Genomic DNA, 72,089 nt, shown 5'->3' with positions numbered 1-72,089 from the left:
TCAGTTTGCAAGACCTTCGAAGGGCTGTGAATGATGGGATAATTTGGAAGACGTTAATTCAGTGGCGGACTGGCCAGCGTGTCAGCTTGCCTGATGGCAAGTGGGCCCCTGATGAAGTGAGCCCCCTTAAACATTAGGCAATATGTTAAAAATGACCTCTTAGTAGCTTGAAAATACAATTGAAGTTTCAATATCATTACTGTAACGCAACTGAAATTTACATTGTGTTTAGGGTTGCCAGCCTCCAGGTGGGGCCTGGAGATCTCCTGCTTTTACAACTGATCTCCAGCTGGCAGAGATCAGCTCTCCTGGAGAAAATGCAATCTGTATTTACATTTAATATCTACTGCACACTGCCAGCAAAATGTACAATATATGTACACTGTAACTACAAACACATGCACATACACACACATATACACTGTATATACTGTGTGTGTATATAGGCAGGGCATATTTCCAGGATGGAAAACCACCGCCTTCCCAAGATTGCCCCGTATGGCGAACTTTCCACCAGCCATCGAAATAGAGGGGCACCAAAGAAGAGATACAAGGACTCCTTGAAAAAATACCTTGGTACCTGTTGTATCAACCATCACCAGTGGTCTGACCTAGCCTCAGATCGCAAAGCATGGAGGCACACCATCCACCAGGCTGTCTCTTCCTTTGAGAACGCACGCATAGCCGGTCTTGAGGACAAAAGGAGATTGAGGAAGAATCGCACTGCTACAGCACCAACCCCAAATCAGACTTTTCCCTGCAGCCACTGTGGCCGGACCTGCCTGTCCCGTATTGGTCTTGTCAGCCACCAGCGAGCCTGCAGCATACGTGGACTACTGCACCTTTCTTAAATCTTCGTTCGCGAAGTCAAGCCGAGAGAGTATATATGTGTGTATATATATACACACACATATGTGTGTGTGTGTGTATACATACCTTTATTTCACAAAAGTTTTAATTGTACCTTTCCCCCACTTAAGTATTTTTTGAAAATGTTATTTATTTCTTTTAAAAATTAAACGAGAGCCTTATATTCGTGGTTGGGCCCCCTTTGTCTTCAGGCAACCAATATTTTTAGACCCATTCTGCCACTGCATTCATTCACGGGGTCACCATAAGTTGGAAGCGACTTGACGGCCCTTACACACATACTCAGTCCCTCAAATAGGAATGTTAATATTGCCATGTTAACGAAAGGAAAAAAAAAAGTTATCTTTACCATTCACAGCAATGGCTCAAAGAGCGTATCAGCCCTAGGGTAAAGAGGTCATATATGTAATGCACTCAAGAATTTTGTAAGTATTATTTTCTTTTACTCATTTTGGAAGGTTCAAGATTTGACACCCGGGACTGAATGACAAAAACAGTGTTGTTGCTGAGAAAGGATCTTTGATAATATTGTTAAGCACTTACCAGACCCAGAAGGCCTGTAAATCTAATTTACATCTGAGAGTATTTTATAGCAGAACCTACTCGAAAGGGTTGGGAAAGCAGCTTAATAATAATTTGGAAGGCGACTTTGCTGTATTTTTTAGGTTGAAAGAAAGTCCCACAGTGGACAAACCCCATAATTCGCATGCAATTATGTCAATTTTGATGTACACATAAATAACACCCCTCCCCCTGATACAAATTCAAATAAAGGTATGAAATTCTTTCAGCCCAAGCGTTGTGATTAGTTACTTGCTGGTATTTGCTGGGCATTTTGAATGGATACATCATGTCTCTGTCCTTTGCTTGACAATGCTCTGGTCTGAAACATTGATTTGGACACATCAACCACCTACCAAGATTGTTCTCATTAGTTACCTCCTGTTACAGCAATCGTTTTGATTGATTAAAAGTTAGGGACTTCTGCTGGCCTGATGGATTGCTGGATGCGAACTTCTGGTGCCCTGCAATGACCCCACTGAGTATACTCTCCAGTGAAGTTCTCCTTGTGTTTGCAAACTGCCTTGGAGTTTCTGAGTATGTTCAGTCTTGGTTATTCACACGCATTTATGAAGCTGATATCCATAACGTACGGTAATATTTGCAAACCTGGAAGCATTTATCAGGAACGGCCTGTTTATCCAAGATACATAAGAGCTTGCCATGCAAATAAGGTAAGTAGAAATAAAGCAGATAGATCCAAGAGGGCAGCCGTGTTGGTCTGAAGCCATGGAACAAAGTAGGAGTCAAGTGCACCTTTAAGTCCGACAAAGTTTTATTCAGAATGTAAGCTTTCATGTGCATGCACGCTTTTTCAGATGAGGAATGAGGTAGGAGTCAAGGGCACCTTTGAGACCAACGAAGTTTTAGGAGTCAAGTTGCACATTTAAGACTTATCTCCTACCTCATTCCTCATCAGAAGAAGTGTGCATGCACACGAAAGCTTACATTCTGAAAAAAACTTTGTCGGTCTTAAAGGTGGAACTTAGCTCCTACTTTGTTCTAGAAATAAAGCAGTTGCATTTTTTTTGTTTTAGCTACAGGTAGAAGAAAACGGAGCTTTGGTTTGCTCTACCTGTCTCCAGGTATAACATTCAGGTGTGCCAAGGCTTTTGGTCCTTGCTTCAGCCCCTGACTCGCGATTTAGAAGAAGAAGAAGAAGATATTGGATTTATATCCCGCCCTCCACTCCGAAGAGTCTCAGAGCGGCTCACAATCTCCTTTACCTTCCTCCCCCACAACAAACACCCTGTGAGGTGGGTGGGGCTGGAGAGGGCTCTCACAGCAGCTGCCCTTTCAAGGACAACCTCTGCCAGAGCTATGGCTGACCCAAGGCCATGCTAGCAGGTGCAAGTGGAGGAGTGGGGAATCAAACCCGTTTCTCCCAGATAAGAGTCCGCACACTTAACCACTACACCAAACTGGCAAGGTAGCCCGAGATGTAGCTGTTTTTTTTTTTCCTTTCCAAAATTAAAATGTACTTTTATTGTACTTTGCTGTTTATTTTCTGTACTATTGTAAGCCACTTTGGGTTCCAGAAGGGAGAAAAGTGGCAAATAAATCTTCTAAGCAAGTATTAAATGCAGGTTAATCACACTATTATCTGGGTGAAGGTCCTCTCGCGTGCAGTTCAAAGTGGGTCAGATATCAAGACCGGAGCTGGAGAAGGAAACTGGCAGTTCGTGTTACTCTCAGCATGAACGACTCGCTCTGTTCCGTACGTGGGCTGCAAAGGGAAAGTGACTCCTCGGAAGAATCTTGTCATTATATTGTGTTGCCCACACAGAAAAGAGAATACAATGAAGCAGAATAGCAGCTGGAACAAAGCAGCCGATCAACAACAAAGGAATGGGATGAAGAGGAAGCCACGGAGAACACGAGAGCGGAAACTGAAGCGACGAGGAGGGAAACACGATGGGAGATTACTTCTTTGATGTTAAAATAGTCATTTTCATCAAATTATCAAGCTGTGTTTGGAAGGGAGTGATCCTTTCCCCCCTTTAAAGAAACAAGCAAATGAATGTTCATGAAATTGGATTTTGATTTTAATTGGGATGAGGACAGTAGTAGATGGGGGGGCCCTATCATCATCAAAGTAACAGCTGCCCTGCCCACACATGCTCGCGCACACACAAAAAATGAACGCCATATGTTTCCTTATGGGGGAGTGACGCAACAGTCCCCGATGGGAGGCTAGGGATCCGCCCACCCCAAGGAATGCCAGATGTTTCCTAAGGGGGAAAGGTGGGTCAGCCACAGGTGTAGCAGGCTTCATATTGTTTGGGGGAGAACCAGAGAGGATTGCGAGGCACTCCAAAGGAGTCTGTTGAGACGGGGTGAGTGGGCGACAACGTGGCAGATGAGGTTCAATGTGGCCAAGTGTAAAATAATGCACATCGGGGCCAAGAATCCCAGCTAGAAATACAAGTTGATGGGGGTGTGAACCGGTAGAGAATGACCAAGAGAGAGAGATCTTGGGGTCGTGGTAGATAACTCACTGAAAAAAAATGTCAAGACAGTGTGCGATTGCAATAAAAAAGGCCAACGCCACGCTGGAAATTATTAGGAAGGGGATTGAAAACCAAGCAGCCGGTATCATAATGCCCCCGTGTATAAATCGATGGTGCGGACTCATTTGGAATACTGTGTACAGTTCTGGTCACCGCACCTCAAAAAGGGTATTATAGCATTGGAAAAAAGTGTAGAAAAGGGAAACTAGAACGATTAAAGGTTTTGAACACTTTCCCTATGAAGAAAGGTTAAAAAGCTTGGGGCTCTTTAGCTCAGAGAAACGTCAACTGCGGGGTGACATGATAGAAGTTTACAAGATTATGCATGGGATGGAGAAAGCAGAGAAAGAGGTACTTTTCTCCCTTTCTCACAATACAAGAACTCATGGGCATTCAATGAAATTGCTGATCAGTCAGGTTAAAACAAATAAAAGGAAGTACTTCTTTACCCAAACGGTGATTAACATGTGGAATTCACCGCCACAGGAGGTGGTGGAGGCTACAAGCATAGCCAGCTTCAAGAGGGGGGTGGGTTAGATGAAAATATGGAGCAGAGGCTATTAGGCACAATGTGTGTGTGTGTGTGTGTGTATTGGCCACTGTGTGACGCAGAGTGTTGGCCTGATCCAACACGGCTTCTCTTACGTTCTTATCATGATCTGCAACATGTGTTTCACAACTTGGTGCATGCTTAAAGTCACTGTTAATTACGTGATCCCTTTTTAAGATTGGCAATGTGTGGTGATTAACATGTGGAAGTCACTGCCACAGGAGGTGGTGGAGGCTACAAGCATAGCCAGCTTCAAGAGGGGATTGGATAAAAATATGGAGCAGAGGTCCATCAGCGGCTATTAGCCACAGCATTTTATTGGAACAGTCTGGGGCAGTGATGCTCTGTATTCTTGGTGCTTGGGGGGGTGGGACAAAGTGGAAGGGCTTCTAGCACCACTTGTGAACCTTCTGATGGAACATGGGTTTTGTTTTGTTTCTGTGCTTTTGAACAACAGCAACTCTCCTATTGGTGACAGGTTGCAGAGCTGAATTCACAGAGGGGGGTCTACCTCGGGGTTGTGGTATTGCTAGTGACAAGTGTATTACAGAGTAACAAGGTTGTCTAATGTTATACATTGTGATCGCATATTATATTTTATTCGGTTATATACCGTGGCCCACTAAGACACGCGTAATCAAAACACCGAATTGCGCGGATGCTTTAGAAACTACCGCAAAGGCCCCAATTTGCGTGCCTTTGTATTAAAACTGAAACGCATTTTCTAGATCGTCTTCCATGTGTTCACTGTTTGTGTTATAATGGATAACAACGATATTATGTTCTAGAAAATATGTACAGCCGTAAACAAAGGAAATAAAATCTCGCAGTCGCCTTAAAAAACTATTTATTTCAAAGTGGAAGGGCTTCTAGCACCACTTGTGAACCTTCTGATGGAACATGGGTTTTGTTTCTTGTTTTTTTGCCACTGTGTGATACAGAATGTTGGCCTGATCCAACACAGCTTCTCTCATGTTCTTATTATGATCTGGAACTTGTGTTTCACAACTTGGTGCACGCTTAAAGTCAGTTACTTACTTGATCCCTTTTTAAGATTGGCAATGTGTGGTGATTAACATGTGGAATTCACTGCCGCAGGAGGTAGTGGCAGCTACAAGCATAGCCTACTTTAAGAGGGGTGTGACGGAACCGGCCCAATTCTGCTTTCAGACCCGGTCCCGTCAGCTCCCTATTGAGTCGCCAACTCCTGGAGGGAGCTATTTCTCCAGTGACGGAACTGGCCCAATTCTGCTTTCAGACCCGGTCCCGTCAGCTCCCTATTGAGTCGCCAACTCCTGGAGGGAGCTATTTCTCCTCCTGCCCCTTGGGCTCGCTGCCACCACCTGCTCAGTCTAGGGGTTCAGATTGAGAGGAACAGGACTCCCAATCCCCCACTCCAGCTATGAGGCCAGGCCTCAAGGTCCTCTGCCACCCTGCACTTGGGTTTCACAGAGACCTCAGCACTTCTTTGGGGCACCCCTGGAGGATTGGCACCTTATCCAACTGCATGCCTTCTCCCCTTCCCCGGGGCCCCCTTCTCAACACAGCATGGTCTAGAGCGGTTGGGGATCTATGTGGTACAGAGATTGACTGCCAGCATTTAAAACAGCAAAACAATATTTATTTAAAAGAGAAAAAGAAAGGGAAAGAAAAACAAAACAAAAACAGTTGCATTTAAAAAGTTAGCACAGCACAGCACCCGTACAGCAAACAGCCTGACAAACAAAATGTGTTATAAACGCATTTTACTGTCCCTGATCTAAACACGCCCTGCCTTTTTGGATGACTTACTTGGTCTTACTGCCTGGAGGCCTCATTTTCCTGAGCAGGCCTCCCCCACAGGCAGGAGCTCACAGGCAAGCAACCTCTCTTCCAGAGCGCCAGCTGCAAACTGAAAAACTCCTCCTCCTAACTCACATGCAGAGAACAAAAGAACTTCCTGCCTCTCTAGGAGACTTTCCCCCTAGAGTTGTTGGGTTGGCTCTGGAAGGGAGGGGGGGAGGAGGGGAAGGCTAGGCCCAAGCCTGCTTGGCAGTTTCGCAATCCCTCCCAATGAAGCACCAACATGGATTAAAATGGCATTTCTCCACAAGGGGATTGGATAAAAATATGGAGCAGAGGTCCAACAGTGGCTATTAGCCACAGTTTATATATATATGTGTGTGTGTGTGTATGTATGCACACATATATTGGGCACTGTGTGACACAGAGTGTTGGACTGGATGGGCCATAGGCCTGATCCAACATGGCTTCTCTTATGCTCTTATGTTCTCAGTGTGTTTTACGGGGGGAAACTGTTGCAAAGACATTCATGACTAGTTCTGCAACCCATTCTAATAACACTGCCCCGTTAATTATTAATTGCAAACACCTACAGTTTCTTATTAACATTAAAACCTATCTTTCTAGCCGCTTCAGCAACCTGTTCTCAGATGGTGATGGAAACTGTCTCTCATCCTCTGCAAGCACAGGGAGGTTACCAGTCTCCAGGCTGGAGAATCTAGCTCTGGCTGTCAAAACAAGAGTTCTCACAGAACCATGTCTGGGAAAGTGGTCCCTCCCAAGATATCGATTCCCACCTTCTAATTTGATCGATCTTATATATTGCTAATTGTGAGACAAAAGTATTTAACCCCACAAATTGTCCTAAAAGGTCAACTGCTCAAGGCCAGTGATTTTATGGTGAGAAGTGTAGAAATGTATACCTCTCAGACGTAGGAGAGTACACACCTGCGGTTCAACAAGAATGTTGACAAAATATGGATATTATTAAAGCTGACACAGCTTAGACCGGACAAGATAAACAGAGAGAAGCGAGGAAATTAGGTTCTCACACAATATATTTTCAGAGTCAAGTTGCCATATATTTTCTGAGTCCCCCATCCAAACAGATATAAGCAGAAGTCAAAGCTAACAATACACCCAAAAGAATCTTGGCAAATTACAAAAAAATTTCTGTACATTGCCCTAAACAGGAAAGCCTTTTAATTCTTATTAAGGATCTCCAAATATATCCAGCTCAGAGAAATCTACTGGCAGAATTTCTAGAGTCAGCGTGTCATAGCGGTTAAAGTGTTAGACTGGAATCTGGGAGACCCAAATTTGAAACCCCCACTCTGCTAAGAAACCCTGCTAGGTGGTAATTTTGTTTTTTATTTATTAACTTACTTTGGCTTTATATCCCGCCATCTTCGCAAATGGCCTGCTCGTAGCTTTGGCTTCTGTTTATATCTGTTTGGGTGGGGGACTCAGAAAATATATGGCAGCTTGACTCATCACAGAGCACAAACATCCGCCGTCTGAAACCAAAGAATGATCCTAACAATTTCTGAGAAACGGGAGAGATTATGAGCGGTGCATATAACACCGGGAACAAACTTTGCAGCTTCAAAAATATAACGGATCATAACCAAATAGTTTTTTAAGGCGACTGTGAGATTTTATTTCCTTTGTTTACGGCTGTACCTATATTCTAGAGCATAATAGCGTTGTTATACATTATAACACATACAGTGAATACACGGAAGATGATCTAGAAGATGCGTTTCTGTTTTAATACAAAGGCACACAAATTGGGGCCTTTGTGGTAGTTTCCAAAGCATCCGTGCAATTTGGTGTTTTGATTACGCGTGTCTTAGCGGGCCACGGTATATAACTGAATAAAATATAATACGCAATCACAATGTGTAACATTAGACAACCTTGTTACACTGTAATACGCTCGTCGCTAGCGATATCGCAACCCTGAGATAGGCCCCCCTCTGTGAATTCAGTTCGCAATCCTCTCTGGTTCTCACCACCCTGAATAATTTATTGTCATCTGCAAACTTGGCCACTTTGATTTTTACTCCCGACTCTGGATCATTAATGAACAAGTTAAAGAGCATGAGTTGTATCGACACGCAACCTGATGCAACCTGATGTTAAATGGACGTGTTACACGTATAAGGTTAGCCGTGTTCAGTTTTAAAGCCATCATTTTATCCGTTGGGTATGTCTCCTCTCCAAACTATGTCCGCTTAGAACCGTTGCATCTCCACAATTCTCTAAATAACGTCTGTGTTGCAAAACACGCTTTCCCCCAAACAATATGAAGCCTGCTACACCTGTGGCTGACCCACCTTTCCCCCTTAGGAAACATCTGGCATTCCTTGGGGTGGGCAGATCCCTAGCCTCCCATCAGGGACTGTTGCGTCACTCCCTCATAAGGAAACATACGGCGTTCGGTTTTTGTGTGTGCGCGAGCATGTGTGGGTGGGGCAGCTGTCATTTTGATGATGATAGGGGCCCCCTATCTACTACTGAGGACTAGCAAGATAATTATATTTTACATCAATATTTTGAAACACTTCAGAATGCAAAATACCCAATGGAAAGAAGGGCATGTGGGAAATAGACATGAGAGTGTTCCTAGGGAGATCTACTCAGATCTGCTACACTGGGCCTTACTCTCAACCAAGTATTCTTAGGATCACATTGTTACAGTTTTATGTAGGACTGGTTAAAATTTTCTCTTTATTGCTCTGTATATATGTATGTATGTATCCCCTGGAGAAAAAGGGCTGTTTTAGAGGGCATTACATCACCACATGATGTCACCAGTGCAATGACAAAGGAAAAGCATAGAAGGGAAAGAAACTTAACCTAAAAACTGGAGAATGAAACCTGAAAGGTTAATATGCAATCAAAGGGCCAAACATTAAAAACAAAGTGTAAAATAAATCATAAACCAACATACATGTATTTATTGTAGTAAGCTAAAACCATTTAAGGGCCCATCATAAGCCTCTATCCTATGTACAATAATAAAACCACAATGGGAACCCACTCAAATTGACCTGACACGTTTCGACCTAGACTGGTCTTCTTCAGAGGTCAGAAAGGCAAGTATACATATTGATTCATAATATAGAATAGAATAAAACAACAGAACAATGCTGGATCACAAGGAAATTTAATGAAGCGGCAAAGGCTTAAAGATATTCTTGAGGCCTCTTATTCTACAGCCTTATGTCTCAATCAAGGGCATACATATTGCATCCAGTGTCTTATTGTATGCCACATGGGCCAGAATTGATCAAGATAGGTGTAATGTCAGAGCCTATGTGCCAAGAGCTATGTGTCAGTACAATGACATCACATGGAAGTGAGATCACCACCTCAGGGACATTGTGTGAAAAAGCTCTGGTTTGAGGGCACAACTCTATGGTAAAATTGCTCTTGAACTATACAGCTTTGCCCTCAAACCAGAGTGTCCCCGCACAACATCCCCGGTGTGATGAGATAACTTCTCTATGATACCATGCTGTCACAATCTTGCTGTTTGGGGGTGGGTTTTCCCCGCTGGTCAGCATGCCAGTGGCAGGGAAAAGACACCCAAACGGCGAAGACAGATGGCTGGCTCAGGGAAGTGTCAAACCACCCTGGATGAGAGCTGGCTGGAAAAGCAGTGGCTGGGAGCCTCAGGACAGTGCAGGGCCCACCCCCAGGACAGGAACAGGCTGTGTGCACCCTGGAGGAGCTTCCAAAGTGCTCATGCAACTCTCAGCCACTCTCCGGAGCTTCCCAGCCATCCAGACAGCCAGGAAGCACCTTGAAGCCACCTCAGAATTTAAGTACCACTTTGACAGTGGTGCCTTTCCAAGGTGGCTTCAATCTGGCCCGAGATGGGTTACATGCACAATGGGGACAGCAGGCAGATGTGCACATATGTATGTACTTTTTTGATCCACCTGCCTCCCATCCCTGGGGCAGCTTAAACCGCCCGCCTGTTGCCAGCAATAATGGGGACTCAGAGAACCATTAATGTCATTGAGAGTAATTGACTAGCATGTGTATACTGCTTGTGAGCATTGGTGTCAGATATTACGAAGTGAATTGGTCAGACGAAGGTCAACACCGAAACATGTTTTTTTTTAACCTAGGAAACATGTTATCAACTACACTTCATCAAAAAATATTGCTGTATATTGAGTCTTCACATCAGAGCAGCTTTGGCTTCATCAGCGACTTTGTTACTAATTCAGAGAGGTCTACGCACCTACAAGGACTTTGCACTTACTGGAGTTGGCCATCCTTGGTGGACTCTCTTAGAACTTTGTGCTTCATTTTTTTGATTCATTGTATTCTTGCTAGGTATGAGTTTTTATAAGTAACTGTGTAACTATGCTTGGTGCTTTGATTTTGTAGTACATAAATTGAATAGTAAGTAAATTAGTTTTCTTGCATCAAGCTTTTGAATTTTCTGAAGTGTTTTGTAATGCCTAAAATTATTCATTAATTGCAATTAACTATAATTCTGAACACGGTTCTCTCCAGGTTCTCACACCTGGGGACTGGCAACTCTAATCAGATCTCATGAGATATTGGAAGGTAAGCAAGATTGGCCTTGGTTATCACTTGGATGAGACCACCAAGGAAGTCCAGTGTTATTACACAGAGGGAAGCAATGGCAAACCACACCTATCTGCCTTGAAAAACCCTACTGGTTGTCGTAAGTTGGCCGTGACTTGATGGCACTTTGCATACTTATTTTGGAAGGATGAATACTGGCAACTCTTCTCCAGAAGGTAATTTCGAAAGTCCAGGACCACAACTGAAAAGACCCTGCTCCTTCCACCAAGGAGTCTACCATCTATGAGCAACACAATTTCGGGCAGTTCTGCCCTTGAAAAGCTAAATTGGTAGAAGTGGGGGGGAGGTCTCTAAGAACTTCCGAGAATGAGAACAATGTTCTAAAGTTTCACATAAGTCTCTAAGGAAAGCAACTTTTAAATAAGATCTCCAGATAACTACCCTGAAGAATCAAATAAAGTGAGTCACTAATTAAGTAGTTGCTAATGACAACATGATAAACACCATATATTGTATTAGCTGGTTGTGCTAGATGTTGAAAAGTACCAACATTCCTACTTGCTGACAGTTAGTTGTCAATAGTTCATAGTTATTGTTCATTTTAAACCCCAAAACAGTCTTTTACAGAATGTGGCTAATTATCAATAGAAATTAATTTCCTCTTCTGTCCAGTGCCAGTGTGATTCACGATGACTCATGCTTGGTTTTTGTTTTAAGTGCCCAAGATTGAAGTTTTCAAAGAGTGATTCAGAAGCAATTGAAAATTATTTTGATTTGCATTTTGAAAAGATGGTTATTTCTTAAAAAAATAAATAGAAGTTTTGAAAGCCATTTATCATCCCAGATAAAATTTAAAGAAGACAACTTAGGGCGACAACCAATACTTTCCTACTCACCATTGGCCTGATCCAACATGGCTTCTCTTATGTTCTTACTTCTGATTACTAATCATGGTTCCGCCGAGAAAACCCGAAACTTGTAAGTTTGAGAAAAACGTCGCACAACTGCACAAAATGCAGCGAATATGTCATATTACAAAATGTGGGGAATGTTTCTCTACTTTCTCCATCTCATGCATTATCTTGTAAACCTCTATCATGTCACCCCGCAGTCGACGTTTCTTCAAGCTAAAGAGTCCCAAGCGTTTCAATCTTTCTTCATAGGGAAAGTGTTCTAGCCCTTTAATCATTCTAGTTGCCCTTTTCTGGACTTTCTCCAATGCTATAATATCCTTTTTGAGGTGCGGTGACCAGAACTGCACACAGTACTCCAAATCAGACCGCACCATCAATTGATACAGGGGCATTATGATACTGGCTGATTTGTTTTCAATTCCCTTTCTAATAATTCCCAGCATGGTGTTGGCCTTCTGTGAAGACCTTCATACATGCTCTTTTCCTTTCCGCCTCTCCCATGTTGTGATCTGCCTTTTTCAAAATGAAGCATGAAGGCGTCATAATCCTGCCAGACAGCCAAAACAGTCCTGTAGATGGATGCAACCCATCTGGTGGAAAGAACCCTCCCAATTTTCAAAAGCTCCATCTCCAGTGCAGCTGCACATGAGGTCAGCTCCCTTGCATTTTTCAGAGAGGCATGATACATGACATACAGTTTGTCCAGAAAATTCCTAAATCTATCGATGCCAGAAGCCTCCTTCATAATATCATGGACTGACGGCTCTAGCCGATGGCTGGCCCAATGCCATACAACAATGGCAGGGAATCTGTCTTTGAAGAGTTTTGAAACACCTCCACGGGATCCCAGCGTCACTGCAGCACCATCACATGTCAAGGAGACTAAATTTTCCCTCAGGAACTCTTCAGAGAACCCTAGTGACTCCAGCTGCGACATCAAACTGCTGAATACGCCATTTGCTGTTACATCTTCCAGCTCTACCAAGGCAATGAAGAGATTTGGAGGGGCTGGCATGCCCTTTTCCTCCACGTAGGCGCGAATGTACAGTATCAGTACAGATTTCTGACTCACAGTAGTAGATTCATCGATTAGCAGTGAGATTCTGCTCTGTGAATCAATAATCTTTCTGATCCCTATATGCCTCATTTCACTGCCAATGTGGTTTAAAATATTTATGAAGACATTAGTTGAATGCAGAATTCTCCCCATGTCAACACCATTTAACTCCTGTAGATCAGTTTCAGATTCAAAATAGTTAAATGACTGGTTCCTTTTTTGCCAACTTGTATGCAGTTCGGAATACTTTAGCCGTGATTTCGTTCTGTCTGTCTAGTGACTGAAGACATACCGTTTCAAGCCTTTGTGTTTTTTTTTTCCTTCTTCAAGCATTTTGGGTGCAGGTTTATGACCACCACTGTCTCTATGTTCACATTTTCCCCCCCTTAGAGATGTTAACTGCTTTTTCCCTCATGTCACCATTCAGTGTTACTGCACAATTTATCCATTCTCTTGAAAGGCGCATAGCTGCAGTTTTTTTCTGTGCCTAACCCTCCAACCTTTTTACACACTGAGCAACCCAACTTGGCATCACACACACAAAAAAACAACCACTCATTTTTTTTTCCCAAAATCCATTTTTCTGTCCCACAGTCCAGCAACTGGACCATCTTTCAGTGACTACAGATGCTGCAACTGAAGTCCCAGAGTCACTTGCTTCAATCTGTGAACTCAAACCTGTATTCCCGGGAGCTTAAACTCCAACTGGTGCTCCAGAGTCATTTGCTTCAGTCTGTGTACGGTGCTGTATTCCCAGGAGTTGAAGCTCCAGCTGGATCAGTCAAATCTCCTGATGTTGAGGGACGTCTCCTCCTCCGTCTCCCTGCGTTTGGCTTGAGGGCCTTGAAAGTAGTCAGAAATCCTCCTCATCTTGTATCAATTCACCAATATTCTGTAAAGTAGAGAAAGATAATCAGGCACCAGGCATGCATAACAACATGCTATGTATTACAGGGATGAGAGGAAAAGGTGGAGAGAGCGCAAGAGAGAAAGAAAGTGGGAGGGAGAGAGAGAGAGAAAAGGAAAAGGAAGGAATGACTTCATTATTTCAAGGAACATTAAAGTACAGATACTTTCATTAAGAAAACTTACATGCTGGTGGGTAATTGAGTGTTTCTCCCACTAACATCTTTTTACTAACTAAATGAGAAGTTCAAATCTCAGTGAGTTTTAAGCTTCGAGGAGAACAAAACATTTTGCACATTAACTTGGTCTTTTCAGGAACACCTGCTCCTATATATGGAATCTCTTTCACACTCAAGAAATTTCTGTGTCTCAGGTATCTTTTCCACGTCCCACCAAGCTTAAAATGGTACATTGCGGTATGCATTATCTGCTTCGCTAAACACTTATTGTCAAGTCCAGGGTCAGGGACAAAATCTTAAACTCTCTTTTGAGGAGCTGGATCAGACCAACAAGGGTCCATGTAGTCCAGCAACATCTGCCAAGATACATGGCTAAAAAGGACTGAAAGTTGAAAAGAAAATTCATATTACCTCTAAGCACCTCTTCTTCTCCAGATGGTGACTGTCAAGCATGCTATTTCTAAGTGCTGTTTTATCCATACCTTTCTCCTTCTGCCCTTCCCCCTCTCACTCCTTTCTTCTCCCCCCACCATGGGTGCATAATAAAACCTTCTCCTCTTAGGATGTGTAGCGTAACCTTGTATTAAAACAGTGTAAAGTGCCTCTCCCCCAGATTCACACAGCCATGCCTTATCAGCTCGCAGAGAATGTGTGAGAAATGGAGATGTGAGCATTCCTTAGACATAAAGAGATAGTAGGGAATAGCCTTTGGACATTCATCCCCATTTGCATCTTTATGTTATTCTTTTGAAGTTATCTGTAACCCTACCTTTTGAACTAGCCTATAAGACACTTTGCAACTTTGTATCCAGTATTACTTCCAGTGAATCTGTCTTCTGAGCAAGTCATGGAGTTTCAAGAAAACAAGTCTTTGATTTAAAACAAAAGCTTGATTATTTCGAAATATCGATGCTTGACAGTGACTGTCGTGTAACACTTCGGTATCTGGGTCAATTGCCAGCAGGTGATTTCCAACTATGTATGGCAGGAAAAACCATCTAAAATAGCAATCACTCCGTTGTTTAAAATACATTTGATACCAGGGTACACTTTCAAGTTCATGCATATGTGGGGTTTTTTTCTTATTTGCCAATGTCTTCCATTTTCTGATGGGATACAGGAATAAGCCTTTCCAAACTTTAATTATACAATCTAGGGAGCAAGATCGTCTTTCAACAAGTGGTACTACTGTGGAGTCATGTACTTTCATTCTCCCTTCTACCTCCTGCACTTTCTTAGATGTTTCCTCTGTTTCCTTTCTGAGATCTTCCATATCGTTTTTAATCTCATCAATAATTTCTTTTTTTGATGCAGTTATCATCTCTCTCATGCGCAGCTGCGGAAGCAAGAAAAAATACCAGAGAAATGGGATTGGATTGTAAAAGTTATGGCGTGGGGAGAAATGGACAAGTTAACGAGAACTTTAAGAGACTAGGATCTAGAAGTATTTAAGATGGAGCAGAAGAAGTTCAGAAGATACGTAGAAAAAGAGTGGACAATAAAAGGACATTGGACAATTTTTGATAATGATTAAGTATAAGTGGGAGGAGGATATGAATTTTGGTTCTTATTAGTTTGGGGTACCTTTAATAATGATGTTTTGAATACAGTACACCGGCGGGGGTCAAGTAATGGAGGGAGGGGTAGGTAGAAAGTAATATATGGGATAGAGAAAAAAGGAGTTAACGATATAAGATATAAGAAACTGAATATATTGCCATATGTTACTAATAAAAATTGTTTGAAATTAAAACAAACAAACAAACAAGTGGTTCTACTGTAACCCCATTGCACTGTAACATAGCTCAAAGCTTGGCAAGTGGCACTAGCATCAGCGATTCACCTATCTGACTTGCCCATTGACAGCCATTCTGGTATTACAATTCCTGCTGGGGATGGCGGATGCAAAAGAAAAGCGAGAAAGCATCGCACGACAGTTGGGAGCAGCGTTTCCTCTCAAATGAGTCCGTGCGAACTTGCTTGCAGCCTTTTAGCCTCGACTCGCACAAATTTTGTCTTAGCTCCGGAAAAATGGCCCCGGAGCAAACGACTTTATGCAGTAGCCCCCAAGTGTAATGCCAGTGGCTCAGAACCTAGAATTTTTGCTCACAAGACTCCACAGCTTACAGGGAACATTGACTGGGAGGTCCCTCTATAGGAACAGATGTCAGAACTTGTAACTTTGCTTTCTTTGCTTTAGCCAAAACTGACTCCATGTTGTAACTCAGAAAGCTTGACAGCGGTCATTGACCCGGGCCTCTCTGCTATGCCAAATATTTAGGGCAGTAAGGCAGGCGGCAGAGAGTCTCTGCTCAACATCCACAGGTGCCCTTTGAAGCCAGGCCGTTTGGCCTTCGCAATAGGGGGGCATCCTCCTTTGCTGATAATGAAGGCTGGGAAGAAGAGACAACCGCTTGAGACCGTGTGAATTATTGTTTTATTATGCTTTGCTGTGGGCATAAAATGTAACCAACTGCCCAGAATCGCCATTACTGTTATTTCGTTACTCTAGTACTGTAGTTCTTCTAATAAAGATTCCTAACTTGCAACAAGTATTGGACTCTTTTGAAGTTCATCCAAGTTCTGACAGCTTCAAGAACGCATTTGAACGCAACCTCCTTCAAAGTGGGGCTGTGGCAATTGTGAAAGCTGGAGAGTGTCCACAAAGTCACCCGGCTCAAGCTGCTCTTGTCTGGCTCCAACTAGCAGGACAGCATGATACTACCTCAAAGCAAAAATTTCTAAGGAACATTCCTCTACCTACTAAATATTATGAAGGCAGAAGAGGGCAGTTATAAAAGGTCAGTAAGTAAAAAGTAACATGAAAGTAACAGATGCAAATAATTTGCTCTTTATAGTAGGCTGCAACTTAAAACCCGCAGTCCTTTGTTTTTAATATGCTGCACAATGTTTTCAAGTTTAATTTTAACATATAAGCAACCATATAAATTGCAAGGTGAAAGGTTGTCCCTGGGCATGATCTAATGCAGGGGTGGCCTAGCTGTGTTCTTTCACACATAGTGCATGGTTCTTGAAGCCCCCACCACCCCATTAGCCGTCTTGGAGAAAGCATTTCTCTCTGTAACTCATTTCTCCTAGCCAATCCAGCCAGCAGCTTGGAGAATGCATTTAAACTTGAAGTTGTTTTCCTTCCTTCCTTCCCTCAAACATTTAACATTCATCTCTTGCAGCTCTCAAACTTCTGACATTTATTCTATGTGGCTCTTACATTAAGCCAGTTTGGCCATCCCTGATGTAATCAAATGCAAGCTCTCTTAAAACCAACTGGAGCTAAAAATGCTTATCACTGGCTAGATCAATTATCCTTTTGATTTCTAGTGCAAGAAGAGCTCCTAACCCCTTTCAGGAACAGAATCACAGAACCATAGAGGTGGAAGGGACATCTAGTCCAACCCATGCACAATGCAGGAAATTCACAAGTTCCCCCTATGCTCCCAGTGACTGTTATTCCATGCCCAGAATATATTTATTTCATTCGATTTATATCCCGCCCTACCCCACCGAAGCGGGCTCAGGGCGGCTTACAACATAAAACTCTAACAATAAATCAGCTTAAAATACATTAATAGTTAATACAATAAAATACATAAAAACACATTTATCAATATACCATGCTACATCTTCCCTAAGTCAGTTCTTCAAGTATTCCAATGCAAATAATTGCTTTTCTATTTGAAGTCATGTGGGGAGATTCTAATCTGGCACATACACACACACCCGGCCTGCCGCCCTAGTCAAATGCATAGGTCCAGGGCTTTCTTGTAGAAAAAGCTCAGCAGGAACTCAGTAGCATATTAGACCACATCCCCTAATATTAGCATATTAGGTCACACACTCATTAGCATATTAGGCCACACCCTCTGGGATAATCAAGTGCACCTCCAGAATCCCTGGCCAAACTAGAGAAATATTGCTACCTGACTCTAAATTGTCAATCAGCATTTCCCTGGTAATGTAAGAAAGGGACACAAGAACAAGGCAGCGATGCAACCCTTACTGCCCTCTCTCTCGTGATCGAAGTTCCCTCTAGGCTGCAGTCTTGTGAGCAAAAATTGCACTTTGTGAGCTACTGGTATTAAAGAAAGCTACTGGTAGCAGAGAGCATTAAAGTTGTGAGCCACTGCATAAATTACTGTGCTCTGGGGTCATCCTTCCTGAGCTAAGACAAAAATGCGTGAGCTAGCTCACACTAAATCAGCTTAAAGGGAACGCTGCCTAAATTCACAGATCCACATTGAATAATGCTTGATGTCTGCTAAGGAACTTGGACTTCATAAACTGCCTAAATGATTTAATAGGGAACTTTGACTGAAAAAAAGAATATATGAAGGTAGCACAATAGTGCTTGACAAAGAGAGAATACATTGCCAAAGCAAAGCATAATCTGCACTGCTTCAGAGGTCACTGCCACCCATGTTGGACAAATGTAATACATATGCAGCTAAAATACTCAAAGAAACACTTCCACCTGAGGAACAGGTGTTGGTGGTTGCATAGTGATTCAACCTCTTGAGAGCCAGTTTGGTGCAGTGGTTAAATCTTATCTGGGAGAACCGGGTTTGATTTCCCACTCCTCGACTTGCAGCTGCTGGAATGGCCTTGGGTCAGCCATAGCTCTGGTAGAGGTTGTCCTTGAAAGGGCAGCTGCTATGAGAGTCCTCTCAGCCCCACCCACCTCACAGGGTGTCTGTTGTGGAGGAGGAAGGGAAAGGAGATTGTGAGCCTCTCTGAGACTCTTCGGAGTGGAGGGCGGGATATAAATCCAATATCTTCATCTACCTCACAGGGTGTCTGTTGTGGGGGAGGAAGGGAAAGGAGATTGTGAGCCGCTCTGAGACTCTTCGGAGTAGAGGGCGGGATATAAATCCAATATCATCATCTTCTTCTTCTTAACTAGACACACTTGATTCTAAACTCAGCTTGGAATCATTGGCTGGAGCAGGGATGGCCAAACTTGCTTAATTTAAGAGCCACATAGACTAAACACCAGACATTTGAGAGCTGCAAGACATGAACATCAGATGTTTAAGGGAGGGAGGGAGGCAAACAGATGGTGGAAAGGAGAAGTGGAAAGAAAGCAACTTTAAATGCATTCTTCAAGCCGGTGGCTGCCTTGATTGGGAGAAGCGATTCAAAGAGACAAGTGCCTTCTCCAAACCAGTCAGCGGGGTGACAGGAGTTTTGAGAGGCCCACAACATGTGTTAAAGAGCCAAGTACGGCTCCCAAGCCACAGTTCGGAAACTCCTGGGCTAGAGCTAAAGGATAACAGCCTCATCCCCCCCACAGTTTAACACTAGCCAACCATACAGGATCGTTGTTTAAAAAGGCAAAAAAAATCATATAAAGGATAACAGCTTAATCCCCTCCCCATTTAACACTGGCCAACCACGCAGGATTGTTGTTTAAAAGACAGGAAAAAAAAACCAGATATTCATGCCGACTGGTTAGGCATAAACTGCAGGCTTTCACCACACCTGCCTGATGATGATGGCAGCAGCAGGAAGCAAGATCAGCTGCTGCCACGTTCAGACTTGGTTAGTGTGCAACCCACGCAGCCCAGCCACAGACACAGCCAGTATGCGCTTTTGCAGCACCCACAGACTCCCGAAAAATCAGTCCCAAACAATGAGAAAGCCGAGTCGCACCGTTAAGACCAACGAAGTTTTATTCAGAATAGAAGCTTTCGTGTGCTCTGAGCTTACATTCCGGATAAAACTTGGTTGGTCTTAACGGTGCCCTTGACTCCTACTTGGCTGTAGTGCTTCAGACCAACACAGTTGCCCACTTGGAGGAGAAAGCCAGGCAGAAGACATGGCAGCTCAGGCCAAGTTCCCCCTTCTCCCACCTGGCAGAAAGTTCAGGGCCCTGAGCTTAATCAGGGAGGAGGAGAAGGAAGCTAGAGGAAAGGGGCTGGAGGTGGGGAGGAGAAGGGAAGAGATGCTGGAACCGATGGACATGGGCTTTGTGCTCCTGCCCCAGGAGGAAGACTGCAGCAGGTGAGCATGGCCCTTCCCTGACCAGCTGGCTGGGCAATGCCATGTTCTCAGGGAAAGGAGCAGTGCAGAGCTCCACCTGCGGCAGCAAAGACGGGCTGGTAAGCCACTCACTTGCTCAGCTCTCTCACCTGCCAATCCACCCCTGGGGATGCTCAGTTCTCCCGCCTAGAGAGGGGTAGAGTCTCCGCCTCTCCCCACTGACCAGGGCAACTAAAGACAAGGCGCAACTTGTCCTGCTCTAACCTCCAGCCCCTTTTGAAAGCAGAAGCAAGTCCAAACAAGCCGGCCTAAAGAGGAGGGTACAGAGTCGGTACAACAATGGGCGTGCGGCACTGACCAGCGCCAGTGAAGGATACTGGGCTCTCCAGCCCGACCGGCCACAAACTGCTCTCTCCTGTTCGTTGCTCCCAGCTACAAAGTGCTCTCTCCCCTCACCTGCCCTCGTGGCTCTCTGAATAATTTCTGAACAAAACTTTGTTGGCCTTAAAGGTGAATTCTGCCCGCCGGCCGCAAAACGCTCCTTCTCGCCACCCGCCCTTGTGGCACTCGTCCCTCAAAACTGACCCCCAGTTCACCTTCTGGGCTCTACATCCTGCCCAGCCAGCCACAATGTGCTCTCTCCCGCCACCTGCCCTTGTGGCACTCTTCCACAGCAAGGGTCAGCACAGCAATGGCTATGCTGCAGTGATCAGTGCTAAGCCTTGTGTCACGCCCCCTCCAAGCCGTGCCTTCTACTCCCAGGCTTTGGAAGAAACCTCGTAGTCAAGCCTCCATGAATGCTCAGAGCATTTTTTTCGTTCTTGGAAGATTTTTTTCAGGGGAAAGATGGCTACTAGAACGCTGAGGGACACAGCCAGAATGCTCGGGTCCCCAGGCAGAACACCATTCCGGTGCATTTCGGCTCAAAAAAAGCCCTGGGTGAGGTAATGGGCAGCCATTCCAGCCTCCTTGCTCTAGCTCCCAATCTTCTGAAGCACCCATTGACTCCACCTAAATGGCCTTAAAAGGGTTTTCGCCTGTAATTGCTGTTACCTTCTGAATTTTACTGTTTTAATGGTTTTAATTAACTATAATTTACTGTAATGGGTCTCTGATTCTGTTTGATGTGATCCACCTTGAACCCATTTGGGGATGATGGAATAAAAAATGGAAGGAAGGAAGGAAGGAAGGAAGGAAGGAAGGAAGGAAGGAAAGAAAGAAAGAAAGAAAGAAAGAAAGAAAGAAAGAAAGAAAGAAAGAAAGAAAGAAAGAAAGAAAGAAAGAAAGAAAGAAAGAAAGAAAGAAAGAAAGAAAGAAAGAAAGAAAGAAAGAAAGAAAGAAAGAAAGTCTGGGAAGGTCCATATGTTGCCCTACCATTGAGTTTCAATGGAAGGTTAATTGTACTACAATAGGCAGCCCAGTTTTATGTTGGAGAATCACTACTATTGGATAACTTTATTGTTTTAATTATCTTTGGGGAGGGTATTTTTAGCTGCCTCAAGCAAATGTTCTGTGTAAATAAATAATATGCATATTTCTTTGGAAGCAAGCTTCACTGAGTTCACTGATCCTTATTCCAAAACTGTTGCACATATTTTTTTGCAACTTCAGTATTGATTAAATTTGGCTGGATCATGTCCAAATGATAAAAGAAAATGCCAAGGAAAAAAAAAAGCAAAGCATCATTTTCTGGTCTTTCTCTTAATCAAATCTGCAATCTCCCTCAAAGTAATTGAGAAATCTAATGGCAGTAAAAATGACAAATTCAGATGGAGGGGTGAATTAAAATTGAAGACTGATAAAATAGGAGATTAAAAAAGTAGAAAGTCTGCAAAATTGTGTATGTGTGTGTGTGTATCTATCTCTATTTATGTATGTATCTATATAGATAAAAGTTTCAGGTTAGAAGAGCAAAGCTTGATTAGAGGAACTGAATGAAGAATGTTATGCATTACTAATTCGTCAAGTTTGCTTTGAGAGTATTATTGAAAAGGAAGACAAGGGGAAAGAATTGTTCATTTCATACTGAGCTTTCTTTCCCTCCAGGTAGGCTTTTAACATTGCAAGTTCACATGTAAAATGCAGTCGGCGAACAGTAAAATATTTGACTCATTCCATCCCCCCCCCCATGTCTTTTAAAAAGTAACCAAAGAACAAAGAGCACTTGCTAAAATAGGGGATGTTGTCAGACAAAATGCAAAGAATAAGCATGAATTCCTCTATGGAAAGAAATCTCCCTATCAACTCAAAAGTATGGAAATAATGGGTGACATTCTCCCTAAATAATATAGAGGTCAACATTTCGTATGTGTGGATAATTTTAAAGACAGTTGCTTATTTGCATTGAGCTTTATGTGATCCATGCAATGGTTACCTTCAGACTAGATTAATGTAACTTGCTCTACATAAAGCTGTCCTTGAGGCTGAGCTGGAAACTTCAACTGGTCTAGAATATGACAGCATGGGTCCTTACAGGAACACCTTCTAAAACCCATATCCAACCGGTGCTCCACCAGCTACACTAGCTCCAGACTAAATAACGGATCCATACCAGATGTTGGTTTTAACCTGTAAAGCCCTTCATAGTCTGGGGCCAACATTATCTTCAGGACTGTCTGTCCTGGGATATTCCCTGCCAAAGAGCACTATGCTCTTTGAACAACAACATACGATGATCCTGTGACCAAGGAATATTCACCTGACTTCAACTAGAGCCAGACTCAGAGCCTTCTCAGTGATGGCTCCAGCTTGGTGGAATGTGCTTCCAAGTGAGATCTGTACCAACCCTGGTGGAGTTGCTAGGGAATGGAGGGGAACAACTAAAACCTTTCCTTTTGTCCTTATTCTATAATAGCCCAAGAGATGCTTATGGTAGTTCAAAAATAACAAACTGTTTCAAGGAAAAATGGTCAGGTACAAATCTGGTTTGGGACTTCTGAGGTGAACAGGCAACAGGAATGAGGTAACTTTGTGTAAAAAATATAAACATCTGATTATTTGTCACAAACAAGTAACTGTTTCTGTTATTCAGACAGGTTCTTTAAAACTCGAGGAGAGAGATTTCTTGTCAGTTTTTCTTATATAAACTAGTATAAGTTTCCTGGCCTAAGAGACAATAAAAGTTGGTGAAGGCAGGAACATTCACATAAGTTCCAGTTTTCTTCCCTATCCACTGGCTGGGGATCACCCCCATCTTTTAGGAGCTCTTACCCTCGGATTTGTTAGGAATGGGCTAAGCTTTCCACTGACCTAACTCAGAATCGTTCTTGATTCTCTCCCAATCTGATTCCCTCTCCTTCCCAGTCAAGTGTCAGTTCATAACTGAGCTGTTCTCCAATTCATAACAGCATTAACTATTTACTGTCTATCACAATTACTTGTAAGAGCTCCTTCCTTCCGGTTATTCCCTTCTCTTTCTCATTCCCTTCTCTTTCTTTCTCCCTTTGTCCTCCACGAGGGCTGACCATGCTTTATACAGTCTCTCTCCATCTCAGCTTAGATAGACAGCTAGAAAACTTTACTCTGTCTTTCCTATCAAGTATGAAGTTCTCTTGCAATAAAGATCTGTTCCTTTCTAAGTGGCAAGCCTCAGTGTGAACTCATTCCTCAGTCAGCCAGTATGTATAATTCCATTGGGCAGTAACTCAGCTCTGCTTTCAACTAGCAGGGCCAGAGGATTCTGGGAAGCAGTGATGACATCCCAACTTGACCTTCATGCAGTTCCTTCCTATTATGGCATATGGAAAAGAAAATGGAGGCCTCACTGATGGGGTTTAAGCAGCTGACACTGGAATCTTCTAGAATATTATGAGGATGTGATGAAGCTTGCTAATGAGCAAAAGAAAGGATTTGGCCGCTGTGTGACACAGAATGTTGGACTGGATGGGCCATTGGCCTGATCTAACATGGCTTCTCTTATGTTCTTATTATTTTAGTTGTTCCCCTCCATTCCCTTGGCTGGATCAGCATTTACCAATATACATTCAAACATCTAGGTGGGCCAGCCAGTGAAAAACAAAGAAGAAAAAAGAATGAGGGGCTGCTGCAAAGGAGTTCCTGCTACAAAATAAAGCCCTGCACCCATGTTTAATCTCTGGCATTCAGGTGGTAAAACAGATGGTTTACCAGATGGTGCTCTGACTGAGAATTGCATGAAACTCCCTTATACTGAGTCAGGTCTTTGGTGTCTCAAGATCGGTATTGTCTTTTCTGACTGGCAGTAACTCTCCAGGGTCTCTGTTAGAAGAACAGGCTGACGATGGGTCTTGCTCAGTCCCTTGAAGACTACAAACACCATAGAACTCGATACATAGCTAGGTTCGCTCCCTGCCTTTCTGCTTTCACTCACCCTCTCTAACCAATAGAACGTAGTCTCAGGAACTTTCTTCTTCTTGTTCTTCTCCTCTTCCTTCTTCTTTCCCGCAGGCATCAGGAGAAACGGCATGGTGTCTCTCCTCCTGCACTGAACATAGCACATGGCCTACTACAATCCAGAGCCATCCAGTTAGTTAGAACAGTTAGGTCACTTTATTCTCTCCACAACACTAATATTTTGTTTCTGTTAAATAAATCCAGCATTATTAGATTTTGATTTATTCGATTTATATCCCTGCCGAAGCAGGCTCAGGGCGGCTCACGACCAACAAAATCACAGTGTCCGGCCCTCCCAGCCAAGCCGGCTTGCCGGCGCTCAGGCTGGGGGCCGCTTTTGCCGCCCCGGAAGGAGGGAGGGGCAGCATCACCCCACATACGGGTGTTTGCTTAAGGCGCGGAGCCGCCCTCTTTGCATGCAGTTCCTTTGGCTCTCTGTAGGAGAGCCACGTGCCGGTCGGGTTGGTAAAGAGGCCTGATCGGTCTGGGAACTGTTTGGCGCGCAGGCTCCTGATCACCGGCGGGGGAAAGGCGCGAGCGGCGGCTTTTTCTTCGGCATCGGAGGCGCGAGCGAGGCTGAGCGGCGCTGTGAAGCCGGGTTTGCCTGGGCGCCTGGTGGTTGGGAGGCTGGGGCTGGGGCTCGCGAGCGCAGCAGACTATACCTGGCTTGGGTCGTCCGGGGCCCCCCCCCTTTTCAGTCATTCCGTCCCCTCACATGAGGGAAGCGCGCGGGGCCAGCGCGGCGGCCTTATCCTTGGGCGTTTTTAGAGGGCAGTAGCCTTCTTTGGGGAGGCAACGCGCAGCGGCTTTTTGTAGCGGCTCTTTTTGCAGGTGATCTAAACTTGTGGTTGCCTAGTGGGGGTTGCACCTAGTAGCCTTCCCCCACCCACCCACCCCCTTTTTTCTTTTTCGGCTGGATAGGCTGGGCCCGCCCCTTTGAGGGCTGGTTGTTGCGTGGGTTGGGGCTCGTTTTCCTGGTCACTACCCCCCCACATACCTCCTTTCCCCTTTGGGGTCAGGGAGCCTGTGGACACAGGCTGCTGTTTGGGGGGCTGTGCTTTGCTTTCTGGCCTGCGGACTGGGAGTTTAAGCGCCCCTATTAACTACACGGCCCCTCTATCTGCCAATAGTTGGTGGGTGGGGCAGAGAAGGAATCTTTGAGTGCTTCGGTGGCAGGCATTTAACCTCTCCCTTCCCCTGCATTGGTGGGCAGAGGGAGTTGGTGGTGCTTGGGGTGACCCCCCCCCCCTCTGTTGCCCTGACTACAGGGCGGGTACTGTGCGTTTTGGCGGGAGGGACGGTGGCTCGGTGGTAGAGCATCTGCTTGGGAAGCAGAAGGTCCCAGGTTCAATCCCCGGCATCTCCAAAAAAAAAAAAAAAAAAAAAAGAGGGTCCAGGCAAATAGGTGTGAAAAACCTTAGCTTAGACCTTGGAGAGCCGCTGCCAGTCTGAGTTGACAATACTGACTTTGTGGACCGAGGGTCTGATTCAGTATAAGGCAGCGTCATATTTTCATTAGTGGTATTCCCCAAAATATATACTTGCAGGGGGAGATTGAATATATTTCACCCCCTCCTCTCCTGACAGTAAAATACAGCCCTGGTAGGACAGTAGGCTCCTTGACTGCCTGGTTTATTATATCGCTATTCGGTGCCTTATACGGGATGGCTCCAAAGAAAGGCCAGGGCAAGTCCAAGGGAAAGCAGCCCCCCCGCCCACCCCGCGGGCGGGGGCAACAAGGTACTCCAGTTGAAGAGCCTAGCCAAGGAGAGAGGGTGAGGCTCGCTATCATGAGCCAGCTGGATGCCTTAGAGCAGGATAGATTGGTTAGGGGCGCTCCCATATGGGGTGGGCGTCGCCGGGCCTCTGGCAGGTCGGCGCGCCCGACTTTTGAGGCAGAAGTGCTTGCACGTCTATCTGCTTTGCAGGGTGGGCCACCTGAGCCTGAACCACCGGCGGTACCGGACCAGGAGGAAGATCCACAGGAAGGCCCATCAGGTACGGCGTTCGGTAGTGGTGCAGCCGGAGGTAGTGGGCAGCAGCCCGCTGAAGGTGCTGGCGTTTTTCCCGGCGATGGTAGTAGGCTTCCTCTTCTGCCAATTCAGGGGTGGCCATGGGCTCCCATTCCACTTCCTCCCCACCCGGTGGCCCCAAGTGGGGCGTCCTGGGGTATGGGGCAATTGGGAGTGGTTGAGCAGCCTGGTCCTGTCCAGCCTTGGGCTTGGGGTTTTCATGGAGCTAACCCACTCCCCTGTCCGGTCTCGTCCACAAACGGCCAGTTGGCAGGTGCTGCGGCGGTGCCCATGGCCCCTTCAGCCCCGCCCGTACCGGGCATTTTGTCATGGGGCGGTCAGCAGATGGCGCCTCAGAGTAGCGGGTGGTTTTACCCCCCCAACCCATATGCTAGTATCCCCTTTCATTCCCTCCCATACGGCGATACCTCTCTGCCGTTGGGGGATCATTTAACGGTGGCCACGCGTGAGAAAATCCTCCGTGGGGAGTACGTGGACGTTTTCGGTCTCCTTTTCAGAGAGCTCGAAAAGAAAAGTAAAGACGAGCTCGACGATAAGGAGAAGGAAAAGTTGAAACGGCGTAGGGTTGATAGGTCCTGGGCGAACTGGTTGCCTGGATTTTTGATTTACGCCGGAGTAATCGCGAGAGCGCAGCCGGCGCGGGCGGCGGCCCTTTTTCAGTATATAGATATTGTTTATAGGGCGTATACGGACTTCGTGGGTGCAGCTTGGCTGCAGTACGACGAGGCTTTCCGTATGAGGGCCGCCGTCAATCCAGGGATGCCGTGGGATCAAATAAATCAGCAGCTGTGGTTACAGCTGATGTCCCCGGCAAAACCGAACGCCGGAGACAGGTCAGACAGTGGCCATCTTGTGCAGAGGTCGCAGCAACAACAGTGCTCTACAGGGGCCTGTGACACCTCGGGCCAGTCTGTCCAGTCCCGGCTGTTATGTTGGGAATTCGCACATAAGGGTGCGTGCCCCAGGAAACCTTGTAAGTTCCGGCACGAGTGCCCGCTCTGCAGCGGGGCCCACGCACTTTCGGCCTGTAGCAGATCTTCATCCAGACCGGGCAGTAGGACCTCCGGGGGAGGCGGGGGTGGTCAGCAGCCACCTGGAAGGGGGGCCCAGCCCCAACCGCCCGATGGCACTCCGCCACCTGGCACATGAGCGGGTGGCGGTCGGCGGCCGGCCGAACTTATTGGCCCTCTGGTTACCTCTGGTGGGTAGGGGGGCTCTTTTGGGTTGTGTTGTTGTTATGCTGACTGCTGTTTGTCTTTTCAGATGCTGGGCTCGTGGTGAGTGACGTCGGTTCTCATCTGCGGGCGCAGCACGGTTTTCAGTTTCACATTTTGCCCGGTGGGCGCCCAGCCTGGCCTCAGTGCGGGGCTACCGTTGGCCTGGGATCCCGCCCCTGCTGTTCTAGTAGGCTGACTTGTGTCGGCCAGATGGTGGTCTGAGTTGGGCAACCGGGCCTTTTAGTTGGCTACGGCAGGGGGTTGCGGTTGGCTCTGGGCCACCCGGTGGGGCGCTAATGCCTAAGCAGAGGCTTGGCATTGGCGGTGGCTGGAGGGTTTGGCCACAGGGTTTTCCAGGGGAGCACCTATGGCCTAGCACCGTTGGTGCGGTGGTCTGCAGGAACCGTAGATGGGCTACACGGCTCAGTGCGGTGATGCAGATCACTCGGAGCCTCACCTGGTTGGATCCTTCCATGGGGATCGATGCCAGCCCAGATGGTGATGGCTGGAGGCCTGGCCGCTCAGCTACAACCCGAATACGGCGGGCTTGTGCTGGGGGCAGGGTGGCTCGCCCTTTGGACAAGGCGGGGTCCAGGTGTTGACCCCAGGGCTTGTCTGGTTCAGGTTTCCCCCCTGCCAGTTACTGTGTTATGTGTTTAATAAAGCGGCCCGGTTTTAAACCCAATTCCTGTGTCTGCCTCTTCATTCCGACTGGGGGGGCAATGTCCGGCCCTCCCAGCCAAGCCGGCTTGCCGGCGCTCAGGCTGGGGGCCGCTTTTGCCACCCCGGAAGGAGGGAGGGGCAGCATCACCCCACATACGGGTGTTTGCTTAAGGCGCGGAGCCGGGGCTATATAAGCCCCGGCCCCCGCCCTCTTTGCATGCAGTTCCTTTGGCTCTCTGCCCGCCCACCCGTCCCTTTCGGTAGTACAGGCGTATGCCGGTCGCCTTATTAGGGGCCAGGTAGGAATTTTTTCATCTCCACACAATTGGCTATTGTGGGGGTGTGTTTTGCCTACCTTGTACTGCCGGTTAGTTTAGTTTGTTATTGGTAATGGTTAAGGTCGCAGGCTGGAGGGTTTGGCCACAGGGTTTTCCAGGGGAGCACCTATGGCCTAGCACCGTTGGTGCGGTGGTCTGCAGGAACCGTAGATGGGCTACACGGCTCAGTGCGGTGATGCAGATCACTCGGAGCCTCACCTGGTTGGATCCTTCCATGGGGATCGATGCCAGCCCAGATGGTGATGGCTGGAGGCCTGGCCGCTCAGCTACAACCCGAATACGGCGGGCTTGTGCTGGGGGCAGGGTGGCTCGCCCTTTGGACAAGGCGGGGTCCAGGTGTTGACCCCAGGGCTTGTCTGGTTCAGGTTTCCCCCCTGCCAGTTACTGTGTTATGTGTTTAATAAAGCGGCCCGGTTTTAAACCCAATTCCTGTGTCTGCCTCTTCATTCCGACTGGGGGGGCAATAAGCAATTCAGCCACATTAGTTACATACCATAACTAAAATTAAACAGTTAAAACAGTGTGGTGCTAATATCATTTAGTGTCTTTTAGGCTTCCCAATCCCCAGGTCCCAGAGGGGGATCCCCCGGTTTTACAAGCTTCCCCCCTCCCCCAGCCAGCTGGCCAGCGGGGGAAGCCCCACCCCCACAGCCATCATGCACCTCCATGAATAATTCCCATAGGGAATGATAGGGAATTGATCTGTGGGTATTGGGGGCTCTGGGGGGGCCTGTTTTTTGAGATAGAGGCACCAAATTTTCAGTATAGCATCTAGTGCCTCTCCCCCAAATACCCTCCAAGTTTCAAAAAGATTGGACCAGGGGGTCCAATTCTATGAGCCCCAAAAGAAGGTGCCCCTATCCTTCATTATTTCCTATGGAAGGAAGGCATTTAAAAAGATGTGCGGTCCCTTTAAATGTGATGGCCAGAACTCCCTTTGGAGTTCAGTTATGCTTGTCACACCCTTGCTCTTGGCTCCGCCCTAATGTCTCCTGGCTCCACCCCCAAAGTCCCCAGGTATTTCTTGAATTGGACTTGGCAACCCTAGTGTCTTTTCATTTCCGATGGCGTTCAGTGCTTATTAGGTATCATTTCCTACTACTATATTGGCAATTCAAGATCAATTAAAGACTAGCCCAAATTGTGCTGTCTTGCAGACCTTGTGGAACCGGGCGAGGTCCCGCAAGACCCCAACCTCCTCTGGCAGTTGGTTCTAGAGGAGGTTTCTGAACCTGAAGCAAGGCTCTCTGTGCAATTTGTGAGATAGTGTGGTAGGACTGCAAAGCCCCCAGGCTGGGCAGGGGTTCTCCCACCCTGGAGGTTCCCAACCCGCCGGCCCACATTGGGCCAGCAGGGGGAACCTCCCCCAACATTGCCGGCGCAATGACATCACCCGCAAGTGACACCATCGTGCCAGCAACATTGTGCGCCGGCTGCTCTAGGCATTTCCGGGAAAACTATGGTTTTCCCAGATGCTCTAGCAATTTGGGAGGGAAAACACTACGGTACAATAGGTTGGAGGTCACGGGGGACTTGGCAACCCTATAGTGTGGTAACCATTAGACTAGGCCACGCTGATGCGCTGAAGCTGAGAAAGAGCACTCTGCTAAATGAAGGTAAGGATGGCTGCCTGACCGGTCCAGCCATCGTAAACCAGACCCAACAGTCTCAAGTCTGTCACATCGGCTACTTTCAGAGTCTTTTAACGGGAGATGCCAGGACTTGAACTTGGGACCTTTTGTATGCAGAGGACAGGTTCTGCCTCTGAACCACAGCCGCTCTCCTAATCTGACGGGCTACATGTACCTAGAGTTGGCTGGAAGCCACAAAAGGCTATGTTGTAAGCAGGGGTGAAATCCTAGCAGGAGCTCCTTTGCATATTAGGCCACACACCGCCGATGTAGGCAATCCTCCTAGAGCTTACAAAAAAGAGCCTTGTAAGCTCATGGAGAGTTGGCTACTTCAGGGGGGTGTGGCCTAATATGCAACGGAGTTCCTGCTAGAATTCCACCCCTGATTGTAAGAGACAAAGATCTTGCCACATTACATGTACCGTAGCTCAAGAAATAATTGGTAGCTTTAAAAAGCCTGGAGAAGATTAATAACCAGGCAACCCCATTTCTGTCCTAAAAAAATAATTATAAATCAACCACACCGCTGCCAAGGATTGTCATACCTATTAAACCTTGCTCGGTAAGTGGTGTAAGCCTTTTTCTGATTTGTACGCTTAGCCGAATGGTCACAATAGATTTGTTTTAATTAATTATACACCTGGACACCTAAGGTCTGGCATTTAATCTATTGTGGTAGGCATTTATGTCCCGATAAACTGCAAAGCAAAACAGATTATCACTTAATTATTTTAATTTATTAAAACTGTGGGGTTTTTTTAAGCAAAATATGCTGTGGTTGAATAATTAGCATGGATGGATAGCTTTGCTTTCAGCCACTGTTTCTTCCTCTTGAAATGCCCTGTTCTTAGATCCTGTATGCATGCAGCCCTGAATTGGACTTATTGTTAATAATAACAGTAATAATTAATTATTCTCATATGACAGTGGGTGTAGTATAGCCAGGAAAGCTGAAGATCGTCTGGCTGCCTGAAATTCTAGCTCTTTTTGTGGTGAGCCAGGTTTAATTATTGAGCAGAGAGAACTCTGACTGATCCAAGATCACCTAGCTGGCTTCAAGTGAAGGAGAAGAAAATAGGTTCCAGTTATCCAGATAGGGCTGCCAAGTTCCTGGGCCACGCAGGGGTTCTCCTGCCCTGGAGGTTCCCAACCCGTCGGCCCACACTGGGCCAGTGAGGGGATCCTCCCCTGATGTTGCCGACACGAGGATGTCACTCAGAAGTGACATCACTGCACCAGTGAAGTTGCGCACCGCCCACTCTAGGAGCATCCAGGAAAACTCTATGGTTTCCCCGGACACTCTAGCAATTTGGGAGGGAAATTCAATTGCTGACAGCCCATGCGGGAACTGACCTTTGCAGTTTTGAAGTCAGTTGTGATTCCAGACGATTTTCAGGCCTCACCTGGAGCTTGAATTTCAAATACAATTGAAATTTAGTGAACATTCACACTAATTCTTAAGAAGTTAGTATTGTGTATTTTCCTATAACGATGAGCAATCAGGGGGTTTTTTTTGAGCAAGAATGCACTGGGACACAATTCCGACTGGCTTGGTGTCAGAGGGTGTGGCCTAATACTCAAATGAGTTCCTGCTGGGCTTTTTCTACAAAAAAAGACTCCATTGGAAAGAATGGCGACATTAGGAGGTGTGGCCTAAAATGAGTTCCTGCTGGGCTTTTTCTACAAACAAACAAACAAAAAAAGCCCTGTGAACAATACATAAAGACAGTTTCTAGTTATAATAATGTCACAATGCTCCACCAGTACAAGACTGCTTCAGTAATTTAAAGCACAACATTCAACGCAGTTCAACCAATCATTAGTTTAACAAAAACCAACTATATATATATATGCAATTTCCAGCCAACATAATGAATAGAATATATAGTGTGATTCACCAGTAAACAATAATTTCACGCTAATTGTGTGTAGATGCGTTCCTGTTTAGTGCAATATGAGACATGTGTTCTTGTTTAGTGCAATATGAGACATATACTACAAAATATACACTACAAAATAAAGGAACACAAAGAGTCATTCCCTCCCCCAACCAGTCACTACAACAATTCCTTAAGGCCTTTCTACAGTAAACAGCCGTGTAGTTTTGGGTGGGGTCCTTTGTTGTTGCGCTCATGATATTATGATGGAGAGAATAAGGAACCGTGTATAAAGAAGTCCTCACGGTTTCGCTTGTCCAGTTCTTCCTCACCTTCTTCTCCCAAGGTAGAACACATGTGCACACTAAACAAGAACGCATGTACACAGAATTAGTGTGAAGTTATTATCGTTTACCAGTGAATCACATTATACATTCTTTCCATATACACCAGTACCGGTTATTTGTATTTAACATAATGAAGAGGGCTTGATGTTTGGAACAACAGTCAACAAATGTTGAAATCTTCCCAGACAACACTGGCTTCTGTACAGGGCTTGTCTGGGACTTGTAGTTCTTGATACGATAGACCATGTCAAATACACAAAAACAGATCTCTCTGTCTCTCAGTTCATTCACACAGTCCTAGTTTAACTGTACAAGCATACACTCTCCGTTCTACAGAAAGGTAGTTCAGAATGCTTGAGATTGCTGCTCTGATTGCCTCCAGGAAATCTAACAAAGAGATCTAGACAATGGATACAAGGAAATAAGTTCGATTTGATTCAATCAGCCTTTATTGGCCTACAGCGGTGAAGGAAAACATGATGCAAAAGGAAATTTAAAAAGGAGGAAATAAGTTTCTATAAATATCCTCATGCATGACTCACAGTATGCCCTTATGACAGCCAGTTTAGTGTAGTGGTTAAGTACACAGACTCTTATCTGGGAGGACCGTGTTTGATTCCTTGATTCCCCACTCCTCCACATGCAGCCAACTGGGTAGGGTTGCCAAGTCCAATTCAAGAAATATCTGGGGACTTTGGGTGTGGAGCCAGGAGACTTTGGGGGTGGAGCCAGGAGACATTAGGGGTGGAGCCAAGATCAAGGCTTTGACAAGCATAATTGAACTCCAAAGGGAGTTCTGGCCATCTCATTTAAAGGGATGGCACACCTTTTCAATTCCTTCCTTCCATAGGAAATAATGAAGGATAGGGGCACCTTTTTTGGGGGCTCATAGAATTGGACCCACTGGTCCAATCTTTTTGAAACATGGGGGGGTATTTTGGGAAGAGGCACTAGATGCTATACTGAAAATTTGGTGCCTCTGCTCCAAAAAACAGCCCCCCCCAGAGCCCCAGATACCCGTAGATCAATTCTCCATGATTTTCTATGAGAATAAATCTCCATAGGGAATAACAGAGTTCCCAGCAGACATTTCCCTCCCCTCCCCCCGCTTTCTGATGACCCTGAAGCAGGGGGAGGGCCTCCCAACCGGGGGATCCCCTGCCCTCACCTGGGGATTGGCAACCCTACAACTGGGTGACCTTGGGTCAGTCATACCTGTGTAAGGTTTTGCCAGTTATTGACCCAACAAATCCATGTGCATATGAATATGGTTAAGCTCTATTAGAAGACAGGTACAGAACATGCTTAGAAAGCCATTGCCAAGAATGGCTCATTGAATGCATTGAATCCACCCCCAGTGTCCATTAGAGTTCCCATGAGCTGGTACCAGACAACATAATACATCTTCCCAGGGTCTCCAAGGTCAGGGCTACATCCTCCAGCCAAATTGGCCCATTACTAGAGTTACTAGCAGGCCTCAGATTCAGTGGGAACTCAAAGGAGAACAGCTCCTGAACCTTTCTGAGGGTCCCCTCTCCTCCTTCTGAGAGTTCCACCTCCTTGTCCATTGAATAGTAGGTGCAGCCGCAGAACAATCCCTGGATGAGCTCCACCACCTGTTTTTCTACAAAATGACCCCTGGTTACTAGAAAAGCAAGCTGCTAGTAATAGCCAGCATATATAATAGAGTTTCTGTTAATCTAATTTAGGCTTCCCAAATCCCCCGCCTGGGCGGAGGACCCCCGATTTGGAGCCTCCTCCCCTCGCTCACCCCAAATCCAGAAATGGGGGGGGGGATGGCGGCCCTTCCCACGCAGCCTAGATCCCAGCAGCTTCTCCTCTCCCCTTCCCACCGATCCCCGATGCTTCTCCTCCTCCCTTCCCTTCCCTTCTCACCTTGGATCGCAGCAGCTTCTCCTTGCCCCTCCCCTTCCCACCCAGCTCCATTGCAGCAGCCAGAGCTTTCCCAGGCTGCTTCCTGCCCCGCCCCAAAGGACCATGTGCCTTTGCACCTCCGGAGGTGGTGAAAGGCTTCAACTTTCTGTGTCTGTGTTGCTATGAAGAAGTTGGCTGGTGAGTAGAGAGGCCAATCCCCTACATCAGATTTGAGAGAAGGGGGGGGGGGGGAGAAGAGGGAAATGTCTTCATTATTCCCTATGTGGAGATCATTTCTCATAGGGTATAATGGGGAATTGATCTGGAGGTTTCGGGGAGCTATTTTTTGAGGTAGAGGCACCAAATTTTCAGTATGGTATCTAGTGCCTCTCCCCAAAGTATCCCCCAAGTTTCAAAACGATTGGACCAGGGGGTCCAATTCTATGAGCTCCAAAAGAAGGTGCCCCTATCCTTCATTTTTTCCTATGGAAGGAAGACATTTTTAAAAGTGTGCTGTCCCTTTAAATATGATGGCCAGAACTCCCTTGGAGTTCAGTTATGCTTGTCACACCCTTGTTCCTGGCTCCACCCCCAATGTCTCCTGGCTCCACCCCCAAAGTCCCCAGATATTTCTTGAATTGGATTTGGCAACCCTAATCTAACTCCTTCCTACACTCCCTTGAATAAAGCATGGCTAGATACCAGCATTTCAAAAGTGAAGATTAACACAAAGTGGAAATAGAGCAACATGACAGGGAGCCAGACAAGCAGAGCTGTTCTGCTCAAAAGCACCTACTTCACAGGATGTCTGTTGCGAGGAGGGGAAGGGGAAGGAGATTGTAAGTAGGGTTGCCAATCCCCAGGTGGGGGCAGGGTATCCCCCGGTTTGGAGGCCCCTCCCCCCACTACAGGGTGGGGAGGGGAGGGAAATGTCTGCTGGGAACTCTATTATTCCCTATGGAGATTTATCCCCATCGAAAATCATGGAGAATTGATCCACGGGTATCTGGGGCTCTGGGGGGGCTGTTTTGGGGGGTAGAGGCACCACATTTTCAGTATGGCATCTAGTGCCTCTCCCCAAAATATCTCCCAAGTTTCAAAAATATTGGACCAGGGGGTCCAATTCTATGAGCCCCAAAAGAAGGTGCCCTTTTCCTTCATTATTTCCTATGGAAGGAAGGAATTGAAAAGGTGTGCTGTCCCTTTAAATGTGATGGCCAGAACTCCCTTGGAGTTCATTTATGCTTGTCACATCCATGCTCCTGGCTCCGCCCCTAATGTCTCCTGGCTCCACCCCCAAAGTCCCCAGATATTTCTTGAATTGGACTTGGCAACCCTAATTGTAAGCCACTTTGAGACTCCTTTGGGTAGTGAAGGGTGGGGTATAAATCCAAAATCACCATCATCATCATCATCACAATCACCTTCTTCTTCTTCATTTCCTCATAGTAAGAACTGTAGCCTGGGCCATCACTGGACTGCAGAAAAGGTAACCTTTCCCCCCCATGTGGGGCCTATGTGTGCTAGCAAAGAGATATGTGCATCCATCATCAGCCTGCATCTAAATGCCCCCTACACGTTAAGTAAAGTATAGCTCTGTCCTGAACAAAGACTCTGCAACCCTTGATTGATTGTGGTGATGACCATGATGGATAGGTTAAGTTCTGCCTCTTCCGAAGAGTGACCAATGACGGCTGATCGAGTGCTTGTGAGAGACAGTTGGAAAACAGCAGTTAGAGAGCAGTTGAGAGATGGCAGCTAGGGAGTTGAGAGGGAAACGACTATGTCTGACTTAGTGAAGTTAACATGGAGATCATCTTAAAGCTAAATGGAAAGAAAAGACAATTTGTAGCAAAAGATCCCAAATGCTGGAATTGGGAAACATTTCCAAGTTCAAGGGAAATAACATTCTTTCTTACTTTCTTTCAGTGCTATGTTCAAACCATAAATAACGGTTAACTCCTTGTTTGTTTAACTTTGTGGGCTGTGTGTCTCAGGTGAAAAAAATACACAGTGGTAAAAATCCCAATCTCTCTCTTTCTCTCTGTGTGTATATAGATGCATAAAATAAATGGTAGTAGCATGTAAATGGAACAACATATGACCCCAAGTTCAGTGAAGTCTTTGAGTGAGGGCCTGTTATTAAAAGTGGCTGGGTTACTATCTGCTGATTGTCATGGCTTTCTATTTTAGAAGAGACAGGAAGGGTAGCAATGTGAGACCAACTTTAACCCTGAACTTGAGAGACGGGTTGTGGAGAATAGTAGGCACTCAGTGTGAATGAAAAGAGGTGTCACAGTAACCAGTAGCACCTGGTCTTCTTTGGAATTATTGCAATGAAATAATGTTCTCTCTTTAATATTCTCTTTCTTTCCAAACATGCATGCAACACTCCTCTTTCATCATAACATACTGTATTCTTGCACTGGACCCTTCAGTATGAATCATAACTAGCATGCCCATTCTTCTTTTACTGAAGTTATGAGAGAGAAAATGATCTTTTGTTTACCATCTCCTTTTCTCAAGCCATCTGGAATCATGAGGAATTGGACACCCAAGTTAAGATGAGAACAAAGTCAGCATGATGGCAGTTCATGCAGTCTACAATGACATTTTGAGTACAAATATCACGATTTTTTTTTAATATTAAACAATATTAGAGTGTTGAAAAATGGCTGTGAAGCATATTAATATTAAATATTATTGCTGGCATTTGGGAAAGGTCAACTGTGGTGCTCTCATGCAAAAAAATATCAGGGACCCAAATTGCAAATTATTAAAAATGCTAATTTGATTTAAAAGCAAATGCACTAAATGTTCTTCTCTTAAGCTAACACAACTTCATTGGTTAGTTTAGGACAAAAAGAGCTGCCAGGAATCTAAAGAGGGCTCTGTATTCCTAATCCTACTTGAAAATGCAAAAGAATGGACAGTTTGCCCAGACATCAGCCAGAGGACTAAGGGATGATGGGAGTCTGAAATTCTGTTTCCTAGTATTATAATTGGAACTTAGGAGGCTCCACAAGGTCCCCCCAAATAAATGATCCTAGCTACTGATGAAATAACTCAACGTATAATGCAACTCGAGCCCAGAGATACTACCTGCAATAACTCCAAGCAACCATCCTAACAACGTGTCTTCTTCCCAGAGACCACCATGCAGCAGATATCTTCTCCCCCAGACATGATTTTTTTCTTTATTATATCCTTCTTTGTTACTCTTTCCCACATCTAGTGAGAGTACCACAAAGAAGGACATTCCCTCCTTCCTGCTCAATGATTTTAATTGCTGTTTTTGTTATGTATGTATGTTGGCTCTGGTTTTAATTGTTCTCGTGATGGGCTTGAGGATTGTTTTAACGGTTGGCAAATGTGATTTTTGTAGTGTATGTTTTAATTTGTTAGCCACCTTGGAGACCTTTGTAAGCTCAGAAAAGCAGGATGTAGATGTTGTAAAATAAATAAACATCAACATGTCCTCAAAAAATCAGCTGTCAAAGGAAGGGTGCAAAATACATTTGGATTCATTACAAAGAGAAATTTTCTATGTGTTCCAATTCATTTTTTAAAAAAAAATTAGGCATCATTCAGACAAAGTTAAATCCTCTAAAGGCCTGTCAATTTCATTAAGAGTATTCCTGGTAAACTCTGCCATTGTAATCCATTTAACTTAGTTACTCATGCCCTTTACATTATTGCTTTTTTTAAAAAAAAATAACGTTTTCTTTTTTGCATTCAAGGCAATATTCAAAAGTTATTAAAACAATAAAACAGTATCTGAACACATTAAAAGTACAATTAAGCAAGTTAGCACACAGTTCAATAAAACTGAATAAACATTTAAAAGACTGAATAAATATTCCAAAACATAAATGTTCCAAGATGATTAGCCTTTGGTTATTAGAGACAAGATCCAGACACAGGTAATCATTTTCAAATTACAGGACTTTAAATGACCAACGAATACCTTTGCTGAAATAGTTTCTGCTAAATTGAATTGTCCCCAGAATCACTAATTAATAAAGGCATTGTACAATCAGACTTGGGGGTTTAACTAATATATTTAAGTTGCTGATCTATGTCATAATCTAGTCTGTCTAATGATAACCTCTTCTAGGCAGCTTTCCATGGCTACTGTCTTTTGGGTAACTCCACCCTAGCTCCAAATTCTCATATGTATATAAACTGCATGGGGATGTGTCAAGCTTCATTGCATTCATTTGCCACACAGACAGTAGACTTTTCCACATTCTCATTTTCCTTTCTTCTGTGTTCCTATTGCTTTGGAGGGTTTCCACCGTTCTGCAGTTTTGCTCCATCTAGTGGCCAATTTGATGTTTCATCCCTTTATATCCAGCATAAAAACCTGCAGTTTAAATCTGCAGGGACAGATGCTGAACATAAAGCAATTTAATATTGAATTAACCACTAGAAGGATCAAAACACATATGAAACGAACAAGCAAAAAAGTAACAGGATCACACAAGTGATCAAGGAAAAAGAATGCAGAAAGGCCCAGTGACAGGTTGAGTTAATGCTGCTCCATATTATGGCTGCTGTTCGAAAACCAGTCCTCCAGGAAATAAATTATAGGATGCTAGACCAACAGCCCTCCAACTAAATGCTCAGCCAATCAATGCCTCTTTGAAAAGTTCTCCTAACAAAGAAAAAAAATCCCTACAAATAGAAAAGGAGTGTATCAGGGAAGGAGTAGTAGCTTGATGTGTTAGGCTTACATAACACATTACACAATCCATACATTTTTCTGACAACTCATTTTGGGAGGGACAGTGGCTCAGTGGTAGAGCATCTGCTTGGGAAGCAGAAGGTCCCAGGTTCAATCCCTGGCATCTCCAAAAAAGGGGTCCAGGCAAATAGGTGTGAAAAAAACTCAGCTTGAGACCCTGGAGAGCCACTGCCAGTCTGAGAAGACAATACTGACTTTGATGGACCAAAGGTCTCATTCAGTATAACACAGCTTCATATGTTCATTTTTTCTTCTATTGATCATGCAAAATAGGTGAAGAGGGGCCATATTATACTTACCTACTCAAGAAGGTTATCCTCCCTATTGTCTCATCCTATTGATAAAGGAATAGCTTGACAAGCCAGAGCTAAAAGAATAATACATCAGAAGGGTAAGCAATGCAGATTTTTAGCAGCAAAGGTAGAGACATACAGCACATACAGGCAGGCCTCAGATTCAGCAGGAGCTCACAGGAGCACAGCTCCTGAACCTTTCTGAGAGTTCCTCCTCTTCCTACCAACCAACCTTGTCTGTTGAATAGTAGGTGCAGCTGCATAACAATCCCTGGATTAGGAGAGCAGGCAGCCAACCAGCCACTAGGGGTTTTGCCATGCCCCCAGCAGCCTTCATTAACCCTTGGAGAAGCCCATGCCACCCTTTCTCCACTTCTTATGTGATTTTGGGTGGCGGGTGGCTTGCTGGCCTTTTGACTGTGGGGGGAGGTGACCCAGGAGAGCCCCGGGTGAGCGAGGCCTGCTTGGGCTGGCTGGATCTCTAGCTAGCCCAAGCAGGCCTCGCTCACCCCAGGGCTCATCTTTCTTGCATTGGGTTGCTTTTGGCTGGGTGAGTGCAGCATATGCCAATAAGTTATGCTAAAGAGCTCCGCCGCCTATTTTTCTACAAAACGACCCCTGCATACAGGTATTTTTTTTAAAAAAAAAAATTACATGCAGCTTTTCTATAGAAGTTGTTGTTTCATGTCTAAGACCTCTGGCAGGCAAATATGGTTGGGGCAATTAAACTCCATAGCAACAAGTGCCTTCGGCATCTGTAATTACCATTCTAACCACTGGTAAGCAACGGGTAGTTACAATGATGACACCATTAAGTTTTGATTGCCTTACTGTGTGACAACAGGCAAAACACAAGATGGTTACAAATGATCACTTGTTGCTCACGTTCTTCTAAACGCAGGTCAGGTGGAGTGTGAGGAGCAGCCGCGTTTGCAGAGAAGTTGTTCCGTTCGTTTTTTTTTTTTTTTTACTGAATGGGAACATAAATAATGGCAGAAGCCGAGTTGTCAATCCCGCTTTCGATTCTACCACCTCATTCTGTTGCCTATCGCGATGACGCCAACGTTCTGAGTACGTTGCGCAAAGGTGATGATGAAGGAACACAGACCTCCACGCACATGTCGCATGAAACATTTCGCGGGTTTCCTGTCGACAGCAATGGGATATCAGCACATGCAAGGCTTTGCGTTAGGAACCTGCACATGCACGTACTGCAGCCAGGGAATATTTGCAGATTTTCATATTGATCGATTTTGCACTAGGCTTGTTCTGGGTGGAGAGTCCTTTGGCTGCCAGGGCTTCTCTCGGTGGCCCTGGAGCATTGAGTTGGTGCATCACTATTCCGCAGCAAGTGAGATCCTCTGACAAGCAGTTTCTGCTTGCTGTGGAAAAGCGGCATGCCAACTAGCAGCTCCGTGGCAGTTTATGCAAAAATGGAGAGAAGCCCCAGGGGCAAAAGGACTCTCTACCTGGAACAAGCCCTCGTGCGAAATCAGTGGTAGTCTACATCTGTGAAGAACTGTTACATATGTATGTACGCAGGGCTCTTTTTCTAGCAGGAGCTCCTCTGCATATCATGCCCCCTGATGTAGCCAATCCTCCAAGAGCTTAAAGGGCTCTTAGTACAGGAACTACTGTAAGTTTCAGGAGCATTGGCTACATCAGAGGGGCGTGGCCTAATATGCAGAGGAGCTCCTGCTAGAAAAAGAGCCGTGTATATATGTATGCATTTTGTCGGAAAAGAGGTGCCAGAGCTCATTGGCACAACTCATTTGCACAGGGCTTTTTGTGTAGAAAAAGTCCAGCAGGAGCTCATTTGCATATTGGGCCATACTCCCTGACATCACCATGGTTCCACACAGGCTTTTTTGGTAGAAAAAGCCCAACCGAAACTCATTTACATATTAGGCCGCACCCCCTGGCACCAAGCCAGCTGGAACTGACACAAAGTCAGCCAGAACTGTGTTCCGGTGCGTTCCTGCTCAAAAAAAAGAAAAAAGCCCTGCATCTGCATTTGCATATGCCACACCCCTGACATCGCCGTAAGGTGCACTAAATTATATCAGCTCAGAATCTACCTTAAAATGCTTCTTGAATTTGTAATGGTCATAATAAAACCTTACTCCCATCATATTTTTAAATTCCTTTCTCCTATGTGGCCACAGCGGCATGATGAAGATTTCCATTTGTTTGCTTTTTATGTTATAGGTTTTTTCCCCATTTTTGTGGGTGGGAAATGTTAGAAAGTTTGTCAAATCTTAAGAGTTCAGCAAAGGGGGTTTGAACAATTAAGCCCAGAAGCAAGTATTTTGAGGGGAGATAAGAAAGAAAAAGCACAATACATTGTAGAGGTTCCGGAGTTCCGCTCCTGTGATCTTCTGCCCAAAATGAGGCCTGTATGTATGTATAACAGCAAAACCGACAAGAATTTGGGTTCTCTTACACAGCAGATATAATTACCACCGGGACTTTTATTGTAGCAGAGACTCTTTTGCATAATAGGCCACACCTCCCTAAGGTAGCCAATTAGGGTTGCCGAGTCCAATTCAAGAAATATCTGGGGACTTTGGGGGTGGAGCCAGGAGCAAGGGTGTGACAAGCATAATTGAACTCCAAGGGAGTTCTGGACATCACATTTAAAGGGACAGCACACCTTTTAGAATGCCTTCCTTCCATAGAAAATAATGAAGGATAGGGGCACCTTCTTTTGGGGCTCATAGATTTGGACCCCGTAGTCCAATTCTTTTGAAACTTGGGGGGTATTTTGGGGAGAGGCACTAGATGCTATATGAAAATTTGGCACCTCTACCTCAAAAAACAGCCCCTCCAGAGCCCCTGACACCCGCGGATCAATTCCCCATCATTCTCTATGGGAATCATTCCTGGAGGTGCATAATGGCTGTGGGGGTGGAGCTTCCCCCGCCGGCCAGCTGGCTGGGGGAGGGGGGAAGCCTGTAAAACCAGGGGATCCCCCGCTGGGACCTGGGGATTGGGAAGCCTATAGCCAATCCTCCAAGAGCTTACAGTAGGCCCTGTAAGAAAAGCCCTGTAAGCTCTTAGAGGATTAGCTACATTAGGGGGATGTAGCTTAATACGTAAAGGAGTTCCTGCTACCCCCATGATTACCACATTCCCTTGGCTTATAACAAAAGCAACCCAGAGAAACTGGGAAGGCTATGTTTACCATACTCAGTGGCCTAAAGAGCTCGCTTTTTAAAAGCTAATTCAATTCTTTGCTTGGGTAAAGGGCTGAATCTTGTGTAGTTGTCCTCCCCACCCCCCGTTGAGAATCCAGGTCTTGTCTGTTATCTGGAACTTGTTTTTTTTTTTTTCTTTCCCAATTTTATTAGCACAAAATTCATTTTTAAATTAAGGCAATAAGTGTACTGGAGAGGAAACATCAGATACATTATCAGTGGCTGCCTTCCTACCTTTTCCTTTCCTTTGAAACATTGGCTGTATTGCTTTATATTAATCTTCATTTCCCCAGCCACCCCTTCTTAATAGGTGATTGTTCTTTTCAGCTGGAGAGGTTCAGTGTGCACTGTGCTTCTTCATTAACTCGGTGTTCTTTTTCAGATTTGCATGAGGCTGTCTACAAGTCAGCTATGATGTGAAATGGTAAAGCTGGAGTAGAAGGATGTAGCTCTGTGTAGGACTGTCTGGCTTCTTAACCAGCAGACCGGGTAGGTGGGAACATAGAATTTTTGGTATTTCCTAGAGAGAACTAACAGCCCTTCCAGGTTTTCCAGGAAGTGACATCATACCATCTAGGGTTGCCAAATCCAATTTAAGAAATATCTGGGGACTTTGGGGGGTGGAGCCAGGAGACATTAGGGGTGGAGCCAAGATCAAGGTTGTGACAAGCATAACTGAACACCAAAGGGAGTTCTGGCCATCACATTTAAAGGGACGGCACACCTTTTCAATGCCTTCCTTCCATAGGAAATAATGAAGGATAGGGGTACCTTCTTTTGGGGGTCATAGAATTGGACTCCCTGGTCCAATCATTTTGAAACTTGGGGGATATTTGGGGAGAGGCACTAGATGCTGTACTGAAAATTTGGTTCCTCTACCTCAAAAAACAGCCCCCACCAGAGCCCCAGATACCCGCAGATCAATTCTCTATTATTTTCTATGGGAATAAATCTCCATAGGGAATAAAAGTGTGTCCAGCAGACATTTCCCTCCCCTCCCCCCGCTTTCTGATGACCCTGAAGCGGGGGGAGGGCCTCCAAACTGGGGGATCCCCTGCCCCCACCTGGGGATTGGCAACCCTAATACCATCACTGATGGCTATTTTTTAAAAAAATTATCCTGCTAGTCTTTGAAATATTACCAGGCAAGTCCTGCTCAGGGCTGGAATTTACCCACTCCCGGAAGACACATGGCAACCCTAGATTCCACTGCTAATCTGGTACTAGTAAATAAGCTCACTGAAGATGAATATAGCTTTAAGCAGGGCTTTTTTTTTAAAGCAGGAACTCTTTTGCCTATTAAGCCACACACTCAGGCCTCAGATTCAGCGGGAGCTCACAGGAGAGCAACTCCTGAACCTTTGAACATGAACATATGAAGCTGCCTTATACTGAATCAGACCCTGGGTCCATCAAAGTCAGTATCATCTTCTCAGACTGGCAGCGGCTCTCCAGGGTCTCAAGCTGAGGTTTTTCACACCTATTTGCACAGACCCTTTTTTGGAGATGCCAGGGATTGAACCTGGGACATTCTGCTTCCCAAGCAGATGCTCTACCACTGAGCCACCGTCCCTCCCCTAAGTTCCACCTCCTCCTTCCCACCTTGTCCATTAATTAGTAGGTGCAGCTGCACAAACATCCCTGGATGAGCTCCACCACCTTTTTTTTCTACAAAACGACCCCTGCACACACCCCTGATGTAGCCAATCCTCCAAGAGCTTACTGTAGGCCTGTAAGAAAAGCCCTGTAAGCTCTTGGAGGATTGGCTACAAAGATAGGGAAAACCCATCACCTTCATGTTCTGTTTGGAGATGCCTTGAAGTATCTGACTGACTGCTCATAGGTCGATTCTGCACTAAACTTGTTCTGCGCCAGGCTTCCATTTCTCTCCGGAGCAAGCTAGTGATTTCACACCAGTTGCTCCATGCTGCCATTTTGTGCGGGGAAAACCCATGATTTGCCATGTCACAGTGTAAACCTGAAAAAACAGGTTTACGCTGTGGCACAGCAAGTTGCGGGTTTTCTCCACACAAAATGGCAGCACGGAGCAACTGGTACAAAATCACTAGCTTGCTCCAGAGAGAAACAGAAGCCTGGCGTGGAGCAAGGTTAGTGTGGAATCAGCCTAAGTCTCAGAATGAGGAGTAAATGGTGTGCTCCAGCAAGGGGATTCATATATGTCTAGCTCGAATGCAATGCTAGAAAAAACTAGTTTGGGAGAATTAGAATTGTGAAGGATAAGACACCATTTATGGTACTAGTCAGCCAAAATTTTGCGGTCCCTAGTCAGTATTTCCTCAGTCCCCAGTATTTCCTCAGAATTTCCTCAAGATTTTGATGTCATAGGCATAAGCAAAAACAAAACAAGCAGCCTTTTTTCCTCATGATGTACCACATCTTCCAAGCAGGCATTGGATGAGGGGAGGAAGAGGAGAAGGAGGAGGAGAAGAAGAAGAAGAAGATGATGATGATGGTGTTAGATTTATACCCACTCTATACTCTGAATCTCAGAGACTCAGAGCAGCTTACAATCTCCTTTACCTTCCCGCCCCCCACCACCACAACAGACACCCTGTGAGGTGAGTGGGACTGAGACAGCTCTCACAGCAGCTGCCCTTTCAAGGATAACTGCTGCAAGAGCTATGGTTGACCCAAGGCCATTCCAGCAGCTGCCAGTGGAAGAGTAGGGAATCAAATCCATTTCTCCCAGATAAGAGTCTGCACACTTAATCATTACACCAAACTGACTGTCTTGCATCTTGTATGGTGGAAAGTGGAGATGTGATCGCTAGAGGTGATGGGAGGAGTTAAGCGCTGTGAGGAAATGGTTCTAGTTCAGGAAAGTTTGGAATATGATCCAAGGCATATGAAAGGAGTGAGGCAACAGCACTTTGAGTCGATCCAGGGTAATCAGGAACTGACAGCTGATTGGACCAAAATAGACGCAGAAGAAGGAGGAACATGCCTGGAAAGGAACGTGAAAACTGAACAAGAAGGGTTTTGCACTGCAAGGGAAAACAGCTGTGAAAGAGAGGCAGAACATAGATGTAGACAGAGCCTTAATGTTCTTAGAAATCTCATCAGGACTGAAATCTCATACTGCTCACAGTCTTCAGGACAAGTGCGTTTCAAAATCAGGACTTCTTCTTCTTCTCGATCCTTCAGAGCTTTGGCTAGGGATACCATTCTGGTAGCTACCTGGTTTAATGTTACCTCTGGATTTTCCCAGAGCACATATGGGCTTGCACCTTGTTTTTTCAACAGGCTCCAAGCTTTCCTACTGCAATGCCTGAAACCAAGATTCACAGTTGCTTCAGTCCATTTTTGTCTACGTGCAGCATCGAGTTCATGGAGTAATTCATCTTCTACTGGTGGGCCTTTGCTGTCAAGGAAATTTTGATTCAGCCTCTCACTTGGATCAATCCAGCCTGGAATTAATTCTTTCTGATACCTTTGAGAAATGTGCCTTTCGGCCATCGATACGACAACTCAAACAAATTGGCGGCAGTGATTATGTTACAGCGACCACACAAACAGCCTGCATGTTTGAGAGAGCCTACAGATGTTCACTTTCCAAATGAAATTGGGGACCTGGACTTTACAAATGAAACTGGGGATCTGGACTTTAAATCACAAGTTTGGCCGTACATGCATGGAATGTAACAAGAATTTATCAACTTATATATAAACAATAATCAATTGCATGCATTGTGTGCCCAAACTTATGAACAGCACTAGGGTGTCTATCAAAAGCAGCTAAATCACTCGAGAAACATATGGAATTGTCACCAACTCATATGAATGTGCCCAAAGACATTTACTGGGATGTGTAATACTCCCCGTTATAATGAAGGGTTAAATTTTAAGCTAATGACTCGAGAACATTTGGAACGGTGCTTCTCTGTGACCGTTGCCTGTTCTCTAGACCAAGAATGCAGGACCTAGAGTAGGAATGACCTAAGCAATTGGTTCTGGGCTTCCAATTTCTCATTTCAGTAGCGTGAGAAGAAGCTACAGAGAAGCCGTTCTCAAAGCTCTGCAGGATCCTGAAGTAAAATAATAATTTTCACCTCTGATGGCTGCTAGAAATAACACAAGCTAGCAACTTTTAGAAGTATGTTTTTCTGGCTCTATAAACACTGTACAAAAAAATAGAGAATTTGAAAGATGGAAATCTCTTATCCGCGTTTTCAAAATGCCAACAACTCTTCAGAGTCCTTGGACTCAAGTGCTTTTCAGAACCTTACAAACTAAAATCGTCTTTCTGGGGGATGCTTCTTGTCCTGTTTCAAAGTCACACGTTAATATTTAGGAACAATTTTCTCTGGTACTGGTAGAAAAATGTTAAATGTGGGAGAGAGAAAAAAGATGAAAACACAGAACTCTGAAATGTTGATGATTGTCGAGCACATTCCATGCCCTGAAATAGTCTTCACAATGTACATTCTCATTTGTTTCTTTCCCCCTTCCAAGTGTATAGGTACTGCGTACCATTGTACCATTTCCCGTTGTCTGGTTGCCTTTATGTCTTTCTGATCTTGTACATCTTATCCGGCTTTCATACGCTGCCATCTTAGGCCATCGCTGTTGTAATATTCAACCTCCATTCCCTATTTTATAGAAAGTTTCTGCATTACAGGTTTTGGTGACACAGTTCACATAGTTTCAAAAAAAGATATTTTTTCAGCAATGGTTCAGAGTACGATGGGAGGCAGAAATCCGAAGAATTCCATTATATCAGATATGAGAAGAATTCTTAGTGCAATTCCTTTAACTTCTTTTTGAAATTCCAGCTGAGGTTGTGTTTGACCAGGATCCATCTAAATCTGGCTTGAACGTTTGGCTGTTGTAGCAATACTACATTATACTCCTAAGAATTTTAGAAACCAACAAACGTGTGAGTCCATTTTTGTGTTCCCTCAAGCAAAAGATTGCTATTATCTCTTATATCAGAGGTGTCAAACTCATTTGTTGTGAGGGCCGGATCTGACATAAATGAGACCTTGTCGGGCCAGGCTATGTCAGGCCGGGTCATGTGTGTACCTATTTAAGACTAGGTAACAGATATAAACTTTTTAAAGCACACAGACACGACTAAAGGACTCAAAACGTGCTTAAAACATTAGCATTTGTTGGTCTTAAAGGTGTTTTCTTTGTATTTCTCCTATGGGATCCAAGGAACTAGGCAAAGGAAGCTCTTCCCTTCCTTCCCCAGGGGACTAGGAGGGGGAGGAGCCTTAGCAAATGGAGAAATCAAGGTTTTGCTCTGTAGCTCCTGTGCAATTGAACAAGCCTTGTAAAGCAAGCCGAGATGCAGAAGGAAGCAAGAGAGTGGGAGAAGGAAGCAGACTAGAGCCAGTTGCTCAGGGGCCTGAGAGGAGACCTCCGTGGGCCTGATTCGGCCCCTGGGCTGCATGTTTGACACCCCTATCTTATATCACTTCTCCTAAGGAGCTTGGAGTGATGCAAATGCTTTCCCTCTCCTCTACTTTATTCTGTCAACAACACAGAAGGTTGGTTAGGGTGTGAGAGAATGATTGACCCACAGTCAGTCAGCAAGATTCTGTGGCAAATCGGGATTTGAATCCATCCTGGCCCTGTCAGGTCTGTGACTATCTTCAACAATAACAACTCTCCATTTCATCAGGATTAGCATTTATTGAAAGACGGGATAGTACCACTGGGAAGGCCAGTGGCAAAATTAAGGCGGTTCAAATGGAGGTGGATATATATAAAAGCAGTTAGCCGTTACATGCGCACCTAGTTTTGTGTCGCGAGATAAGCTCAAAACACTGGATTGCTACAAGGCAAACCTTCTCATACCACAATAGTCATTAGCAAAACACTCTAACAGATAGTGATGATCATGACCTTGATGGTTAGATGGTGTTAGAGGGCCTAAATACTTTTGTTTGCCCAGCCAAGTCAGCCCTGCTGGATGGGCCTGGAGACTGGATCTCCAAACACAAATCAGTTACCTAGTAGGTGGTCACTGGATCAAGGGTCTGCAATTAGATTTGAAGGCAGTGAAGGCAAAAAGCACAACAAGACAGAAATAGAATTATTTTTTTATTTTTTTATTTTTTTTTTTTAGAGTTTTAAAGTTTTATTACTAAAAATCAACTACAAACATAACAAAATGCTAACACACTAATAACGTGAAACATATAACATAAAAAACAACACAATACACAACACAATATACATACTACTCCCTACCACATCATCCCCTACCAACTACCAACCACCCACACTGGAGAGGGATAGGGGGGTTAAACATAAAAGCATTACACAGTTCAATGCTTCATCTATACATTATCCTGATATACTCTGTTTTTATATGTCTTATATCATATAACATATGTCATATATCATATATCAAAACCTATCATATATCATAACCTCTGTTTTTAACCCAGTCATATACAGGGTCCCATTCCTCCCGACATTTCTGCACATTACCACCTCTTAATCGGGTGGTCATCAAATCTGCTTCCGCCGTTTCAAAAAGTTTAGATATAAATTCTTCTCTGTTAGGAGTTCTGTCCTCCTTCCAGTACTTAGCATATAAGATTCTGGCAATTGTAACTATGTACAACACTAATTTCAACTTGGTCGCTGGTAAATTTTGTCTGCAAATGTTTATGAGATACAGTTCCGGAACATGCTTTACTTGTATTTTCAGAATTTTTTGAATCCAGATATTGACTTGTGTCCAATATTTCCTGGCCTTTTTACAATGCCACCATATATGGAACAGAGAACCTTTGACTTCGGTACATTTCCAACATTTATTGGAGTAAGAGGGATATATTTTTGCCAATCTGTCTGGAGTGAGATACCATCTATAAACCATTTTATACACATTTTCTTTGAGGTCTGCTGGTTTTATTAACTTCATATTCTGCTTCCATAGCTTCTCCCACTCTTCCAGATCTATATTGTAACCAAAGTCTTTCAACCATCTAATCCAGGCTTCCGGAAGATGGCGGAGTGAAGCGGAGCTCCTTACTCGAGCTCGAGAAGGAACTCTGTTTGGGGGGTGACAGAGGGGGTTTCCCGGACGGGAGACACCCCTATCGGAGCTGTCAGGGGACGCTCCGGAGTCGGAGGGCTTCTGGTTGTCGGGGGGGAGCGGAGGTTCCCCACCAGACGCCGGTTCCTCCTGGCCGTTACCCCTCAACGCTTCGGCGCTAAACTGTGCCACCGGAGTGAAGGAGAGTGGAGGGGGAGCGAGGCTTCTAACAGCTGTACCCAAAAGACTGCTCGAGAGTGGGTCCCTCCTCCCAGGTAGCTATAAAGAGCTTGAGCTTGAGGAGAGGTCTTCGGGCCGGGGATCCGAGAGACGCGGAAGTGAGGCTGTGAAGAAAAGCGGTGGAGAGAGGGGGTGAGTGGCGGCGCGAGCCTCGGGAGCCGGCTGAGGACAAAAAACGGAAACCAAAGCGGTGGAGCTGAGCAGAAGCCTGATCGGGTGAGCGGAGTCGGTGGAAGGGGTTTAAAAGTTAAGAAGTAGGAGCGTGGAGGGAAGAAGAGGTTTTGGACCGTTGTTGGCCCGGGGGAGGCATTTTGGAAGGAGTGTTAATGGCGGACGGGATCTAGCTGTCTCTTAGGAAGGCAAGGGGCAGAGAAACTTGCTTCCCCGGGCTGAAGAAATTCCCCCCCCCTATCTACAGTCTTGGTGTTGGTGCTGGCAAGATCTAGTGGTGGTCGGTGGTCGTTGGATTATATTTTTTCTTTTTCTGCTTATCTTTATTTTTTATTTTTTTTTCTACTTGTATTGGGTGTTCGGGTGGAAGAATTGAAAGGGTAAAGAGGCGGTTCTTAGCGGCATTTGACGCGGCCGCACTTTACCGAAGAGCCGGGTGTTGTGTCTGTGTCTGGGTTGATAATCAGCAGGAGCAGAGAGAAGCTTTGGTGGAGGTTTTGTTTTGCTTGGTGTTGGCTTTTTTCCCGGATTTTCTTATCTTCTATGGTCTCTTCTAGAACAGTTAGTTCACCTGTACTCTGGGCTTGGCATTGAACATAACAGGAGCTGAATACAAACAAACTCAGTATAACAGAAACTGATCATAATTGAACTAATAGGGATTACTTTTTAATTGGATCCAGACTCATAGAATAATAGGACTTGAGAGACAGAGACACAGAAGCCAGAAGAGAAGAAGCAAGGGAAGAAGGAAGAAAGAAGAGGAAGCAGCAGACAAGGAGCAGATAAGACTTTAAATAAACTTTTTAAAGAGCCTGTCTGTATAATGGCATATTGGTACAAGTGCTTGTGAAACTGTATTTGACTATTGTCAAACTATAATAAGCTGGTGGATTAATTGATTATTGGAAAATCTCATTTTTTATCGAATGTTTAGAGCCTTTTAAGCATTAATTGATATGTAATTAATTGAGAAATTTGATATACACTTTATGAACTGAAATACTGATTTTTGAAGGGTGAATTAACGGGTGGAGTTGATTTATCTTAAATTGAAGGGATTGGTTTTATGAATATTGAATTGTTATAGGCTATTCCAAGCAGAAATTGGTAGGTTGGGGTGAAGAGTAAACTGAGAAGGAAGCAAGCCATTAGATTTGGCTTAGCAAGGTTGTAAATGACAGAAACAAAGATTAAAAAATATCAGCAAGGAACCCCATCGCCGGGGGGAAGTAAAATGACTCCAGGCGCTGCCACCCAAGATGCACTAGAGAAATTGCAGAAGAGCGTCACAGCTGGATTTAAGAAAAGCCATGAAGCAATGGACGAACTAAGAACAGATCTGATGGGCGAGATAAAGAAGACAAATGATCAGCTGGTAGAATTTCAAAAACAAGTACTGGCCAATACGCAACAAGTACATGAATTAACCGCTAAAGTAGACAGAGTGGAAGAATGGAACAAACAGACAAGAGACATAGCTAGAAGGAACCAAACAGAGTTGGTGGAGATGGAAGACCGTCTGATGAAATTGGAAATGGAGAAAGCAGCAACAATTCTGCGGTTTCAAAATATACCTGAAGAGAGGGATGAAGACCTACCCAGTAAAATAATGGATATTTTAACAGTGGATGAGGAAGAATTACTAGAAGAAGGTCCAAGAGACATCTTATGGGCCAAAAGAGTCTCATCAAGCTACATAAGGAAGTTTAAACTCCCCAGGGAGGTCCAAGTTAAACTTTTGCGATCAGAAACAACAGAAAGAGTTCTGAGAAAAACTAGAGAGTGTGAAATTAATTGGAAGGGAAACAAAATAAAAATTTTGAAAGAGATACCCTGGAGTGTAAGACAGAGGAGGTTTAAATTCAAGAAATTGTCCACATGGCTAATCAAGCATGAAATTCAGTTTAGATGGTTATTTCCACAAGGCCTCTTTTTTACATTTCAAGCGAAGAGGTACAACATCACTACTGAGGCAAAGATGGAAGAATTTTGGACCCAATATGTGGAACGGAGTGGATCGGAGTCAGGGGGCGAACAACCAGATGAGGTTCAGGAATCTCCGGCGGGAGAATCCCCTAAGGAGAAACGTGACAAGATAAAGACAAGACTCCAGAGTAAGAAGGAATTCAAGATACCTGATAGTAAGGAACCGGCAAAATGAATCCTAAAGCAGAAACTAGAATACTCTCTTTGAACGTCAACGGATTAAATGAACCCGGAAAGAGGAAAAGAGTTTTTCAACAATTGCGGAAATCTGGCGCACAAATTATTTGTTTACAGGAAACTCATATTCGGAAAGATAATGTAAAGTACTTAGAAAATAAGAAATTGGGAGTCTTATACGCTTCATGTGACCCGCAGAAGAAGAAGAAGGGAGTAGCAATTTTTATTCCTAAACAGATTAATTCGAGATGCCTATATTCGGATGAGCAAGGAAGAATTCTTATCGTTGAAGTGGAACTAAATGGCCAGAAAACAATTTTGGGCAATATATATGCCCCCAATGAAAATCAGGAAAAATTCTATCAAGATTTGTATCTTAAGCTTAGAGAGATGAATTCGGATAGATACTGCATTATAGGAGACTATAACGCGATATTTGATGTGAAACTGGATAAAAAATATGAGGATGTTCAGAAGAAAAAAACGAAGACTCGAAATTTACTACCAAACTCCTTTTTGAAAATGGCTGAGGAACTGAACCTAGTAGATGCTTGGAGAACAAGAAATCCGAGTACAGCAGATTTTACTTTTTATTCACAACCACATAAGTCTTGGTCAAGAATTGACATGATTTGGATGTCGTTAGAAATGATACTGTCAGTTAATCATGTGGATATTCTTCCTCAATCGTATGCGGATCATAGTCCAATTTCGGTGGTATTCCAGGAACAAAAAAGAAATTTTAGATGGTCTTTAAATTTACAAATTTTGAAGGAATCTAAGTTTTTGGAAGAAGCTAAAAAAGAAATACAAGAATTTTTTAAACGTAATTTGGAAAAGGATACAAAGATTCCAATCATATGGGATGCATTCAAGGCCTTCTTTAGGGGTGTGGCTATCCGTTATTCATCAAGGAGGAAAAGGGAACAAAGGAAGACTTACAATGAACTATTGACAAAGCTGAATTGCTTTGAAAAGCAACAGAAAGCGGCGAACTCAAATGGGATTAGGACCAAAATTACAGCTACTCAGCATCAGATAAATACTCTCCTGGCAGAGGAAATTGAGAGGAAGTTAAAATGGACAAGACAAAATTATTTTGAAAATGCAAATAAAGTGAGTAGATGGTTGGCGTATAGACTGAGGAAAGAGAAGGAGAAAAAGATCATAAAGATGTTAAGAAATGAGGCGGAGGAGGAGACTTTCCAAAATTCTCAAATGAAATTAATCATTCAAAATTTCTATCGGAACTTGTATAAGAAACAGAAGATTGATCAGCAAAAACAAGAGACTTATGTAAAAGAAGTGGAACTGAAGCAATTAACAAAGGAACAACAAGTAAGTTTAGAGAGCCCAATTTCAATGCAGGAAGTAGTTGAAGCTATTAAAACTCAAAAAAGTAACAAGACGCCGGGTACAGACGGACTGCCGATTGAATTCTTCAAAGTTTTCGAAGATGAGTTGCTGCTGCCCTTTAAGAGAGTATTGGAAAATGTTTACAACACGGGGGAGATTCCGGAATCGTGGAAAGAGGCCTTAATATCTCTCATACACAAAGAAGATTCTGACCCAGCAGAAATTAAAAATTATAGACCAATCTCTCTATTGAATAGTGATTATAAGATCTACGCAACAATATTAGCAAATAGATTGAAGAAAGTTATCAGAAGTCTAGTTCATGAAGATCAAACAGGTTTTGTCCCGGAACGTTTAATGAACCAAAACGTGAGACTGTTTCTGAATGCAATTGAATATTATAGGGAACATTCAGATAAAGAATTCGCGGCGATTTTGATAGACGCGGAAAAGGCTTTTGACAATGTCAACTGGAACTTCATTAAAGAGACATTGGCAGGAGTTGGATGTGGAGAAAGATATTGCTCAATGGTCGAAGCAATTTACACGAAACAGACAGCCAAAGCTAATTTTAATGGAGTAACGACGGATTCAATAGAAATAGAACAAGGTACAAGACAAGGGTGCCCTCTATCTCCACTACTTTTTATATTGACTTTGGAGCCGCTGATTAAGAAGATAAGAGAAGATTCCCAAATTCAAGGAATTAGAATAAATAATACAGAATTAAAGACGTTGGCATTTGCAGATGATTTGGTATTTATACTAGAACAACCTATGTCATCGATAGAGCGCCTTAAACAAAGACTGAATGAGTTTGGAGAAGTATCTGGATTTAAATTGAATGCCACTAAAACTAAGATTCTATTGAAAAATATGGAAAAGGATCAAATTGAAAGATTGGAGCAGCTCTCAGGATTTAAGAATGAAAAAAAGGTTAAATATTTAGGAATATTCCTGACTAATAATTTAAAGAATCTATATAGGGATAATTACGAAAAAATTTTGAAAGAGATCCGTAGGGATCTAATGAAATGGAAAGATCTACAGATTTCACTTCTTGGTCGAGTCGCTACAATTAAAATGAATATACTTCCGAGAATTTTATTTTTATTTCAAACGATTCCAATTGCATTACCCAAATCCTTCTTCCAACAACTTAACGAGTTGACTAGAATGTTTATTTGGCAGGGTAAGAAGGCCAGAATAAAAATGAAAGTCATGCAAGACACTAAGCTAAGAGGAGGATTTGCTCTCCCAGACTGGAAATTATACTATAAAGCGTGCTGCATTGCGTGGCTGAGAACTTGGTGTAAATTGGACAATAAAAGGCTACTGTCCATAGAGGGCGATGGTCTGGGAGAAGGTTGGCATAGTTATATGTGGTATAAAACTCCTACTAAAACCGGGCGGTTTCTCAGACATGAAATAAGAAGAGCTTTGTATGCGGTCTGGAGCGAAATAAAAGTACTGTATAAACAGACGCCAAAATGGATTTCCCCGATAGAGGCTTCGTCGCATCCTAAATTATATAATTGGGAAAATCAACAGGACTATGCTTATCTGTTAAATGACCACAATGAACTGATTGAAGAAGAAGTTTTAAAGCTATCTTGGTGGCTACAATGTCAAGTGAGATCGAGATTTCGAAAAGATAAAGAAATAGGTTTTGGGAATTCCGACTCTGATCTAGATTTGATTTTGGAGTCTAAACAAAAATTAATTGCCAAGGTATATGAATGGCTGCTCCAAGCCAAGATGCAGGATGAAGTGGTGACAGAAATAGAATTATTTTGTTAAAGTGCAAAAATAGTTAAAAGATAAGACTGAAGGAAAATTAAAAAAAAACTCTTTAAGTATTTTCAGCGCCAACTAATACAGTAAGACAGGGTTCCAAGTTGCCAGGTGTTCATCATAAGAACATAAGAGAAGCCATGTTAGATCAGGCCAATGGCCCATCCAGTCCAACACTCTGTGTCACATAAGAACATAAGAGAAGCCATGTTAGATGAGTCCAATGGCCCATCCAGTCCAACACTCTGTGTCACACAGTAGCCAAAAAAAATTATATATATATATATATACATACACACACACACACACACACACACTGTGGCTAATAGCCACTGATGGACCTCTGCTCCATATTTTTATCTAACCCCCTCTTGAAGGTGGCTATGCTTGTGGCCGCCACCACCTCCTGAGGCAGTAAATTCCACGTGTTAATCACCCTTTGGGTGAAGAAGTGCTTCCTTTTATCCATTTTAACCTGTCTGCTCAGCAATTTCATCGAATGCCCACGAGTTCATCCAACTTGGGCTGAAGATTTCAGCAGTAAAGTGGCTCTCTTTTTTCCAGAGATGGACAGGGCTAACAAGTTGTATGGCCTGCACAAGCTAGCAAGATGGCCACCAGCAACATAGTAACTGCATGGTGCAGCAGTCACCACCAAGCTAAGAAGATAGCTGACTGGCGAAAGCTAACTGGCTTTATGGTAAGGGTCTCAAATTGGCCCCAGGCCTGTTGAGTCAATCGGAATCTGGAGAGGTGGTGTAACTCTCGGTGTTGCTGATCACATCACTATGGTGTGACTTGACCAGAGGGAAGAGAACCAAAACTTACAGCAGATTACCCTCTTCATTCCCATTGGCAAAGACCCATAGTCAACAATTGCTTGGAATGTGATAATTGGTACTCAGCACATCCTCCCTCCCACACACCTGCATCTTATCTATCCAGCAAGGTCAGTTTGTTCTCCTAGGCTTCTAATGGTCTCTGAGAACCCTTAGGCTGTTGATGCAGCCTGAACCAAAGATCTTTACAAAGGCCAAAGTTTTCAAGGTACCATTTTCTTACAGGTTAGCATCCCAATGTATGTTTTTGTGATTTTACATGTCCTAAATAAAGATGTGCCTTTATGTTTGTGCATCTTAACGCTCTACCTTCAGAAGGAACATGTAATTGCAACCTCAATTGCACTGAATCTTGAATCCATTGACCATGTACTTCTAAGTTGCCCTCAATTTTCAAAGTTTAGGCTGAAGCCATGATCATGACCTTGATGGTTAGATGGTGTTAGAGGGCCTAAATACTTTCGTTTTCCCAGCCAGCACAGCAAGTGTTTTAGAACAGACCGGACAGTAAGACAGTAATACGATATAATGGCAAGGAATCTTGACAGGCCCAACATTCTAACCACCGCATCACCCTAGTTGTGCTTGTACTCATTCACGTCTCTGAGTTACAGCCATGTGGTTGGAGCAGGATTTAAAAATTCTCAGGAGTAAGCCCATCATGAGTGAATATATCACATGCTTTTAAAAATACAGATTCAGAATTGCGTTACTTGTTGTACCACGAAACATCTTAAACCATGTTTCACGATGAGAATGCCTAATTCTTTTATATAATGTTTCATTGGATTTAGCACCAACATTTGGTTTTAATGTTTTTATTGACTGATTATTGATTATTGTGCTTAGAGATGCCAGTTTGGCTTGTTAGCCACCCTGAGTCCACGTGTGGGGAGGGAGTAATATAAGTGCAATAAATAAAATAAAAAATATTATTTATGGAAGTGCAGAATTCACCACAGCTTTGGGTTCTTTTTCAAAAATAGGGCCAAGTGTTCTAAACCATTAAACCCCGCCATGTTGTTTTTAGTCATGTGCTGCCATCTTTCTCTCCTCCTTTTCTATCTTTGCTTTTCTCTCTCCCACTTTCTCCTCTCCATCTCATTCCTCTAAAAAACAATTAAGTACGTGGTGGTAGAACTGGCATTGCTGGTGTGACTAACAATAGTCCAGGGAGTGACCTACTTATGACATGGTCCAAGACCAATGATTCAATGTGTACTTGAATATTCTGACAATCTGCCTATCTCTTACTGCAGAAAATTGCCTGGATTGGATTCCTCCACAATAAGCGGTCTGAGAACCTTTCCTGCCTTCTTTTTATGTTATTGCTCAAAAGATCTTATCAATAGTCTACATGTCTCCGATTCTGGCGGTCCAAAATACCAAGAGCTCAAAAGCCATGAAATCAGTCATATACCATGTGTAATCAAAGAAGCTAAAAACTGTCCACATGTGGTCATCTACTGAGAAACCTGTTTGTGTTGAGATATTGAAATGAAGGGAGTGGTCAAGTATTTGACAGGCCATCGTGCTCGAGGTGCATTCAGTTCAGTGGTACCCAAGCCAAGAACTCTTGCATTGAACAGCAAATCCAAGAATGTCAAGAGTTCTATGGTCAAATTACAAGGGATGCGGGATAAATGCGCCACCATCAGCTGGAAGCCAAATGGGACATCTCAGAAATGCTTGTAATTGGAGAAACTCTCAAGTCCGTGTTTGTCCGATGAAAAGCATCATACAAAGGAAATCACGGTACTAAATGTGATGTTTCTTTCAAAAATTTAAAGGGGAACACAATAGGAACTTTATAATTGGCTGTCACTCATGCTGTATGGAAGCCAATACTCCAAAATAAATGTGCAAACCCATTTTATAATAATAGCTATAAGGTGCTCCAGGCTCTACTTGAATGTCATCATCTTGTCTTTTTAAAAAAATTGCTACAGTCATTTCTGTCTTATAACTTCACCCAAGGCAAGATTTTTATCACCAAAAATAGCAAAAAAATAAAATAATAATAATAATTCTGTGTCTCATTGTTCAACATTGTAAAAAGGGCAGCAACAGTCAAAGAAGTTATGTGGGTTATCTAGAGTTCCCTAGGACTGTGTCACCTGGAGGCACTTCTGGTAAGGGACTTCTCATTCGATAACTCTGTTTTAACATCGGGGTCACTCTTTGTTCCATTCCAGTCTCCGTTGTTAAGGACTCAGCAATTATGCATTTGGTGAAATGACCTTGACGCAAACACGATTTTGATGGAGGTAAGAATAATGGCCCACTCCTACAAATGACAAAACACATTGTAACTGAAAGCATAGTGGCTGCCTTGCTAGCAATGACTCATATTGATTTCTAATGCGATAGCGAGCTGTTTCTGAGCAGAAGTGAAAGGAACTTACAATGGCGAAACTGCATTATCCGGGATGAATTGGTTTAACTGAGGATCCACCAGGTAGAAGGTCTCCAGCCATGGTCAGCTCCTAGGCCATGGATCTGGTACCTGAGTGGCCTGACCACAGAGTACAGGATGCCAGTTCATTCAAGACCTCATGATGCAAGTGTTTGGTTCTTGCCCTTAGGCTTGCACTTCTTGTCATGTCCAAACTTTTTATTTATTACTGCAAACAAGGAGAGCAAAGAAAATCTCAGCTTAGATCTTTCTTCAGTGATGTTCTTTCCTCTTTGCCAGGGATAGGAAGCTAACATTACTTTTTGTTGTTGTTCAGTCGCACAGTTGAGTCCGACTTTTTGTGACCCCATGGACAAAGTCACGCCGGGCCCGCCTGTCTTTCACCATCCTTCAAAGATTGCTCAAATTCATGTTAATATATCAGTAACATTGTCTGGCCATCTCATCTTTTGCCATCCCCTTCTTCTTTTGCCTTCTGTCTTTCCCAGCATCAGGGTTTTCTCCAATGAGTGCTCCCTTCTCATTTGGTGGCCAAAGTCTTTGAGCTTCAGCTTCAGCATCTGACCTTCCAGGGAACAGTCAGGGCTACCATGAGTAGTATACCACAATCCAAGCCCACTCTGATCAAGTATACAAGGAATAAAGTTAACAATTATGGAAAGTGGAGCAATTATGGAAAGTGGAGGTGCATTTATATTCCACAGTTACATTCGGTATGATATATCAATCTGTACGGGAATGACACCGTGCATCTTTCTCCTGTAGGATATGCCATCTATCTAGCATATAAATCAGGGCCTACAAGATGCTGTAATTGGCAAGTGGGGAAAACAATGTTGTGTGGCAAGGAAGTTGCTCATAAAATAGGTAGGGATGATCAGCAAGCAGCCTCTAGCATTGAGAATGATACATTCCACCTGCGCATGTAATGTAGACCTAGAGTTCCCAGCTCTATACAAACAAACACTGGGGGATTTTGGGATCAGTGTGCGGGGAAAGTGGTGTTTCAGGAGATGCAACATCGCATAGTCTATGACGCTCAAGGCATTTTCCCAGTGATAAAAATCACAGAGCCTGGGGAAAATTCATATTGCATCACAAAGGATGTGAATTGTGGATGGAAGGTCAGAGAATGTTGATGCTCTAGGAATCCCTACAATTCCAATGGTTTTTTTTACCATGGAGATTGGGGAAATTCCTAGAGTGTCACCATCAATGCTATTTCCACCCATCTTTTTGTCCTTCTCAGATCTTCATGGGCAGGGGACTGGGGCCAAGAAGTAGAAATGGCAAGCCTATGTATACCAGACAGTCTAAGGCCTAACCGTATATTATGTTTCCAGTTCTTCCCCCCTACATTCTGGTGATTGAATATGCATTGTGAGTCTTGTATTCAAAGCCAGTTCCCTGGTATACGGTAATTGCATTGAATCTGGAAGGCGGCACACAAGGAAAGGGGACTTTAGTCTTTCCCTTGCTATTTTCTAACTTGAAAAAGCTTCAGGGGTCCTGTTTTCCCAGTTGAGGAAATGTACATGTAAGCCACCGGTACACATGCTTTTTGTGTCAAGTTGCAGCTGATTTATGGTGACCCCAGCAAGGAACGTTCAAGGCAGAGCTTTCATTGGTGGCCTCCCTTCCAATTACAGACCCTGCTTAGCTTCCAAGATCTGATGAGAGCAGGCTATGCCATATGACATCCCTCTCCATGCTTTCTGCAATTTATTTATTTTACTTATTTTATTCCATTTATATCCCGCCTTCCCCGCCGAGGCGGGCTCAGGGTGGCTTACATAGACACGCATATGCAGGAGTAGACACAGTGGTGTAACATTAAAACTGTAAAACAGAGAGTAATATAAAACATAAAATACATAAAAAAATATTTCGGGACTATGTTCTTAAGTTTTCAAATTTATAATTCTCTGTAAAGCAGATCTTAAGTAGTCCTCTCTGCAGCTGCTGTACAGCGGATTGTAAGGGGTGGTTCATATGTTGCCCGGATCTATAGTGGCCAGCAGTCTAGTTTACAAATGCCTGCTGGAAGAGTACCGTCTTACAGGCCCTGCAGAACTGTATGAGCTCTCGCAGGGCCCGGAGCAAATAATTCTCCCTGGGGAATTTCAAATTGGGAAAACAGTGCAGAAGAGCAGACCATTTACCATGATTCTGAACTGGTTCCTGAACACGTAGGAACTGAGTACAAAATTCTTAGTATATGTGTGATTATCAGGAACCAGGTAGAACTCAAGGAAAACATAATGGATAGTTAGTCGCCGAGTAGAACATTCAACCAACTGCCATGAAAGTCAGGGCTGGCCCTGTCACAAGGCAAACTAGGTGATTTCTTTGGTTGCCAGCCTTCTGGTGCTCCACATGCAAATTGGTGACATTATCAGTGGGGGGGGGGGCACCAGAAGTTAGCCTTGCCTAGGGTGCCAGACAGGGCCGGCCCTGATTAAAGTGCAACCCACAACTTGTTTTTTTTTTTTTTTCCAAAGTTGTTTTGATACCATTGAGTCTATAGTATCAGGTCTACTATAGACTAATAGATCACATTCCTCTGACAGTCCTGTCCAAACCACAACCCATTTAAGAAAGTTTAGAATCACTGAAGCAGGAAAAAAAAATAATGTACTTAACTCTAAGTGCTCTAGCACTACTGAGTTGCGGATAGGGCTAAAGTGTGTCTTATTGAATGAATAAGAATATGATCCAAAATTACTGACACCACAGTAATGGAACTTACATCTGAGTAAATATAATTACAGCTTTGGAGGCTGACAGAGAGTGTGGGAAAGGAGATGATGGCCAGCCCATTCATATATCTAAGGTTCTGTGGCTTACTGTTATCACATTATCTTTCTTTTAAAGTAAATCTCATTGTTTTAGCAGCTATGGAAAGGCAACCCTTAAAGGTATATTTTGAACTAGATGTAACCATTGCATACAATAGTTTCAGAAGGTGGGGAACTGGAAAAGAATATCAGTCCAAGGGATCGATGTGGATTAAAACTCCGCACAAATCCATACAATAGTTGCTAAATGGTATCATTTCCGGTAGAAGGATAAAGGGGTCATGTGTTTGGACACAGAGAAAACTATCACAGCAAGGAGAAGGTTACACTAGAAAGCCTATGTATGAAGAGTGCCCAACCTCTTTGACCACCACAAAATGGCTGCTGGAAATTAGAAAAAAATGAATTTGAGGGACTCTAAGATTCATGAGTCAAAGAAATCAGCCCCTTCCCAGCCGCACTGGCAACGCCAGTCATAGGCTGGGGGCCGTGCTTTGCCCTCCCGGAAGGAGGGAGGCTGACGTCGGCTTCCTGGCCATCTGGGAGTTCAGGGAGTGGTCGTGGAGTCAGGGCTATTAAGCCCGGGCTCCCGCCCGTGTTGCGCAGTTCTCTCGTGGCTCTTGGCCCACCCACCCGCCCTATGCAGTACAGGTTTTACCGGTCGCCTTATTAGGGGCCAGGTAGGAATTTTTTCAATTTCACGGAATTGGCCTGTGTGAATTTGTTTTTTGCCTACCTTGTACTGCAGGATAGTGTAGGGAGTATGGGGTGAGGTTAGGTAGATTTGGTCGCTTGGCAGGATGAGGTATTGGCTACAGCCTTTTCAGGGGAGCACCTATGGCTCTGCACCAGTGGGTGCAGGTGGTCTGTATGAACGGTAGATGGGCTACACGGCTCAATGCTGGGAGTGCAGATCACGACAAAGCCTCACCTGGGCAGATCTTTCCTGAGTGATTGATGCCGACAGAGGTGGAGGTGGAGCTTGGGCCTGGCCGCTCAGCACCAGTCAGATGGTAGTGGCCTGGGTGCTGGGGGCAGGGTGGCTCGCCCTTCTGGACAAGGCGGGGCCCTGTGTTTTGACCCCAGGGCTTGTTCTGGCATGCCTATACCTCTTGCCATCCTTATCGTTCAAGTTATGTTCAATAAAGCGGCCCGGGTTTTTATCCAACACACTGTGTCAGTCTCTTCATTCCGACTGGGGGGGGCAAAGCTCTCTGGTTTCAAAACGATATCACAAAAATGAGCAAAAGGGCTGTCCTTCCACCATTCAACCAGCTAGTTTCTTCCAGCACAGGAAACTCCTTTGAGAACAGCACTCACATACTGTATGAAGACCACCTTTTTGACATGAAACAAAAAAATCCTCTAAAATGTTAACTATTTACTGAACTATCCATCTCTGTCTGTAGAAGTGAAGTGTGATCTGGAATTACATCGATTTAGTCATCTTGACGAAGACCTCCTTGACCAGAGGCTTTAATGAAGAAACCTCAATAGTTCTAATCACTCAGAAAAGTTTTTCCCAGGGGCCAGATATCTGTCTAGACTTCAAATGGTGGCACCACTTAGAGCTAACAGAGAAGTCAGAGAAAGAGCTAGGGGGCAGATTTGCAGTTTGGATTGTAAAATAATTAGAAATAGAGGCAAGGGTCACCATCATTTGCTTTTTGTTCTCACATGTGGCTCAGAGGTTACTCTTTTTTGTGTGCGGCAAATCACAATTTGCAGAACATTCAAAGCACAAACTTTATTACTATCTCATTTTTATTCTGTCCTCCTCTGGAGGTGCTCAGGGCAGCTTACTCGACTCTCCCTTCCCTCTATTTTATTCCCAAAACAATCCTGCAAGATATACTAGGCCATGACTGAGTGATTGGCTCAGCATCACTCTCTCAGATTCATGGTCTCTCAGGCCCAATGCTCGAGCCACATTGCATTGCTAGGGCTTGTTCTCTTTTCTTCAAACCAGTTTTCCTTTTCTTCAAACCAGTTTCCTTTTCTTCAAACTAGGATTTCTAGCCAGCCCAAGCAGGCATCATTTTCCTGGGGCTCTGTGGTAAAGCTGCAGTACTGCAGTCGGAGCCCTCTGCTCATGACCTGAGTTCGATCCCAGTGAAAGCTGGTTCAGGTAGTTGGCTCCAGGTTGACTCAGCCTTCAATCCTTCCGAGGTCGGTAAAATGTTCAATTGAAGTTCAATTGAAGTTCAATTAAAATGAAGTTCAATTTTTACTTGAATTTTCATTTAGAAGGAAGAGAACAAAGAAGAGCTCGTGATTCAAATGTGGTCACAAATTATGCTTTCCCCATCAAGATAGATCCAGGTAGGCAGCCATGTTGGGATGAAGCAGGAGTCCAGTAGCACCTTTAAGACCACCTTAAGGGGTGGAATTCTAGCAGGAGCTCCTTTGTATATTAGGTCACACAACCCTAATATAACCAATCCTCCAAGAGCTTACAAGGCTCTTTTTTGTAAGCTCTTGGAGGATTGGCTACATCAGGGGTGTGTGGCCTAATAGGCAAAGGAGCTCCTGCTAGAATTCCACCCCAAGACCGACATACTTTTATACAAAATGTGAGCTTTTGTGTGCATGCACACTTCCTCAGACAAAGCTTATCCATGAAAGAATAAATGATTGATTTCTGAGCCAGAAGCAAAAGGGAGAGAGGAAAAGGAGCATGCAAGTTCTAGGGTCCTCCAGACTGTTACTCAGGCCTTGAATTCAGCAGGCGCTTACAGGAGTGCAGCTCCTGAACGTTTCTGAGGGTTCCCCCTCCTCCTCCCCACCTACCCTGTCCATTAAGTAGTAGATGCAGCTGTGGGGGGATTTCTAGCCAGCCCAAGCAGCCATCATTTGCCTGGGGCTCTGTGGTAAAGCTGCAGTACTGCAGTCAGAGCCCTCTGCTCACGACCTGAGCTCGATCCCAGCGAAAGCTGGTTCAAGTAGTTGGCTCCAGGTTGACTCAGCCTTCCATCCTTCCGAGGTCAGTAAAATGAGTACCCAGCTTGCGAGGGGGAAAGTGTAGATGACTGGGGAAGGCAATGGCAAACCACCTCGTAAAAACGTCTGCTGTGAAAACGTTGTGAAAGCAACATCACCCCAAAGTCGAAAATGACTGGTGCTTGCACAGGGGACTATCTTTTTAAATCTCCTTTCTTGCATTGGGTTGCTTTTCCCCGGTCGGGGTGTCATATGCTAATAAGTTATGCTAATGAGCGCCACCACCTATTTTTCTACAAAATGACCCCTGCTGTTTCTCATAACTACAAACCATGATTGGCCATTACACGTGAACCAGGCTAAAGAGTATTTGTATCTTTGAGTTGGCTGAAGATAAACCATAGTTGTGATGCATTAAGTTCTTTGGACATTTGAGGCAGCGCCAGTGGATGTGCTGTTGTCTATAAGACCGTACACTTGCTTCCAAGGAGCTTTGTTTGAAGAAGAAGAATATATTGGATTTATATCCCGCCCTCCACTCCGAAGAGTCTCAGAGTGGCTCACAATCTCCTTTACCTTCCTCCCCCACAACAAACACCCTGTGAGGTGGGTGGGGCTGGAGAGGGCTCTCACAGCAGCTGCCCTTTCAAGGACAACTTCTGCCAGAGCTATGGCTGACCCAAGGCCATTCCAGCAGGTGCAAGTGGAGGAGTGGGGAATCAAACCCGGTTCTCCCAGATAAGAGTCCGCACACTTAACCACTACACCAAACGTATTTTTATGAATACGTTAGTCACTGATATTTCTTCACCTAAAGTAAACGAAACCCTGCACCAGCTTCTTAGGAAGTGGGATGAGCATATAACAATAGGCTGAAAAGTAAGCCATAATAGGCTGCAGGCCTGCAAAGAACTGTGAGAAAAAGGGGGATAACTGATTTGGGCATCACACACAACAGAGGTTTCTCCCTCCAGGATTCTAAAGCTCTCATGGTTTGACATGGGAGAAAAAACTCTATTCATTCTTCTATCTCCACCATTTTGTTTCCCTGAAATGACTCTCAATTGTTCATGTTCAGTCCTAGCCAGGCTAGGACTTGGGTGCAAGGAATGTATGAAGTCATATTTCATTTGCATACATGGGGAATGTTCTGAATATGTAAAAAAAAAATCCTACCTCGTCTGTGGGTGCCCTCTTTTTCTGCTTTGACACAAGCCAATTGATTCACTATGTATGAAAGTGCCTTCAAGTTGTGGCTAGGAATGGGCACAGAACAAGAAAATGGCCGTTCATTTCATTTCACGGTTCATTGGTTTGTCCAATTTGGTGGTTCATTTCATTCCATGTTGTTGTTATTTTCTGAACGAATCGTGGTTTGTTTGGTTCAGGAAGACGTGGAACAGCCTCCAAGAGAGCTAGAAAGCACTGGTGAACTGCCACAGGGCTGGCGTGATGATGTCACCTAGAAGGGATGTCATTGCACCAGTCATGTTGCCGGGGGAGATGCTCTATCGGTTGGGAAAAAAAACTATGTTAACAAACCAATAACGACACAGACGAACCTCCCCCAAACTAGCCATTTTGTTTTTATTTCACGCATTGTGCCATTTGCCGAACCGATTCATAACGAACCATGAATTGACTATTTTAATCACGAATCACAGGTCATCTGTCAATTCATGCCCATTCCTAGTTGCGGCCTATTTATGGTGACTCCAGCAATCGGCTTCCAAGAGAAGTGAGAAGCAGAGGTGGTTTGCCATGGCCTTCCTCTGCGGAGTCTTATTTTGTGACCTTGGTGGCCTTCAATCCAAGTACTTACCTTACTGAGCTTTCGACATCTGATGAGATTGGGCTACACCATGCCACCTTCTTTCCCAAGAACCCAACGTACTATTAGACAGCAATTAGAACATTGAAAGAGATGCATATTCACTACCTCTGCCATTCCTATACTACTCCCGTAATATAATTCAGTGTGATTTTTATGGAAGATGGAGATGTGAAGTTGAGTGATCATGGTTTAGTTAAGGACATGCCTAGAGTAGACAGAAGAGATTGTACCCAAACCCCAATCCTTTGCTTGTAGCTAAGTGTCCCCAAAAGCAATCCTATGCAGATTTTCTACAAGCTAAGCCTATTGAACTCAGTGGTCTTAAACAGGAATGAGTCTGCATAGGATTGCATTAGTCATTTACACTATCCTAAATTGAGTACTTTATAACTCAAAGGATTAGCATGATTTATCCCTGCAAAGGGGAAAATAAACCCCTCAGCTATGTAGTATACTGGTATTTGGGTAGTTACGTATTTAAGAAATAATCATTCTGCCACTTTCCTGGAAGCTGCCAATCAATTGGAAGATGGCCATTGGGCTTCCTTCCAGCCTTCCGAAGTCCAACATCCAACTGGGAGAGTTGCCTGCCTTTTGATAAAATGGCTGGAAGCCCAGTGTCTGACTCCCAGCTGAGATCTAGTTTCCAGCAGCCTGGTGGGATATGTATCTAACAAGCCAAAAAAAAAAAAAATAGACATCTGAACATAAATATAAATCATAATAAAAGCTACTGTACTCAGCAATAGCTACAAAATATGGAAGGGCTGTCAGCTCTGGTTTACGGAAATCCTGGAGAATGAGGGGTGGTGTCTTGGGATTGTGGTGTTCAGGGATGTGAGGGGGGCCAGCACATTGTTATTATTGCTGTTATGATTGTTATTTTATTTATATTCCACCCATTCCCCCATGGGGGCTCAGAGCGGAGTACATCAAATATGCAATAATAAAGCACACAAAATAAAAAACAGCTAAAATCATAATAAAACCAGTTACGGCCCTGATGTCATACAGTGTGCTCTGTGAAAATGTCATTTCCTGCAGGGGAACTGATCTCTGTAGTCTGGAGATCAGTTGCAACCCTGGGAAAACGCCAGGTCTCCCCTGGAGATTGGTATATTTCTGTGCAACTTGACCCTATCTATGTTGACTTGAAAGTATGCCTCGCCAATTTCAATAAGTTGCAGAGTAGCTGTGTTGGTCTTCAGTAGAACAGCTAGCTTTGAGACCAGTAGATCCTTAGAGGCCCGTGGGGATTTGGGGGTATACACTTTGAGAGTCAAAGCTATCCAAGATCCAGATGTTCTTTCACAAGTTCAGAACAATGGACCCCACCCCTCCCCCCCCACACAGGCTGAATAAGGACATAGAATCCTTGACTAATTTCTCAAAAGCAGTTGCTCCACCCCCAAGTTTATGCGTTCCCCAGGTCAAATGATCAATTCTCCACCAGTTGCTGCAGAGGCACATTTTGATCCATGGATCCCTCCAGTTTCCCTTGCAGTTGCTGGAACTCTAAAAAAAAAATACAAGAGCAGGAAGCTGCGAGGGAAATTGGATGGAGCTACAGATCAAAATGTGCCCGTGCGAAACTGCTAGTGAAGAATCTGAATATATATGAAGCTGCCTTCTACTGAATCAGACCCTCGGTCCATCAAAGTCAGTATTGTCCACTCAGACTGGCAGAGGCTCTCCAGGGTCTCAAGCTGAGGTTTTCCACACCTATTTGCGTGGACCCTTTTGAGTTGGAGATGCCGGGGATTTAACCTGGGACCTTCTGCTTACCAAGCAGTTACTCTACCACTGAGCCACCATTCCTCCCACAAAATTGGTCAAAACCTCACTACAGATGCTCATTCTCTGCCTCCAAGCATTTCCCCTCTGTTCTTGTTGAGCTGATTACAATGCAAATTGTACCTCTGCATCCTGAGTTACTTATTTGAAATAAAACACTCCTCCTGCCTTCAGAGACCTCTATTCCAACCTGTATCTGATGAAGGAAGCTTTGACTCTCAAAAATGTGTCTAGGGTTTTCGGTAGAGTTGATGGGGAGAGTAAATGTTGATGAGCTAAGCCATCTGATTGAAATTCATCTGAAACATCTAGATTAGAAAAGTACATTGATAAGGTCAAGGAAAGTTCGTTCAGCTTTCACAGTTGGCATTTCCATTGGCAAAAAGTTCTCATCTAAACCCAGGCACTAAGGACTTTTGTTAGGGGAGGGCAGCTGCAAACAAGGTTACAAAAACACTGGAGTGAGACTACTCTCACCCTGGTCTTGGTAGCTGTCATCAGTCCTTTATGCAGGGCTTTTTTTGGTAGAACAAGCCCAGCAGGAACTCATTTGCATATTAGGCCACACACCCTGACATCACCATTGTTACACATAGGGCTTTTTGCAGAAAAAGCCCTGCAGGAACTCATTTGCATATTAGATCACACCCCCTGATGCCAAGCCAGCCGAAACTGGATTCCTGTGTGTTCCTGCTCAAATAAAGCCCTGACTTCATGTCTATCTCAACAGCTCAGAAACAAAAGGATAAGTCTCTCAACCTTCCAGGGAATTAACAAAAAAGTCAGCTCTGCTGGATGAGCCTGGAGACTGGATCTCCAAACACAAATCGGTTACCAAGTAGGTGGTCACTGGATCAAGGCCTGCAATTAGACTTGAGGTCAGTGAAGGCAAAAAGCACAAGACAGAAATAGAATTATTTTATTAAAGTGCAAAAATAGTTAAATGATAAGACTGTGAAGGAAAATAAAAACCCTTTTAAGCATTTTCAGCTCCAACTAATACAGTATGACAAGGTTCCAAGTTACCAGGTGTTCATGCTGAAGATTTCAGCAGCAAAGTGGCTCTTTTTTTTCCAGAGATGCACAGGGCTAACAAGTTGTATGGCCTGCACAAGCTAGCAAGATGGCCACCAGCAACATAGTAACTGCATGGTGCAGCAGTCACCATCAAGCTAAGAAGCTAGCTGACTGGCGAAAGCTAACTGGCTTTATGGTAAGGGTCTCAAACTGGCCCCAGGCCTGTTGAATCAATCAGAACCTGGAGAGGTGGTGTAACTCTCTGTGTTGCTGATCACATGATCTATGGTGTGACTTGACCAAAGAGAACCAAAACTTACAGCAGATTACCCTCTTCATTCCCATTGGCGAAGACCCATAGTCAACAATTGCTTGGAATGTGATAATTGGTACTCAGCACATCCTCCCTTCCACACACCTGCATCATCTATCTAGCAAGGTCAGTTTGTTCTCCTAGGCTTCTAATGGTCTCTGAGAACTATTGATGCAGCATGAACCAAAGATCTTTACAAAGGCCAATGTTTTCAAGGTACCATTTTCTTACCGGTTAGCATCCCAATGTAATTTTTTTGTGATCTTACATGTCCTAAATAAAGATGTGCCTTTATGTTTGTGCCTTTATGTTTCTTAATACTCTACCTTCTGCAATCTTGACAGCTAGATATACTGGTATTCTGTATTCAGAAGGAACATGTAATGGCAACCTTAATTGCACTGAATTTTGAATCCATTGACCATGTACTTCTAAGTTGCCCTCAATTTTCAAAGCTTAGGCTGAAGCCAATTCCTTCCCTACTTAGTAAGGATTCTGCTTCTCCAACTGCTGAGACTTCTAGGCTACTGAGCAATGTAGATAGATGGGTTGTATATAGTGTTGCTAGATTTCTGGCTGCCATTGTAGAAACATTCTGAAACAGTTGCCAAAAAGCCCAGCAGGAACTCATTTGTTTATTAGACCACACCCCCTGACATCGCCATTGATCCACACAATACTTTTTTGGTAGAAAGTGCCTATCAGAAACTCATTTGCATATTAGGTCACACTCCCTGACACCAAGCCAGCTGGAATTGCGTTCCTGCTCAAAAATAGCCCTGATAAATGTTATCCTATTTTGTTGGGTAAAATCAATCACGTGGGTAGTTTTCATTACTTGCTGGTTGCGGCTTTGGCCAGAAGCTCAAGACACACCAAAATCCCAAGGAAAGTATATGCAAGATCCAGGTTTGCTTACAAGTAGATTTTAGTAAGCTGTGATTATGCTTACAGAAATCTCAGGCTAAGTTCCCATCTGCTGAGTCTTGAGTGCACACAAGCACAACGAAGCTTAGCTTAGCTAAAACTAAGCATCTTATAGCCTAAATGCTGGCTACCAGTCAAGAAATCCTTAATCAAGCCATCCCAATTACTAGATGAGCCAGGTGAACCCACACTTGGCATCTCGTGGTGAGGAAAAAAAACAAAAAAACAAATCAGGCTTTGCTGATAAGGGCTGCTAACAAGCATGAGAAAGGGAGAGAAAAATTCCCTGGGGAGCGGTCTGATAACAGTCCCCTCACAGAACTCAAGGCAACTAAAAGGTCATTAGTTCCAGCCTGTAACAAAGATGGAGTTACTGAGGCTATACAGCTGCTTAAACATAAACTCCCAGCAACTGTTCAGGACCACTGGGTCAAATAAACAGTAATAGGAAAGAAAAGAAGGAAAAGTGTATACCCTACAATTCTCATTGGTCTCTAAGGTGCTACTGATTTCAGTAGGGTTTTCTTTCAGATTCCATAAAGCTACATCCTGAACATTTCCTAGCTGAAGATCAGCCTAAATCTTATTTTGTTCAGCAGAAAAGGGCAAAGTAACATAAAGAGTTTCTTAACCATTCTTTGGGATGCTTCACAGGCAGCCATGACTGTGTGGGGATTTCTGTTCCATGGTGTTATTTTCACATGTCTAGAGGCTGCAAATGTATAAGACAGTCATCTGAGAAAGGCAAATGAACCCATAAAGCCACTGGACAATCAAAGCGAATATTGAGTGATCTGACTCAATGGCTGTCCAGGTGTAAGGTAGGGGTCTTTCATATTACCTACTACCTAACAAGACTGTTATAATTAGAGTTGCCAAGGATTAAACTGGGACCTTTTGCTTGCATGTGCTCTACTGTCATGGTTGGCCATAATTTGATGCCTTAGAACAGGGGTGTCAAAAGGGCTGCCAAGCACCAGGTCTGGGCGGGAGTTTCCCCATCTGGGAGGTTCCCAACCTGCTGGCCCAATGTGGGCCAGTGGTGGGAATCTCTCCCTATGTCACCAGCACGATGACATCACCCGAAAGTGATGTCATCGCACCGGTGATGTCGCACAGTGGCCCCTCTAGGCGTTTCCAGGAGAACACTATGCTTCCCCCGGATGCTCTAGCCATTTGGGAGGGAAAACGTGGCAACCCTAGGTGTCAAACTCATTTGTTATGAGGGCTGAATCTGACATGAATGAGACCTTGTCGGGCCGGGCCATGTGTGTACGAATTTAAGATAAGGTAGCGAAGTATAAACTTTATAAAGGACACAGACAAACACAATTAAGATTTTTTTTTTTAATTACAACCTGCTTAAAACATTAGCACTTATTGGTCTTAAAGGTGCTTTCTTTGTATTTCTCCCATGGGATTCAGGGAACTGGGCAAAGGAAGCTCTGGTTCTTTCCTTCCCCAGGGGACCAGGAGAGGAAGGAGCCTCAGTCAATAGAAGGAAGAGAGGCTTGGCTCAGTAGCTCTGGCGTGCAATTGAGAGAGCCTGGCAAAGCAATCTCTCCTTCCCTTTGCTTCCTGAGGGAGGTGACTCAGCCAATGGAGAAAATAGAGATTCTGCTCCTTAGCTCCTGTGCAACTGAGCAAGCCTTATGCAGAAACAAGCAAGAGAGAGGGAGAAAGAAGAAGATGACAGTTAGGTGCTTTGGAGCCTGATAGGAGCCCTCAGGGGACCTGATTTGGCCCCTGGACCACATGTTTGACACGCCTGCCTTGGAACATCCCTCGTGTTCTGACTACTCTGTGTTTTTTTTTTTTTCATTTGAGAACTGAAAAGTATCCATTGTACGTGACAGCCTTGTTCAGCATTTTTGAAAATACAGATGATGGCGTTTTCAGAGGTCATGCTGTCCCTGCTCGAAGGAGCTAATCTTGCCTCCGCTGAAATGGTTGATGCCAATGGAGTCACCACGCTGCTCCGC

The sequence above is a fragment of the Heteronotia binoei genome, chromosome 9 (assembly GCF_032191835.1).
Source record: "Heteronotia binoei isolate CCM8104 ecotype False Entrance Well chromosome 9, APGP_CSIRO_Hbin_v1, whole genome shotgun sequence".
NCBI classification, from domain to species: domain Eukaryota; kingdom Metazoa; phylum Chordata; class Lepidosauria; order Squamata; family Gekkonidae; genus Heteronotia; species Heteronotia binoei.
This window is presented reverse-complemented; position numbering follows the sequence as displayed.